The sequence below is a fragment of the Salmo salar genome, chromosome 10 (genome assembly GCF_965601325.2).
Source record: "Salmo salar chromosome 10, fSalSal1, whole genome shotgun sequence".
NCBI classification, from domain to species: Eukaryota; Metazoa; Chordata; class Actinopteri; order Salmoniformes; family Salmonidae; genus Salmo; species Salmo salar.
In genome coordinates, this window is record NC_138300.1 from 117,347,640 (window position 1) to 117,411,565 (window position 63,926).

The 63,926-nt window shown below is 45.0% G+C and overlaps 3 protein-coding genes and 1 non-coding gene across 9 annotated transcripts; 3 read left to right on the plus strand and 1 right to left on the minus strand.

The window, feature by feature from the left end:
• Positions 1-863: 863 nt before the first annotated feature.
• Positions 864-4,809, plus strand: LOC106561648 (dnaJ homolog subfamily B member 9). 3 transcript variants are annotated; one of them, XM_014125807.3, is made up of 4 exons: positions 876-963; positions 1,582-1,635; positions 1,798-2,028; positions 2,738-4,809. In XM_014125807.3, the coding sequence occupies exons 3-4, from the start codon at positions 1,812-1,814 to the stop codon at positions 3,178-3,180; spliced, it is 660 nt and encodes a 219-aa protein (XP_013981282.1). In that variant the 5' UTR covers positions 876-963; positions 1,582-1,635; positions 1,798-1,811; the 3' UTR covers positions 3,181-4,809. The 3 variants fall into 3 exon arrangements, with proteins under 3 accessions (XP_013981281.1, XP_013981282.1, XP_082813540.1); XM_014125806.3 differs by lacking the exon at positions 1,582-1,635 and having other exon boundaries at positions 864-963; XM_082957414.1 differs by lacking the exon at positions 876-963 and having other exon boundaries at positions 974-1,635.
• Positions 4,810-5,720: 911 nt separating this feature from the next.
• LOC106561645 (dynamin-1-like protein) lies at positions 5,721-28,659 on the plus strand. Of its 4 annotated transcripts, XM_014125798.3 has the most exons (20): positions 5,721-6,135; positions 7,204-7,348; positions 8,350-8,385; positions 9,359-9,405; positions 10,917-10,988; positions 12,335-12,421; positions 12,694-12,856; positions 14,549-14,669; positions 14,927-15,058; positions 15,240-15,446; positions 16,142-16,262; positions 16,537-16,692; positions 22,328-22,417; positions 22,587-22,679; positions 22,780-22,833; positions 23,369-23,440; positions 24,050-24,211; positions 24,419-24,528; positions 25,320-25,479; positions 26,772-28,659. In XM_014125798.3, the coding sequence occupies exons 1-20, from the start codon at positions 6,034-6,036 to the stop codon at positions 26,826-26,828; spliced, it is 2,187 nt and encodes a 728-aa protein (XP_013981273.2). In that variant the 5' UTR covers positions 5,721-6,033; the 3' UTR covers positions 26,829-28,659. The 4 variants fall into 4 exon arrangements, with proteins under 4 accessions (XP_013981273.2, XP_013981274.2, XP_013981275.2 ...); XM_014125799.3 differs by lacking the exon at positions 8,350-8,385 and having other exon boundaries at positions 5,722-6,135; XM_014125800.3 differs by lacking the exon at positions 23,369-23,440 and having other exon boundaries at positions 5,723-6,135.
• Positions 26,496-26,570, plus strand: trnaa-ugc (transfer RNA alanine (anticodon UGC)). The gene has a single exon. It is a non-coding gene; the product is annotated as a tRNA-Ala (tRNA).
• On the minus strand, positions 27,775-32,022 carry LOC106561647 (troponin T, cardiac muscle isoforms). The gene is made up of 9 exons (XM_014125804.3): positions 31,918-32,022; positions 31,135-31,192; positions 30,618-30,734; positions 30,433-30,510; positions 30,102-30,215; positions 29,818-29,930; positions 29,512-29,602; positions 28,702-28,739; positions 27,775-27,958 (listed from the first exon to the last, which is right to left on the minus strand). The coding sequence occupies exons 2-9, from the start codon at positions 31,162-31,164 to the stop codon at positions 27,919-27,921; spliced, it is 621 nt and encodes a 206-aa protein (XP_013981279.2). The 5' UTR covers positions 31,165-31,192; positions 31,918-32,022; the 3' UTR covers positions 27,775-27,918.
• Between the last annotated feature and the right edge of the window lie 31,904 nt (positions 32,023-63,926).

The following is a 63,926-nucleotide window of genomic DNA, read 5'->3' on the forward strand; positions in this document are numbered from 1 at the left end:
TTTACAAAAGAATAATTTGTGTATAGTGAGTCCACCAGGCCAGAGGCAGTAGGGATGACCACGTGTTCTCTTGATAAGTGAATTTAACACATTCAAAATGATAGGAGTACTGTTGGTTGTCAGGGTAACAAGTACAATATTTTCTTTAGGAATGTAGTGAAGTAAAAGTCAAAGTTGTCAAAAATATAAATAGTAAAGTACCCCAAAAAACTACTTAAGTAGTACTTTAAAGTACAAATTCTTATTTACCATGACGACCAACACTGGCCAAACCCGGACAACGCTGGGCCAATTGTGCGCCGCCCTATGGGACTCCCAATCACGGCTGGTTGTGATACAGCCTGGATTCGAACCAGGGTGTCTGTAGTGACACCTTATGCTCTGAGATGCAGGGCCTTAGACCGCTCTGTCACTCAGGAGCCACTTGATGCCTCTAGGGCAATTCAGAAGGCTGATTGAGGACCTTATTACTGATGAATGTGTTTGTTTTTTATGACCGACCATGTTTCTCTTTCTACTTGCATTTTGTATTTATATTGATGAGTGTATTTTCTGTATGACTCCCATCTCATTGACTCCCTGATAAAATAAAGGTTAAATAAATCAGTGTTTTATATCTGTGGTCATGTCGTCTTCAACAGAGGAAAAGAGGGATGCCGTTTACAGCGTTCATTTACACCAGTACATTCGTAACAACCTAAGCGTTACGAAACTAAAATTGGATCAAGGGCCTCACGTTGGAAATGAGCAGTTTATCTCCATAGAAAAACAAACCCGCTTCCACAAGGTTTATTTTCCCGCGGAAAGTGAGGAAGTAAGGGCGGAGTCAGAAGTCACTTGGTCGGGAACTGTCCAATCGCATTGCGATTCGTGTTGTTTTCGTTCAGTGTGATGGAGCGTCAAAACAGAGCGACGCGATAACCGCTAGCTAACTGAAGTTATCCTTCCCAGTTCAGCGAGAAGGTAAGCAAAGCTGTATTGTCGCAGCTATGTGTCCTCGCATAACTTCATTATTAGTGTCATTGAATTATTGGTTTTAGATTTACTGGGCAATCAAGCTTGCTAGCGCTAAATGCTTAACAAGCCATCTAGCTAACGTTTGCTAACCACCAATATATAAACTAGCTAAATAGCAAACTAATTTAACATCATCAGCGTCATTGGGATTAATGAAAAAGATATATGGAAAATATTGGTAACATCGTGTCAGTTCAGGTAAACTGACTTTTTCTTAGGGAATTCATACTTCACTCATCCAAGCTCAATTTGTCTGGCTGGCTCCATCAATATTGCTTAACGTTAGTCAAGATGACCGTGACTCAGTGTGAGCTATGCAGATGATCAGTGTAAATTTGATAGCTGTATCACTGCTCTCAACTCAAGGCACTGTTTAACTAGCTGCTATACAAGTTTATGTGGGAACAGGGGATCTTTATGTTGGACATGATATTACTACTAGTAGACATTAAGACCTTTTCTGCTCACTCCTTTGCATAAACTACTGTATTATTGACTGTATGTTTGTTTTACTCCATGTGTAACTCTGTGTTATGTCGAACTGCTTTGTTTTATCTTGGCCAGGTCGCAATTGTAAATGAGAACTTGTTCGCAACTTGCCTACCTGGTTAAATAAAGGTGAAATAAAAATAAATTAATTAATCACAATTGGCACTTGTTTCAATGCGTTGAAGTTTGGAACATGTGTATGCTCTAGTGTAGCTTATCTCAACCATAGACGTATAGGCCAAGATATGGGATCTCAACTGTTCTTCTACTCTCCCCATATCTACTTTACAGAAGCCACCAGCACCATGGCAACTGCACAGTCAGCATTAACATTTGCGGTGTGTATCCTGATGATAACAGAGTTGATACTTGCCAAGAAGGACTACTATGACATACTGGGTGTGCGGAAAGATGCCAACGAGCGTCAGATAAAGAAGGCTTTTCACAAGCTGGCAATGAAGTATCATCCAGACAAGAACAAGAGCCCAAATGCTGAGGCAAAGTTCAGAGGAATTGCTGAGGGTAAGTGTGTAATAGGAAATTCCAGGTGAACAAAATAAGTAATTCAAAAGTAATTCCGGTGTATTATAAGTTGCAACAGTGAGTCTCCTCCAGAGCAGAAGCAGAGAAAATGTCTAACTGGCCTTTTCAGCGTCGGCCCTTTATATCCTATTCAGAGAGCACAACATGTTCTGTAAACACCAGCCCGAGAGGCTTGTAGGAAGTCAAAACAAACAGGCAGTGACTTGGTCAGCTGCTACAGAATCACATGGTGTTCACAGAATGTCATCAATACAGCCGTGAATAATCAGTGTCCTCGGTTCTTTTACCTCCAGTCTGGAGTCAATCACTATCAACAGACATGAGAGTAATCCATAACAACATTCAGCTTCTAGTCTAGTGACCATCAACCTGCACCTTGACTGTAACACTGGAAATTATGTGTACTAAAGAAACTCCAAATATGCTAAACATTGTGTTGATCACTCTAAACTAAATATGAACTTTGGTCATCTTAAATATTCCCATTATTCTTTACTCTTTCGTGTCTTTTATTTATGTAAAAATGTCCATCTTCTCACATTCCTTCTAGTGTGTTATTTCTTTATTATTATGCTGTAGCCAAATTACATCATTGTTGTTAAAAACGAGTGTTTTTATTTTACACTGTACTGCTAATAGAATCATTGCTATGATCTGAAACCTTTTCTTGCACTTATGTCATCTACAGCATATGAAACATTATCAGATGAGAAGAGGAGACAAAAGTATGACCAGTTTGATCACGGCACATTCTATAATGACATAACCAAAGACCGAAACGGCCCAAACGTCCACCAGCCCTTCAACTTCAACGACATGTTCAAGGACTTTGATATTTACAGCCAGAACCGGCACGCCCATCAAAGGCACTTCGAGGACCACTTCCGGACCCACCAGGAGGCCCACCACAGCAGACACAAGAGACACTTCCAGGGTGCCTTTGGAGCAGCAGGTGGTGGTGGCTTTGATGACGTGTTTGACGACATGGAGAAGATGTTTACTTTTGACAGGGACGCCACTAAGCGGACGGAGAGCACATTTCAGGGTACTACAACGAAGCAACACTGCAGAACAGTGACACAGCGCAGGGGGAACATGGTCACCACTTACACTGACTGCACTGGCTCCTGAGGACAGAGGTCTTGTCGGTATCCACGTCCCCTGGGTCGTGTTCATCAGGCACAAAATGGAACAAAGCAGCCTGAAATGGGGAGGTACTATCTGAACTTGTCCAATAAGAAAGGCTTGTTTTCCATTGCATAACATTTTGAAATGTTTCTCTATGTTGTGCTCTAATGAACATGACCCTGCCACAGCTTGCACATGGGTAGGCCCCTGTGGTGGGAGCAAGCTGTTTTTGTTGCTGCTGTGACCTAAGTGCTGGTCATTGCTATTTTGTTGAGTCACAGTAGCTAATGAAAACACTTTTTAGCACACTCAGTTTAATTTTTAACAATTAATTAAAGCACTGAAAAGCTTTTGAAGCATATCGCTCACAGTATAGTTAGGAATTTAAATGTTGTAGAGAAATATTTTTGGGGTAGTGTTAAGTCTAATCTGGATCCAGATTTTCATTAGCTACTTAGAATGATATATATCATTCTATATACCGTATATTTAGAAACCCCCTTAATATTTACATAGGCTTTTTGAGGAGAAGCTATTCATTATATAGTCCCTTGCAAACCTAAAGATGCAATTGAACATAGTATCAGTATTGTTGCCTTAAGCAACTTCAATTGTTCATGAGTTATTTTATTTCATGTTTTTTTTTTTTATGGAAGAATGTTTTTACTTGAGCGTTGTTATTGGAATTCGTCAGCCAAAACGTTTCAGTAACTACTACCACTGCCGAACCCAGACATTTTCTGTGTGCATGTAGTATTTTGTATAGCCTACGGCTCCATTGTGTGAATCCAGCAGCCTTTGGTTGGAACAAAACAGTGTGGATAATGAACTGTGACAGGTTTGCTTTAGCTTGATAAATGGACAATGTCTGCAAAAATGTTCCCTCAGAACATTTACTTAAACTGTATGGCAGCATTTTGATGCTGCCTGAAGTTCCTTTTTTTTGTGGTAAGGGATGCTCGCCACTTTAAGTTGAAATTAGGAAATAAATATTCAGATCGACAAGAACTTGTACTGGCAAAGATCATAACATGTAAACTTTTTGCTGTTGATGTAGCTAGCTACATTGTTATGATTTTCACTCCAGAGGAAATTTTAACATCTCTTCTGCTGTCTGCATGGACCATTTGAATTTATAAGCTAACATTGGTGTAAATAAAATCCAGTGTTGTTCATCCAACACCTCATAACCACCCCATTACCTCATGTTTCACTAGTCTGTAGACTATAAATATCTGTTCTCCTGGGCTTGTATTCAGAAATGTTCTCTGAGTAGGAGTGCTTATCTAGGATCAGTTTTGCCTTTTTTTTAATTATTTTTTTTAGATCAACATGAGTAACATTTTACATGGTCAGGTGGAACTGATCCTGGATCGGCAGCAAACCTATTCCGAGACGCTTAATGAATATGTCCCCAAGTTTATGTCATGTGCAATATTTGAAAGCCAGCTCCTCTTGTATTCATATGTTTTGCCACTGTTACTAGCTGGCTTTGTCATTGTGATATGTTGATGTATGACCCATATAGCACTTTCGTTATTGTAATCCTATGGATAAAATGTGTGTTACCTTGACTGGAAATAGGGTATAGTCCTTTGAAAATGGAAAAATAAAAGGCTTCAGGAAATTAAAGATGAGAACAAACTGTGTATTTTCATTCTGTGAAATTGTACCAATCTTTGTCAGGTGTGTGGCAGGTTTGCACACTCTCAAGTCAAATTTTCTCTGCAACCTAACTTTTATTTGGGGTAGTGCGATGATATGGTGTGTGGTCCTACGAGGGAAACCATACAGTTTATTAGGCTACAGATGAAATAAGGTTGAACGGCGATGAGCTTGATGTTTTCCAATAAATATCGAACGTCATATTCTGGTGACATGATGATCGACGCTTGACTGACGTTTGACATCCATAATAATTTTATTGTAGAGTAGCCTTCCCCGCACGCTATCTGCGAGCAGTTTCCTCGAGCGCACGTGCCAATACCAGAGTAGGTATATTTTCTATTTAACGCAACCGTTTTCGTGACAACTAATCGGTAGAGTTACATTTTTATTCGGAACATGTAAACAGAAAAAGTACATTTTGTGTGCACTACGTCACCACGCACTGGTTTTTATGCGCAACAAGTCCGTTTGGAGGAAACGCCACTCAAAGATGTTTAACTTACCCAAGATAGATCACAGCGTTTTAAGCTGAATTAAATTAATCATAGTGGTCAGAGACAAGCGAGTATTTCCGTTAGGGAACGCCTACTCTGAAGTGCGCGTGTGCATTAACTCAATTCGCCCTTTGCACTCCTAAACAACGCAATTTTTGTAAACAGTCAACTCTGTTCGTAACATATTATAGTTTTAGAAACCGAAAACTGTTTTGAGATCAAATGTTCCATTGAGGAAATTGTCGGCCCAAATCTATATTCTCCCACATCCGGCCACTGCTCTTCCTCTCACCACCATATTTGGTAGTGAATGGAAACGCCAACCGGATGCTTCACATTTATTCATCCGGTTAAATCTCAGTCTCATTGTTCTATCTGTGCGCCACTCAAATCTGTCGCCAATTGGATGGAAACCAAGCTACAGTAACATTGGTGCGTCATGATGTCAACGCTTGTAAATGTAGTTTATTTTTGTACTTTATTACATTTTTTTTTACTGTTCCTTTGACAGTTTCCCTATGTAAAAACTCCAAGTCCCATAATGCAACGCTGAATTATTATTTTTTTGCGCAGTTTTCAGGGCAGTTTACATTGTAACCGTGTGAGGGACATTGGATGACTTTGTGCCTGTGGTTAGCAGGGTTGCTTTTTTTAGTTAGTCCATTTATTTGGCAGGTATAGCTTTTTCAGAGCTATGGAGGCCCTTATCCCGGTCATCAACAAATTACAAGATGTGTTTAATACAGTTGGCGCGGACATTATCCAACTGCCGCAGATTGCTGTTGTTGGAACGCAGGTAAGAATCAGCCAGTTAGCGAACTTTAGCTATCTAGCATGCTACCGAGTTTCATTCACTCTTACGACGTTAGCTAGCTACTGTTGTCTATCACGCAGATCCAGTCATGGAACATAGAAATGTAGCTTCGTGTGCTCTGTTTTCAAGGCAAGGTTATCTGACGTTAGTTACTTAGCTGTAGCTAACCACTATCACGTTAATTAACGTGTTAGCTAGCTAGTTTAGCACTATTGTGAGCCGATAACTGGAGCGAATTTGACAGGCAGTGCAACATGGCCAAATACCCCTGTAATATACTGCTATGTTCAGCAGCAGGTGTCATAAGCCGTGACCAAAGTAAAGCAAACAACTAACTAGAGGTGATTTTGAAACGCTCCAGTGTTTTGGTTTGTTTACACTCACTTGTATCCAGTCTTCTCCTTGCCTTGGAAGACTTGAATATTTTTCAATGAATGTGAACATAATTGAACTCTTCCAAGGCATCCTCTTTGTTTGATTTCTAGAATTACCTTCCATCTGCTTAGATGAACAGAGATTATATACTTCAAATAGGCGGCACCTGTACCCTTCTCTCCAGGGGGTACACCCTTCTCTTGTAGGTGTTACATAACATGTTTGCAGTAGCCGCCATCCCCTCCCAGGCACACACAATTCCACTAATTTGCTAAGAGGATGGCACTGTCTCAGCCCTTTGGCAACCTCTGAACTGAAGGTGCCATGGCGACAAGAAGGCAGCCATAGGATGTTTCCCCAATTATCTGGCCTCCAGAGTGTTTCTGCATTGTCTTGTTACTGCTTTTCAAAGGACAGATTCACTCAGAGGGGTTTGTTAGAACTGACAGTGATTTCAGGGATTTTTCTGTTTTCCACATGACCGAGTGCAAACTAAAATAAATAGGTCAACTACAGCAAGGCGCAGCTGAGGTGAGATCAGGCAGGTTAAAATCAATGTTGTTGTGGCAAGATTTAACTCTGTCAATGCATCAGTTCTTTTGTTTTGTAAGTGATGCTGACTTGTGTTGTTTACTTTTTGTGTTGTTACTGATTGTGCTGTGTTTCTGTCTCCAGAGCAGTGGGAAGAGTTCAGTGCTAGAGGCTCTGGTGGGGAGAGACCTTCTGCCCCGTGGTACTGGCGTTGTCACCCGTCGGCCCCTCATCCTCCAGCTGGTCCATGTGGATCCAGAGGACCGCAGGAAGACCAGCGAGGAGAATGGTACTGTGAAACACGACACCATCACTGCTCTAGGGTTGTACAATTCTGGGATGCTTCTCATCAACGTTCCCAGGTTTTTCAGAAACCATGGTTAGAGTATTCCCTCTCTGCTGAGGCTATTACCTTCTGATTCTGGAAGGAAATCCTCAAACCAGGGTTTCTGAAAAATCTGTGAACTTTGGCAAAGTGACATTCTGCTGGTGGCTGCTCTGTGTCTCCTGGCAGTTAACTGAGGATGGTGTTGTGGTTTTCATCCTTCCTGTCCCTCATGTCTACAGTCCACAGATTACTATTTAAACCAATTTAGTTGAGTGTGTGTGTCCTAGGTTTGTGTGTCTGTGTGTCTTTGTGTCTGTCTGTCTGTGTGTCTGTCTTGTCTGTCTGTGTGTCTGTGGCATGCTGTGTTTTGATGCTCTCTGTGCCTGTGTGTTTCTGACTCTGATTGGCCAGCCTTTTTTAGCCTGGTAGAGTTTCTTAGGCCAGGACATGCTCGTATGAATGACTGCACCAGCAAGTCATGTCACAGTGCATTATTCAGTTGGACTGTGAGAAGTGCCATGTCACCTCAGCAGATATAGAAGTCTGCATTCACAGCAGTGGACAAGCTAGCAAGTTCTAGCCGTAAATTAGGCATATAAGCTTTAACAGTGTTTCCCTTATCAAAGTTCTACAGGCACCTGAATGTTCTTACACAGCCACCAAGTCACAACAGCGCTCAATGTCATGATACTCCATCCACAATGACATCCGAATGCAAAACCAGCTTATGAGATATGCCGCTATTAGGCTTTCCCCAATAGAATGACAAATGTAGTAAAGCCTGTGTGCTTTATGAGACATTCTGCCCTATAGGCGGAGTGCTTGAGTCTGCCCTGCAGCAGGGAATAGTCACATGGAGGATGATGTAAACCACTGCACTGCTGCAGATGGCCTTGATGCAGGAGCTGCATCTATAACTACTAACCCTTCTCTCCTGTCGTCTGATCTCTTCTGAACCACAGACCCCAATGCTTGGAGAAACATGCGCCTTTACCAAGGTCTCTGTTTCCTTGTTCCGTTATTTCCTGTTGTCTGTGTTCAATCAGCAGCTTCTTACTCTAGTCTACCCCTTTCTGTTAGCCCCCTCTCCCATCCTGCCTTTTAGCCTGTTGGTTTTGCGCTGACAAACCCTGTGGCTTAGCTTGATTCAGCGAATCAAGCCCAGGAAGGTCAAACTCTGATTCAGACAAAACACTGTATTTTCTGTATAAGGAAAGAACATCCTAAGAAAAACTATTTTGGAATGCATGGTCACAGTGTGATAACTTATTAGGTGGTAAGTATGGCCCTTAAGGGCAAATAAAATGTTATGTTTCAATTCACGCCCCTTTTTAAACATGCTGAAAAACAAACACCTCTTAAAATGTCCTCAAATAGCTGCTTATAGCTAACTAACAGCTGAATCTTGTTTATTTTATTTCATAGATAATTATAGGTAATTATTTCAGTTGAATTAATCCAACTAATGCATGTATTATTAGTTTAAATAATAACATTGTTTTATGAAAGGTGTTTGGTAGCTAGGTAGTAGTAATGCCTATTCCTGTGCTTCCCATAATGCACCAACCATGCTTTTCTCACAGCTGGCATATTTTTTTTGCTTTTGTCAAAAAACACATTTCTCACTGTATTGTTTGTTCAGATCTGTGTCTGTATCCCTCTGGGTTATTGGCCCGCATAACGTATTCCCATCCCAGCTGAACAAACAAATAAATAGGTTTACATCCTCCCTTGACACCAGTCAACATGGCAGTTTAATTACAACACAATGGGCTGCTTTCCAAGACACAGATGAAGCCTAGACCTTGAAAATCAGGTACAATGTAGCGTCCCCGTTGATGTAGTTTAGTCCTAAACTAAATCTGTGTCCGGGAAACTGGCCCTAAGAGTAGGCTGCTAGGCCCACTCCAAATGACATCTGGCAGATAGACTGGGAAAGGGGACTGAGACTGCCTTGTCATATTCCCACAGGTGTCGACGGAGAGGAATGGGGCAAATTTCTACACACCAAAAACAAGGTAGGCGATGTCTCAGTACGAACAATGCAGGTTGGTGACAAGGCAAAGCACTCCCTCAGCATTCTGTTATTCTCAGTGGAGTTCCCTTTCACTGCCACAAATAGACACACAGCTTAAACATTTCATAAACCTAAGCAGATATAAACACACACAGAAGGCTTTCGCAGAGCCACGGGTTCCCAAGACTGAGTTTGGGAACCCTTGGCTATTGTATTGATTTGTTCACATTGGAATAACTAGATGTTTTGTGTAGGAGAGGAACTATCTCTAAGTCACATGATCAGTCGCGCACCCCCCTCTCTTTCTCTCTCTGTCGCACCCCCCCTCTCTCTCTCTCTCTGTCGCACCCCCCCCTCTCTCTCTGTCGCACCCACCCTCTCTCTCTCTCTCTCTCTGTCGCACCCCCCTCTCTCTCTCTCTGTCGCACCCCCCTCTCTTTCTCTCTCTGTCGCACCCCCCCTCTCTTTCTCTCTCTGTCGCACCCCCCCTCTCTTTCTCTCTCTGTCGCACCCCCCCTCTCTTTCTCTCTCTGTCGCACCCCCCCTCTCTTTCTCTCTCTGTCGCACCCCCCCTCTCTTTCTCTCTCTGTCGCACCCCCTCTCTTTCTCTCTCTGTCGCACCCCCTCTCTCTCTCTCTGTCGCACCCCCCTCTCTCTCTCTCTCTCTGTCGCACCCCCCTCTCTCTCTGTCGCACCCCCCTCTCTCTCTGTCGCACCCCCCTCTCCCTCTCTCTCTGTCGCACCCCCCTCTCTCTCTCTCTCTGTCGCACCCCCCTCTCTCTCTCTCTGTCGCACCCCCCTCTCTCTCTCTCTCTCTGTCGCACCCCCCCCTCTCTCTCTCTCTGTCGCACCCCCCTCTCTCTCTCTCTCTCTCTCTCTCTCTGTCGCACCCCCCTCTCTCTCTCTCTCTCTCTCTCTGTCGCACCCCCCTCTCTCTCTCTCTCTGTCGCACCCCTCTCTCTCTCTCTCTGTCGCACCCCCCTCTCTCTCTCTCTCTCTCTCTGTCGCACCCCCCTCTCTCTCTCTGTCGCACCCCCCTCTCTCTCTCTCTCTCTGTCGCACCCCTCTCTCTCTCTCTCTGTCGCACCCCCCTCTCTCTCTCTCTCTGTCGCACCCCCCCTCTCTCGCTTTCTCTGTCGCACCCCCTCTCTCTCTGTGGGAATAGGGCTGAATATACACTAGAGGGAAGGGAATGGGGCTGAATAGGTCTATATAAAGTAGAGACCTGTGCAGCGAACTGCTCTCTGGTGCTCTAGATGTCTTCATGGTCACGAACAGAGAAGGCCTTGTGACGTGCTGTAAATGGATGCTGTGGGTGATACAGGATTTTTTTTACCTTCATGCTTACATTTGTAAAATCAAATTATATTTAGATTTTTGCAGTAGCCTTTTGATGTTGGGACCAGATCATAGTAAATCATATTTAAATTGATGTCATATGCACCTAATATAAACCCTAATGTAATAATGTGTTATTCCATTTTAAGGTTAAACTGTTTTTTTTTTTTTTAGATCTACACAGACTTCGATGAAATCCGTCTCGAGATCGAAGCTGAAACGGAAAGAGTTTCTGGCAATAACAAGGTATGTCAATAACAGGGTATGTCTAACAAGGTATGTCAATAACAAGGTATGTCAATAACAAGGTATGTCAATAACAGGGTATGTCAATAACAATAACAAGGTATGTCAATAACAAGGTATGTCAATAACAAGGTATGTCAATAACAGGGTATGTCAATAACAATAACAAGGTATGCCAATAACAGGGTATGTCAATAACAAGGTATGCCAATAACAATAACAAGGTATGCCAATAACAATAACAAGGTATGCCAGTAACAGGGTATGCCAATAACAGGGTATGCCAATAACAGGGTATGCCAATAACAAGGTATGCCAATAACAAGGTATGTCAATAACAAGGTATGTCAATAACAGGGTATGTCAATAACAAGGTATGTCAATAACAAGGTATACCAATAACAAGGTATGTCAATAACAATAACAAGGTATGTCAATAACAATAACAAGGTATGTCAATAACAAGGTATGTCAATAACAAGGTATGTCAATAACAATAACAGGGTATGTCAATAACAGGGTATGTCAATAACAATAACAGGGTATGTCAATAACAATAACAAGGTATGTCAATAACAGGGTATGTCAATAACAAGGTATGTCTATAACAAGGTATGTCAATAACAAGGTATGTCATTAACAGGGTATGTCAATAACAGGGTATGTCAATAACAGGGTATGTCAATAACAAGGTATGCCAATAACAAGGTATGCCAATAACAAGGTATGTCAATAACAGGGTATGTCAATAACAAGGTATGCCAATAACAAGGTATGCCAATAACAAGGTATGTCAATAACAAGGTATACCCCACAAGACATGCCACCAGAGGTCTCTTCACAGTCTCCAAGTCCAGAACAGACTATGGGAGGCGCACAGTACCACATAGAGCCATGACTACATGGAACTCGATTCCACATCAGGTAACTGATGCAGCAGTAGAATCAGATACTTTTTTAAGTACAGCCTATGGAACAACGGGGACTGTGAAGAGACACACACAAAGGTACAGGCACATGCATCAGCACACATTGTGATATTGTTGTATGGTGGTATTGAACATGTTGTGGATATGTGGTGGTGTAGAGATGTTATATGATGTACTGTTTTATCTTTAGTTCATTCAGTACGAACATAGTTCACTGTTTTAAATGTAATGTGGGTGCTTTGGTGTGTCTGGACCCCAGGAAGAGTAGCTGTTGCCTTGGCAACAGCTAATGGGGATCCGTAATAAATACGAATGTCAACAACAAAATAATTTAGTGTGAAGATAGTCCCAGACAAAGTCGAACACGTGTTATCTTTACCAACTGCTGAACTGACATTTCTGTTTGTCTTCTTCCAGGGAATCACGGATGAACCCATACACCTGAAAATCTTCTCCCCTCACGTAGTCAACCTCACACTGGTGGATCTGCCAGGTATCACAAAGGTACACACAAACAAATGTTTTATTTCAAATTGAAATGCTAATTGAGTTGCGCAAGTGGGATCGAGTTGGTTTGAACCCACCTCAAAACGTACTTAGTCTGCTGAGCTAAAGTCAAGGCATTATCTCTTGGAGATAATTCAAGTCTTCAGAGCTCAGGCAAGGGTATTCATGTTACCAGCATGGTTCACTGAACATTGAAGGAGACAGAACCCCAAGTATGGTTTGAAATATGAGATGGGCAGGCTACGTTGACAGTGTGTATGTCCACCCAGGTGCCGGTGGGAGACCAGCCCAAAGACATAGAGGTGCAGATCAAAGACTTGATAGTGAAGCACATCTCTAACCCCAACTCTATCATCTTGGCTGTGACTGCTGCCAACACAGACATGGCCACCTCAGAGGCCCTCAAAGTGGCGCGCGAGGTCGACCCTGACGGTAAACACCGTCAGGTTTCTCCCGCTCTCAATTTCTTCTCTTTTGTGTGTAGCTGACTGTCTGTCTCTCGCTCTTTGTCTCTCTTCCGTACGCTCTCTCTCCTGCTTTCGCTCTGTTAATCTCAATTGGCTGTCTCCTACAGTGGTTTCTCAAAATCCTTTAATCCTTATGTCAGACATGCCATGGCATACACCACCTAGTATAAACCCCTTGGTTACCTGTGTGTAGGATACACCGCCTAGTATAAACCCCTTGGTTACTTGGCTGTAGGATACACCGCCTAGTATAAACCCCTTGGTTACTTGGCTGTAGGATACACCGCCTAGTATAAACCCCTTGGTTACCTGGCTGTAGGATACACCGCCTAGTATAAACCCCTTGGTTACCTGGCTGTAGGATACACCGCCTAGTATAAACCCCTTGGTTACCTGGCTGTAGGATACACCGCCTAGTATAAACCCCTTGGTTACCTGGGTGTAGGATACACCGCCTAGTATAAACCCCTTGCTTACCTGGCTGTAGGATACACCGCCTAGTATAAACCCCTTGGTTACCTGGCTGTAGGATACACCGCCTAGTATAAACCCCTTGGTTACCAAGGTGTAGGATACACCGCCTAGTATAAACCCCTTGGTTACCAAGGTGTAGGATACACCGCCTAGTATAAACCCCTTGGTTACCAAGGTGTAGGATACACCGCCTAGTATAAACCCCTTGGTTACCTGGCTGTAGGATACACCGCCTAGTATAAACCCCTTGGTTACCTGGCTGTAGGATACACCGCCTAGTATAAACCCCTTGGTTACCTGGCTGTAGGATACACCGCCTAGTATAAACCCCTTGGTTACCTGGCTGTAGGATACACCGCCTAGTATAAACCCCTTGGTTACCTGGCTGTAGGATACACCGCCTAGTATAAACCCCTTGGTTACCTGGGTGTAGGATACACCGCCTAGTATAAACCCCTTGGTTACCTGGGTGTAGGATACACCGCCTAGTATAAACCCCTTGGTTACCTGGCTGTACGATACACCGCCTAGTATAAACCCCTTGGTTACCTGGCTGTAGGATACACCGCCTAGTATAAACCCCTTGGTTACCTGGCTGTAGGATACACCGCCTAGTATAAACCCCTTGGTTACCTGGCTGTAGGATACACCGCCTAGTATAAACCCCTTGGTTACCTGGCTGTAGGATACACCGCCTAGTATAAACCCCTTGGTTACCTGGGTGTAGGATACACCGCCTAGTATAAATCCCTTGGTTACCTGGCTGTAGGATACACCGCCTAGTATAAATCCCTTGGTTACCTGGCTGTAGGATACACCGCCTAGTATAAACCCCTTCGTTACCTGGCTGTAGGATACACCGCCTAGTATAAATCCCTTGGTTACCTGGCTGTAGGATACACCGCCTAGTATAAATCCCTTGGTTACCTGGCTGTAGGCTACACCGCCTAGTATAAACCCCTTGGTTACCTGGCTGTAGGCTACACCGCCTAGTATAAACCCCTTGGTTACCTGGCTGTAGGATACACCGCCTAGTATAAACCCCTTGGTTACCTGGCTGTAGGATACACCGCCTAGTATAAATCCCTTGGTAACCTGGAGTTTCTCCTGACAGGGAGGACCTGATCCTAGATCAGCACTCCTACTCTGATTATTTTATGAATATGGGTTCTGCTGTGTGTAGGCAGGAGGACGTTGGCTGTGGTGACCAAACTGGACCTGATGGATGCTGGGACAGATGCCATGGACGTACTGATGGGTCGGGTCATCCCTGTCAAACTGGGCCTCATAGGAGTGGTCAACAGGTCTGCACCTTTACACAATACACTTCAGTCTCTAACATGTTGAATAGAGCAAGACGTCAGCCTTCTTGAAAATCCTGTATATATTTTAAAGGGAGAGGATTGCCTCTCCTCGTGCATCAAAGGGTTTTAGAAGCCAACAGTCCCTCAAGATCAAAATGGAAAAAGGGCCAGCATTCCTTTTGACGTTTGGTTTACAATGTTCTCTAACAATGTCATTAAAAAAACTCACACAGTACCACCTTCCTTCCTTTTCCAAGGAGTCAGCTCGACATCAACAATAAGAAGTCAGTGGCCGACGCCATCCGTGATGAATATGCCTTCCTACAGAAGAAGTACCCCTCCCTCGCCAGCAGAAATGGAACCAAATACTTAGCCAGAACGTTGAACAGGTATGAAAATAGAAATGTATTCTGCAAACAAGTCTTAAACAGAAGACAAGTTGAGGTTTGAAAACATTTGACCAACTTCTGATTTTGAAGTGTAATGTCACTTTGGTTGTGGACGACTATCATGCTGCATGTTGCCCTTTTCTTATTTCTAACTTCACATTCTTCTCATCCTCGTTGCCAGGTTGTTGATGCATCACATTAGAGACTGTCTCCCAGAGCTGAAGACTCGTATCAATGTGCTGGCGGCCCAGTACCAGTCCCTGCTGAGTAGCTATGGTGAACCTGTAGAGGACCAGAGCTCTACTCTGCTGCAGCTCATCACCAAGTTCGCTGCAGAGTACTGCCACACTATCGAGGGCACCGCTAAGTACATAGAGACAACAGAACTGTGAGCAACTTATACTCCCCCCCCCCTTTTAGTATTTAGTTCATTTATTTGAAGAGAAAATTAGGAAGGATGGAAAGAACCTCTTGCACCTCTACTAATTGCCAGAAGGTGGCGCCAGTTCAAATTGAGCTTCACAAGTCAAACAATTGGAAGCTTTTGCAGTCCAATGTTTATTTATTTAACTAGGCAAGTCGGTTAAGAACAAATCATTTGTTACAATGACGTCCTACCCCGGCCAAACCTGGACGACGCTTCGCCAATTGTGCTCCGCCCTATGGGACTGCCAATCACTGCCGGATGTGATACAGCCTGGATTCGAACCAGGGACTGTAGTGACGCCTCTTGCACTGAGATGCAGTGCCTTAGACCGCTGCGCCACTCGGGAGCCCATACAACTGTGTAGGAGGTAGATTAGCTTGGCTAGATTAAGTAGCCTCCTACTTTGATCATTCAGTTACATAGCGAGAACTTGGGACTTCAACATTTTATCTACTAAAAGAGGATTCTGAGATAATTGGCTTTAAAGTTCCAAAACCTCATTGGTTTGAATGGTGTCCGCATTCAAACCATATATATATTTTGCATAACAATTGTGGCATTTAGAGTACTATATAGTAGAACAAGGCTGTCAACTCAATTTTGACAAATGCCGATAGAACCTTAGCTCTCGAAATGACATTGTTGTTCTCTTCCAGGTGTGGTGGAGCACGAATCTGTTATATTTTCCATGAGACGTTTGGTCGGACGCTGGAGTCCGTCGACCCGCTGGGAGGTCTGACCACCATAGACGTGCTAACAGCAATTAGGAATGCTACAGTGAGTTGTATGCTACTGGTTATGTACAGCCTCACATTTGTTGGGATCCATGTTCATTTCAAGTACAATGATGCAATGTTCAGTGTTTTGACGATCAGTTTGACACATCTGTTTAAGGGGTAAGCTTGTTATTTTAGCTTGAGTTCAAAGCAGAAAGACACATTTACCTTCTCTCTTAAGAAAATGAACACTTAACTATTCTTCTAAGCTGTGAGTTGTGTGTTAGCCAGAGACTGCTGGGTAATGTAGTCTCTCTCGCTCTCTCTCTCTGTAGGGCCCGCGGCCAGCCCTGTTTGTACCTGAGGTGTCATTTGAGCTGCTGGTGAAGAGACAGGTGAAGAGACTGGAGGAGCCCAGCCTGCGCTGTGTAGAGTTGGTTCACGAAGAGATGCAGAGAATCATCCAGCACTGCAGCAACTACAGCACACAGGTAGAGGGACACACACACACACACACACACACACACAAGTTCACTCTGTTTTGGCAAGGTGGTGGCCGACAGACACGGTCGCCTTGTTCCTAGCTCCTTGCCAACTTTGCAGTATATATTTTTTTTGTGTTATTTCTTACATTATTTGCTCAGAATGTTTCTTGTATTATTGTATACAGCCGGAAATAACTTTTGGATATTAGATCGGCGGTCACTTACCAGACATTCGACTTCCCTGACCTGGGTCCTTTGTTTTGAACTTCCCGAGGCAGTTCTGATCATCCCAGGGGCTGCACCAAACCACCCACGTCGGAGAAGAGATTTACATCTTACATTTTAGTCATTTAGCAGACGCTCTTATCCAGAGCGACTTACAGTAGTGAATGCATACATTTCATACATTTTATTTTTTTTCTTCCCCGTAGTGGTCCCCCGTGGTAATCGAACCCACAACCCTGGCGTTGTAAACACCATGCTCTACCAACTGAGCCACACGGGATAGCAGTGGGGCCCTATTCAGACTCAGGCGGCGTGCATACCGTCCACTGCTTCCCAGTATATTACTCGCCAACGTTCAGTCCCTGGACTAATCGTGTTAACCCACACGAGGCTGCAGGCCCAGACGGCATCCCAAGTCGTGTCCTCCGAGTGTTTACGGACATATCCAATCTCTCCCTATCCCGGTCTGTTGTCCCCACTTGCTTCAAGATGTCCACCATTGTTCCTGTACCCAAGAAAGCGAAGGTAACTGAACTAAATTACAATTGCCCCATAGCACTCACTTCTGTCATCATGAAGTGCTTTGAGAGGCTAGTTAAGGACCATATCGCCTCCACCTTACCAGACACCCTAGTCCCACAACAATATTCAGATCCATGGACGATGCAATCGCCATTACACTGCCCTATCCCACCTCAAGATAAATACCTATGTAATAATGCTGTTCATTGACCACAGCCAAGCTTCTACAGATGCACCGTTGAGAGAATCCTGTCGGGCTGTATCACCGCCTGGTACGGCCCGCACGCAACCGCAGGGCTCTCCAGAGGGTGGTGAGGTCTGCCCAATGCATCACCGGGGGCACACTGCCTGCCCTCCAGGACATCTACAGCACCCGATATCACAGGAAGGCCAAGAACATCACGGACCTCAGCCACCCGAGCCACGGCCTGTTCACCCCGCTATCATCTAGAAGGCGGAGACAGTACAGGTGCATCAAAGGTGGGACCCAGAGACTGAAAAACAGCTTCTATCTCCAGGCCATCAGACTGTTAAACAGCCATCACTATCAGGCCTCTGCCCAGTTATATTTTACCTTTTATTTAACGAACAAATTCTTATTTACAATGACGGCCTACCAAAAGGCTCCTGCGGGGACGGGGACTGCGATTAAAAAAAAAATGAAATATATAAAACACAATATAGAGAGACCTAAGACAAAAACATAGCAAGGCAGCAACACATGACAACACAGTATGTTAGCAGCACAAAACATGGTACAACCATTATTGGGCACAGACAACAGCACAAAGGCAAGAAGGTAGAGACAACAATACATCACGTAAAGCAGCCACAACTGTCAGTAAGAGTGTCCATGATTGAGTCTTTGAATGAAGAGATGGAGATAAAACTGTCCAGTTTGAGTGTTTTTTTGCAGCTCGTTCCAGTCGCTAGTTGCAGTGAACTGAAAAGAGGAGCGACCCAGTGATGTGTGTGCTTTGGGGACCTTTAACAGAATGTGACTGGCAGAACGGGTGTTGTATGTGGAGGATGAGGGCTGCAGTAGATAACTCAGATAGAGGGGCGTGAGCCCTAAGAAGGTTTTATAAATAAACATCAACCAGTGGGTCTTGCGATGGATATACAGAGATGACCAGTTTACAGAGGAGTATAGAGTGCAGTGATGTGGCCGAATGGTAAAGAACATCTAGCCGTTCGAGCACCCTTACCTGCCGATCTATAAATTACGTCTCCGTAATCTAGCATGGGTAAGATGGTCATCTGAATCAGGGTTAATTTAGCAGCTGGGGTGAAAGAGGAGCGATTACAATAGAGGAAACCAAGTCTAGATTTAAATTTAGCCTGCAGCTTTGATATGTGCTGAGAGGACAGTGTACCATCAAGCCATACTCCCAAGTACTTGTATGAGGTGACTACCTCAAGCTCTAAACCTTCAGAGGTAGTAATAACACCTGTGGGAAGAGGGGCATTCTTCTTCCCAAACCACATGACCTTTGTTTTGGAGGTGTTCAGAACAAGGTTAAGGGCAGAGAAAGCTTGTTGGACACTAAGAAAGCTTTGTTGTAGAGATTTATATCAAAATCCAGGGAAGGGCCAGCTGAGTATGACTATCATCTGCGTATAAATGGATGAGAGAGCTTCCTAATGCCTGAGCTATGTTGTTGATGTAAATTGAGAAGAGCGTGGGGTCTAGGATCGATCCTTGGTGTACTCCCTTGGTGATAGGCGGTGGCTGAGACAGCAGATGTTCTGACTTTATACACTGCACTCTTTGAGAGAGGTAGTTAGCAAACCAGGCCAAAAACCCTTCGGAGACACCAATACTCCTTAGCCAGCCCACAAGAATGGCTTGGTCTACCGTGTCAATAAAAATGGCAGCACCACATTGCTTAGAATCAAGGGCAATGGTGACATCATTTAGGTCCTTTTAAGGTTGCTGTGACAAATCCATAACCTGAGCTGAAATCAGATTGCATACCAGAGAGAATACTATAGACATCAAGATATCCAGTCAGTTGATTATTGATACGTTTTTCCAACACTATTGATAAACAGGGCAAAATAGAAATAGGCCTATAACAATTAGGATCAGCTTGATCTCCCCCTTCAAATAAAGGACGAACCATGGCTGCCTTCCAAGCAATGGGAACCTCCCCAGAGAGGAGAGACAGGTTAAAAAGGTCAGCGATGGGCTTGGCGATGATAGGGGCAGCAACCTTAAAGAAGAAAGGATCCAAACCATCTGACCCAGATGTTTTTTTGGGGGTGGTCAAGTTTAAGGAGCTCCTTTAGCACCTCGGACTCAGTGACTGCCTGCAGGGAGAAACTTTGTAGCGGGGCAGGGGAAAAAGATGGAGAAGCATCAGGGCTAGTCGCATTAGTGCCCTGAATCCTTGTCACTGTTCTAGCCGGTTACCACAGGATACTCTACCCTGCACCTTAGACTGCTGCCCCATGTACATAGTTATTGATCACTGGTCACTTTAATAATGTTTACACACACACTGTTTAAGCCACTTCATATGTATATGTATATACTGTATCCTAATCATTGCTCATCCTATATAACTACTTCTGTACACACCTTTTCTATTCATATACTGTCTACACTCACCAGACAATTTATTAGGTACACCCATCTTGTACCGTATCGGACCCTCCCCCTTTGCCTCCAGAACAGCCTGAATTATTTGGGGTATGGATTCTACAAGTCGGAAATGTTTACAGTGATGTTTCTCCATGCTGATGTGATGGCATCACGCAGTTGCTGCAGATTGGACGGTGTTACACCACCTCCACCAGCCTGTACTGTTGACACCAGGCAGGATGGGGCCATGGACTCCTGCTGCTTACGCCAAATCCTGACTCTGCCCATCAGCATGATAAAACAGGAACTGAGATTTGTTGGACCAGTAAACGTTTTTCCACTCCTCAGTTGTCCAGTGTTGATGAACGTCTGCCCACTGGAGTTGATTCTTCTTGTTTTTAGCTGATAGGAGTGGAACCCGGTGTGGTCGTCTGCTGAAATAGCCCATCTGTGACAAGGACCAACGAGTTGTGCTTTCCGTGATGCCGCTCTGCACACTGTTGTACTGCACCATTATTTGTCTGTATGTGGCCCGCTGTTAGCTTGCATGATTCTTGCCGTTCTCCTTCGGCCTCGCATCAACAAGCTGTTTTCGTGCACAGGACTGTCGATGACTGGAAGTGTTTTTTATGTTTTTTCCTCACCATTCTCGGTAAACCCTAGACACTTTCGTGTGTGAAAATCCCAGGAGGGCGACCGTTTCTGAGATACTTGATCCGGCATGCCTGGGCCCAATGAATATACCACTCAAAGTCCCTTAGAATGGCAAAAAGACCTAACGGTCAATCAAACAGTAACTGAACGCTTCCGTGTCTGGCTCCTTTATATAACAAGCCACAGCCACATGTCTCACTGTCTGTAGGAGTGATCCATTTTCGTGAACGGGGTGGTGTACCTAAATAAACTGGCCCGTGTGAATGTAAACTCAGCAAAAAAAGAAACGTCCTCACTGTCAACTGTGTTTATTTTCAGCAAACTTAGTGTAAATATTTGTATGAACATAAGATTCATCAACTGAGACATAAACTGAACAAGTTCCACAGACATGTGACTAACAGAAATGGAATAATGTGTCCCTGAACAAAGGGGGGGGGGGGGTCAAAATCAAAAGTAACAGTCAGTATCTGGTGTGGCCACCAGCTGCAGTGCATCTCCTCCTCATGGACTGCACCAGATTTGCCAGTTCTTGCTGTGAGATGTAACCCTACTCTTCCACCAAGGCACCTGCAAGTTCCCGGACATTTCTGGGGGGTGAATGGCCCTAGCCCTCACCCTCCGATCCAACAGGTCCCAGACGTGCTCAATGGGATTGAGATCCGGGCTCTTCGCTGGCCATGGCAGAACACTGACATTCCTGTCAACGCACCGCGTTGAGATTGCCTGCAATGACGACAAGTTCAGTACAATGACACACTGCCCCAGACCATTACGGACCCTCCACCTCCAAATCGATCCCGCACCACCAGAGTACAGGCCTCGGTGTAACGCTCATTCCTTCGACGATAAACACGAATCTGACCATCACCCCTGGTGAGACAAAACCGTGACTCGTCAGTGAAGAGCACTTTTTCCCAGTCCTGTCTGGTCCAGCGACGTTGTTGCCGGTGATTTCTGGTGAGGACCTGCCTTACAACAGGCCTACTAGCCCTCAGCCCAGTCTCTCTCAGCCTATTGCAGACAGTCTGAGCACTGATGGAGGGATTGCGCGTTCCTGGTGTAACTCGGGCAGTTGTTGTTGCCATCCTGTACCTGTCTCGCAGGTGTGATGTTCGGATGTACCGATCTTGTGCAGGTGTTGTTACACGTGGTCTGCCACTGCGTGGACGTTGTCCACTGTCCGTCCTGTCTCCCAGTAGCATGTGCATGTTCATTAATTGTTTATGGTTCATTGAACAAGCATGGGAAACAATGTTTAAACCCAATGAACAATGTTTAAACCCTTTACAATGAAGATCTGTGAAGTTAATTGGATTTTTACCAATGATCTTTTGCTGAGTTTATGTATGTGTAACTTCTGAGTGGTACTAAAGTGTGGACACACCTAATTCCAGGGTTTTTCTGTATTTGTACTATTTTCTATGTTGTAGAATAATAGTGAAGACATCAAAACTATGAAATAACACATGGAATCATGAAGTAAACAAATCAAAATATATTTAAGAATTCAAAGTATCCACCCTTTGCCTTGATGACAGCTTTGCACCCTTGGCATTCTCTCAACCAGTTTCATGAGGTAGTCACCTGGAATGCATTTCAATTAACAGGTGTGCCTTGTTAATTTGTTGAATTTGTGTTGTATCTCTCTAGGAGCTGTTGAGGTTTCCTAAGCTCCATGATGCCATAGTAGAAGTGGTCACATCCCTCCTCAGGAAAAGGTTACCAGTCACCAATGAGATGGTGAGTGTTTTCGCTTACATTTGCATGAATAAGCCATTATAAATGTTTGTAAATGCTCTCTGATTCACTACAATAACCCATAAACCCCATAGATTGAATTTATAGTATAATACTGTCTGTTTTGCTGTCTTTAAGTGTACCAAATCACGTTTCTTGTCTTTCTTTTCAGGTTCATAACTTGGTGGCCATCGAGTTGGCCTACATTAACACCAAACACCCTGACTTTGCTGATGCCTGTGGCCTCATGAACAACAACATAGAGGTATGAAACATTGTTCAGAGTTGGAAATTGCTTCTTTAAATTGTATTCTACTGTATATGAAGTGTTGTACTTAATGATATCATGTGGTTGTGTGTCATAGGAACAGAGACGTAACAGAATGAGAGAGCTGCCCTCGTCTGTTCCCCGGGATAAGGTAACAGACCGTCACGTGGTTAGGATTTGTTCGATTGCTACAAAAAGTACAGTTTTCTCATTGTTTCTTTATGGCTCCCAGTCTACCCTTTAGAGCAGTGCTAGAAGCCATATGTCTTTATGGCTCCCAGTCTACCTTTTAGAGCAGTGCTAGAAGCCATATGTCTTTATGGCTCCCAGTCTACCCTTTAGAGCAGCGCTAGAAGCCATATGTCTTTATGGCTCCCAGTCTACCCTTTAGAGCAGCGCTAGAAGCCATATGTCTTTATGGCTCCCAGTCTACCCTTTAGAGCAGCGCTAGAAGCCATATGTCTTTATGGCTCCCAGTCTACCTTTTAGAGCAGTGCTAGAAGCCATATGTCTTTATGGCTCCCAGTCTACCCTTTAGAGCAGCGCTAGAAGCCATATGTCTGTCTCTGTGTCTGTCCCTGTGTCTTGTCTGTCCACTACTTTTTATTTCCTCTAGTCTTCTGTCCACTCCTCCTTCGTCTTTCACTCTCTCTGCTCTCTGTCTCTTTCGCTCGCGCTCTCTCTAGTCCTTTAAGGGCCCAGGTGTTGAGTCTCTCTCCCCCACTGGTCTTCCTCCCCCAGAAGGAGAAAGATCCAAGGTGTGTCCCTGTGTGTCACTCTATGCCTGCCTGCGTCCTACCTCAACCAGGGTTGGGCTTCATTTCAATTCAGTTCATTTAGGAAGTTAACTTTTAGTCAAATTGGCAGTCGTCAATTGAGAACTAATTCAAATGGAATTGCCCTTGACCCCAAGCCACCCTCATTCTCCCTTGACCCCAAGCCACCCTCATTCTCCCCTGACCCCAAGCCTGTAGGCTGAAGGCCCTACTTTGTGTATGGTGCAATTGTGTTCCCCTTCTCTATTCCCCTTCCACCCCTCTGAGGGTGAACTACATTTCCCATCTGACACCTCCTCCCGGCATGTGTGCTTCTGTATGGAGGGAGATCTTGTACAATATGTGACCCTGCCGCTGTCAGAAAGTCAGTATATGTACAGACATGACTGTATAGTCTGTAGATGTTCCATCATACCAGCCAGGCTGATGTAATAGCCTGGAGAGAGGCATACGTTTTGGGAATACATGGTCACACGTGTATGATTGCGGCTCTACTGAAAAGTTATCTGTTTATAAAAGAGATTTTAATCTCAAGGAGACTGTATAAATGATCTGTAACTGTTCTGTCTGTGTGTATTTCCTGGTCTCCAGGCTGCAGGTGGGGGTTCCCAGGGAGACCAGGATGTAGGGACAGGGAACTGGAGGGGCATGTTGAAGAAGGGAGAGGAGGGGATCGGCGGAGACAAGTCCATGCTCCAGACCTCTAACCCTGGCAGCCCTCAGAGGGGCCACGCCGTCAACCTGCTGGATGTGGTGAGTAGTAGCATCCAGACAAATGTTTAGCCTGCTTTACCACATAATAATACAACAAAACCTAACTCTTAATTCTTAGGAGTAAAAGTTATTCTAAGAGAATTATCTCTAGGCTGTTTGAGAGAAGATTCTAATGCTAAGCAACCACATTACTTTTTGAGTTGTCAGTGATTGGTCTGTTTGTGTCCTTGTATCCCCCCCCCCCAGCCTGTTCCCGTTTCCAGGAAGCTGTCGGCCAGAGAGCAGAGGGACTGTGAGGTCATCGAGAGGCTTATCAAGTCCTATTTCCTCATCGTCAGGAAAAACATCCAGGACAGGTATGGTGCCCGCTGTGTTTCTACTTCCTGTTGTTAGACTCTCTCCTGTGATTTCTAGAAATAATATGTTGAAATGGTTTTCCTCTGTTTTATTTGTCGTTCTACTTGACTCTCTCAATCGGAATCTGTCCTCTTTTCCTTTTCACCTGCTAAGAAATTGAGAAAGTCATCATTTTTGCCCCTTACACTCCTTCTCTAATCCACCCTTTCTATACACTGAGTGTACAATACATTAGGACCACCTTCTTGATTTTGAGTTGCACCCCCTTTAGCCCTCAGAACAGCCTCAATTCGTCGGGTCATGGATTCTACAAGGTGATGAAAGCGTTCCACAGGGATGCTGGCCCATGTTGACTCCAATGCTTCCCACAGTTTTGTCAAGTTGGCTGGATGTCCTTTGGATGGTGGACCATTCTTGATACACACAGGAAACTGTTGAGCGTGAAAAACCCAGCAGCGTTGCAGTTCTTAACATTTACATTTTACATTCACACACTCAAACCAGTGCGCCTGGCACCTACTACCATACTGCATTCAATGGCACTTCAATATTTTGTTTTGCCCATTCACCCTCTGAATGACACACATACACAATTCATGTCTCAAGGCTTAAAAATCCTTCTTTAACCTGTCTCCTCCCCTTCATCTACACTGATTGAAGTGGATTTAACAGGTGACATCAATAAGTGATCATAGCTTTCACCCCGTCAGTCTGTCATGGAAAGAGCAGGTGTTCCTAATGTTTAGTACACTCGGTGTACTTCTCTCTCCCTCTTCACTTCCTCCTGCAGCGTGCCCAAGGCGGTGATGCACTTCCTGGTGAACCATGTAAAGGACAGCCTGCAGAGTGAGCTGGTGGGTCAGCTGTATAAGGCTGGTCTGCTGGATGACCTGCTCACTGAGTCGGAAGACATGGCCCAGAGACGCAACGAAGCTGCAGACATGCTCAAGGTACAGTTGTGTGTGTGTGTGTAGAACCTGCTCACTGAGTCTGAAGACATGCTCAAGGTACAGTTGTGTGTGTGTGTGTAGAACCTGCTCACTGAGTCTGAAGACATGCTCAAGGTACAGTTGTGTGTGTGGAACCTGCTCACTGAGTCTGAAGACATGCTCAAGGTACAGTTGTGTGTGTGTGTAGAACCTGCTCACTGAGTCTGAAGACATGCTCAAGGTACAGTTGTGTGTGTGTGTGTGGAACCTGCTCACTGAGTCTGAAGACATGCTCAAGGTACAGTTGTGTGTGTGTGGAACCTGCTCACTGAGTCTGAAGACATGCTCAAGGTACAGTTGTGTGTGTGTGTGTAGAACCTGCTCACTGAGTCTGAAGACATGCTCAAGGTACAGTTGTGTGTGTGTGGAACCTGCTCACTGAGTCTGAAGACATGCTCAAGGTACAGTTGTGTGTGTGTGGAACCTGCTCACTGAGTCTGAAGACATGCTCAAGGTACAGTTGTGTGTGTGTGTGTAGAACCTGCTCACTGAGTCTGAAGACATGCTCAAGGTACAGTTGTGTGTGTGTGGAACCTGCTCACTGAGTCTGAAGACATGCTCAAGGTACAGTTGTGTGTGTGTGTGGAACCTGCTCACTGAGTCTGAAGACATGCTCAAGGTACAGTTGTGTGTGTGTGTGGAACCTGCTCACTGAGTCTGAAGACATGCTCAAGGTACAGTTGTGTGTGTGTGGAACCTGCTCACTGAGTCTGAAGACATGCTCAAGGTACAGTTGTGTGTGTGTGTGTGTGTGTAGAACCTGCTCACTGAGTCTGAAGACATGCTCAAGGTACAGTTGTGTGTGTAGAACCTGCTCACTGAGTCTGAAGACATGCTCAAGGTACAGGCCTGGGATTAGTTGCAGAACTATGGGAGTTTGAAGTATGACAGATGTGTTTTTGGGGCAGTAACTCCCAGCACCACAAATGAGAAGCTTGGTTGTGTGTTTTAACCCTTTTCTAACATGATCTAACTGAGCCTCCCTGTGGCTCAGTTGGTAGAGCATGGTGTTTGCAACGCCAGGGTTGTGGGTTCGATTCCCACGGGGGGCCAGTACGGGGGGAAAAAATATGTATGAAATGAATTGAAATGTCTGCATTCACTACTGTAAGTCGCTCTGGATAAGAGCGTCTGCTAAATGACTAAAATGTAAATGAATGTAGCAGCTATTGTGACTAACTGTGACCTCCTGGCTTTGACGTTTCTGTATGAATTTGCTCATCTAAACTGTGTTTTCCGCTCTGTGTCTGCAGGCCTTGCAGAAAGCCAGTCAGGTGATAGCTGAGATCAGAGAAACACACCTGTGGTGAGGTCCTCTACCTCCGTACTCCCTCCCTCCTACATGGACCCTAAGCACTGAACCCTGTTCTGTCTCAAACTCACCTGGACTGCAGAGACGGCCAACTTGGAAATACACTGGTGTCAATTTGTGTTTGAGTATCAATTCTCCATCCTTCTGAAGTTGTCACTTCCACACTCCCCTGTCATGTTTTTAAAAGCAATGGATTGGTGTAAGCCTTGGCTGGAGGGAGTTTCAACCAAATCCATGACCGGGAGTGTAAAACGACACACTTCTGGTAATGAGTGGAGAATGGGGACACACATTTGGAAATAGTTGTAGATTGTATTATATGGACTTGATCTATACAGTATCAGTCTTCACCTGCATCACATCGCACACCACATGATCTTTCATATGTAAGTATTATATTGATGAACGTGTGAGGTCTACCTCCTGAATAATGTGGAGCTAAATTAAAGATGTTTACTCCAGTTTCTGGCTTGCTGGAATGTATGCTGAGACTTGTAAATGCTGTCTGTCTTCGTCATGTTTACTGATCTATTGTCTCGCATGCCTGTGCTACTGCTGAAAAGGTCCTTACATGGTATCTCTCATTTGTGTTGCTGATATTTACAAAGAGCAGAGAAATGCCACTCTGACGTAGAATAAGTGTTATTTGTTGGTTGAAAGCACCATAATGCAGCTGCAAAACGTACACTTCCATGTTCTCTGAATGTGGTTTGACGTCTTTTCACCAAACAATGCTACACCGTCTCATGTATCTGTCGCTAAATGTGTTTAAGATATCTAGGGTATTCATGAGGTCATTTGTCCTACTATATTGATCATGATAATTCGTTGTCATACCCACAATACCATGTGGTAAACTATTGGTAGTAAAGGCAGAATTGTGTGACATGTCTAACTTGAAGTGGCAGGTTTATTCTGTATGTTCTCAAAAAGTGGTACCAGGGTTGAATGAGTCATTTATTGACTTGTGATCCAGTCTGCTGTTATACCAGACGGAACAATAAACATCAACACGTATACAGACACATTATCATCATGGGCCGATCTCCAGTCACGGCTGCCTGCCCTCGACCATGGCGGCTGCTCCTTTACCTCACACGGCCCATCTTCTTGCCTCGACCTTTGGCGCTGAGGGGCAGGAAGGGGTTAAGAAATCTGAATCACTTGGCAGCCAGGTAGTAAGCCCAGTAGTGAACGTCTCTGTTGCAGCACTTCACTGCATTCTGAGTCTAACGCTTCACCCAGAAGTGTGCACTTGTTCTCACTCCCTCTCATGCAAGGGGGAGTCAGAGACTGGTGGGAAAAGTGGTCCATTTCTGGGTCAAGTGTGAATAAGTTGAATGGTTTGTCAGTCCATCAGGATTTTACTTCTTTTGGCTTGATGTTTATCATTAAATAGTTTTATTGTGCTGTAATTTCAGACCAGACCATGTTGGCAGTTTGCATCGTCACCACTTACAATGTCTTCAAGCTATCGTGCAGTGATCATGCTGTATGCAATGCGCACAGACGGACATAGGCAGTGTAAGCGATGGTCATGGCTGTTTCTTTGGTTTCAATCAATGTTTGTTCCACTGGTCATTAAATGACCCTCCCTGCTTGAGAGTTTGAAAGGAATGATGGGAAATGGAGTTGATAGAATGGCAACCAGTGACTCAGCCCAATTAAAATGAAAACCACAATGCTGGGTCTTGTTCATTAGGCACAACATGGAAGAAACTGTTCCAAACTGTACTCTGTACTTGTCCAATAAGAGATGCTTGTCTGTTTATTAGTCTACGTGTTTTTTCTTTTCATTTTGTACCCTAATAAACACGACTCAGAATTTCTTTGTTCCTCAGTCCAAATTTCTGAACCTCCGTGTTCCTTACCTCTGGTGGTCCTGGACCCGGGTGAGAAGCTGGTTAATCTGTAAGGGCACAAGACTTGCTGTAAGCTTTGATAAACAACACTTTTTAGTTACTGTGGTGGAAACCTGTACAGGTGGAGTCTATCGGAGAGAAACCCAGGAACCTGATGATACTATAGAACACAGAATTCACTTTTAGTTTAACTTGTTGTTCACCTGTAAACTAGTACTGTTGTTCAACTTTCATGTACCCACCAGGGTTGGGGTCAATTCAGGAAGTCATTTTAAATTCCAAGTGTCTTCAATGATTTTCAATGAGGGAAATGTCTATTTGTAATTTCGTTTACTTTCTGAATTGAAATGGAATTGACCCCAACCCTGGTACCCACTGCCTGGGACCTCTCATTGCCATCCGAAAGCAGACAAGACTATATCACAGTATTCCTCAGATCCCAGGGATGTTGAGAGGAGAAATGAACCCAGAAACATGCCGATGACCCTGTAGACTTCAGAATTCAGCTGTAAGTCACCTCTGATGTAGCCACTGCCTGGGGCCTCCCACATTGCCAACCGAAAGAAGAGGAGACTGCATCTCAAGGTGAGAGAATACACTGAGACGGGATTAGGCGACCTGAGACGATAGTCAATATTAAAGGTAAGACCACCCAGATCCCATCCAACTTATGAAAATCTTGCTGCTGTTGAGAAATACTGGAAACTATTGTATTTCATTGAGGGTGACTATTGTATACTTGTTTCTGTGTTAGGTCAAGGTGACTTCATCATACTTCTGTTTCTTGAGTTTGTGATGTGTGTTGTCTAGGTGACTTACATCATACTTCTGTTTCTTGAGTTTCTCACTGAGGTCAAACTTCTCTGCCTCCAACTCCATCATCCGCTGCCACATCTCACTGGCCTTCTCCCTGTTGGGCAACAGTGGATCAGAACACTGACTTTCTTTCCCCATAGAACCCTTGTTGTCTCACTGAAGAATGTTCATCATTCGAACCGTTCACATAGTCATGTCTTCAGTCATAAGCTAAAAAACATCAGACATTAACCATCATAAATAATTATGATAACACTGTCAGCTTTTCTGAGGATGGGCAAATTCTGAATATTAACGATGACGTCATACTTGAGTTTGTCCTCATTCAGATGGTCGATGCTGAGAGGTTTCCTTCGGTCAGCAAGAATCTTCTTCTTCTTCTCTCTCTCTGTCTGTTTCTTGGCTCCTTTGCGGTTTTCACTCTGAGCATTGAAACATCACAAATACCATTGTTCTCATAGATATTTTGGAGGATATATTTTGGAGGAAATGTTCATTGCCTCACATTACTTGATGCTTCCGTTACACTATTATCAATATCTATATGATAAAGAATACGCTGGGGGGTTTTGAAGATACAATATTCCACTGACCTTCTGCTGGATACCTCCATACTGGTGGGTCATGTTGGTGAGAGCCTTCTTCTTCTTGGCGTCATCATCCTGCTTCCTACGCTGATCCTCTGCCTCCTTCCTGTCCTTCTCCTCCTGCACACGGAGCATTAGGGAAGAAATATCTATCAAGATCTATCATAGAAATTACATCCACAATCTGTTGCCCCGTTAGCCATTAGAAGTTATATTGTATTAGTCATATGTGGTCCTGTGTGGGTCAGTTGGTAAGAGTATGCAACACCCAGGTTGTGGGTTCAATTCCAGCATAGAACACACATTAGCTAAGTGTCATAATGGAGAGAAGACTCACCGCAACCCTGGCCTGCCTCTCCTTCTCCCTCTCTGCACGAACCCTCTGCTGCTCTGCCCTCTCTGCGCGACGTTTCTCCTGCACACACGCGCACACTCAGTGACCAAGTTGTTAGGCGTCGCATTGCAATGTTTCTAGGAACAGTGAAAGAACATTCACTCCAGATTCTAAAATGGCCGACTCACAATCCTGTTGACGAGACTGATGAGCTCCTCTTCTTCCTTCTTCCTCTGGATGAAGTGAGACTCGATCAAAGACTGGAGCTCGGACAGGTCCTTCTCCTGACGCTTCCTGTGGATGTCCTGACCACCACACAGACGAATCAGATTAACTAATAAGAATAGTTTGTTTTGTTAAGACAACATACATGTAATACACCCTGAAAATAGTCATTTCCATAGTTAGACGTCATCTTTTATTGACTTTCTGTACCTCTCATTTGCTTCATCTTAACAGGATACAGTTGGAGGCAAGTCTGTCACAAATGGTTAGTTAGTTTTCTTATCATGATGTGTGTATCAGTGGAGGCTGCTGAGGGGAGGACGGCTCATAATAATGGCTGGAACGGAGCGAATGGAATGGCATCAAACACGCGTTTGATGTATTTGATACCATTCCACTCCAGCCATTACCACGAGCCCGTCCTCCCCATTTAAGGTGCCACCAACCACCTGTGGTGTGTGTTTATGTGATTCAACTTACATCAAAGTCCACTTTCTCGCCATCAGGCATCTTTGGTGCAGAGATGTTTGGCACAAACCTATGTAAATTAAAATAGTGTGTCTAATGTGTATATATCATTTCAATTTGAGCATTTCAGTAAATGTCATGTGATCTTTCAAGATAACTTATAATATAACGTATCATCATCTGTCAGTGGGAGAAAAAAAAATGGGCTACCCAGAAACACTTGGAGGAGCGTCCTCCAGGCAGAAATGACTAAGAGTGCCCTCAACTGGTGTGACCTAGAAAAACTTGCCCCGTACCGAGCGAGATGGAGGATATTCATCAACGGCCTATGATCCTTATAAGAGCCAAGGTCTTAAAGCTGGAATCCGTAGCGGTGAAACGGCCACGTCTGTTTTGCAATATTACAACAACAAAGAAGCTACTTCAAACAACCAACACTGTTTCCCCCCCCCGGCTATGACATCACTGCACGCGTAATAGAACAGCAGAATATGTACTATGATTTTTTATTTTTTTTAACAAATGGGCCTGGTGGCGGCCAGTGGCGCTGTTTCCACTTCTCAGCTTCAAGACCTAAAACAAGTAAAAGCTTTATTCAACCCGCATCGTGGAAGTTCAGCTTTACAGCGTGATTTGAAATTTAAAGGCAGAGAGACTGTATTCACGGCAAAAGCTGCATATGTCGGCTCAATCGGAAATGACCTTGACATTTCTATTGTGGAATCTGTAACGCTTCAGCTTCACAGACTGAAAAGAGCCCTGAATCAGTCTGTCAAATTCAATCTAAAAACTTACTTTGGTTTGGGCTTGGATCCATCTGTAATAAAGGACAGTGACTCTTAGCTTGAACATATCATACAATAGGTTGTAAGTATTATTAGAAGTATGTCATGTTAATCAGGATAGTACTTTAAAGCTGTACTGGATGGGGTCATAAAAGTATTATTGTGTAATACAATATACAGTGCATTGGCATATACACAAGCAGTAAATCTTTCAAATAGACAAAAATGACAAAACATTTTTCATATCGCCGCTATGAGTAAAATCTCCATTTTATCGACATACATTCAGATAAGCAATCTTACCTTCTTCTTCCCTTCACAAAAGAAGTGGCATGAAAACAAAATAAATATTTCATTAGTTTGATATAGTGGAAGGTTTTGAAACATGAAATATATGCAATAATAATAATACATATGATACTCACTGCACTTCCTCCACTTCTTCTGTGTCTGACATGTTCTCTTATTTGAACCCTAAATACAAGATACACCTTTACTGGAGTACATGATATAGCTATAACAGTAAGCCATACGGGATAAAAACACATTGTAGACTTGGCTACTATCATCACCTCCCAGCACTACATCTCTCTCACACATCACTACATCTCTCTCACACATCACTACATCTCTCTCACACAGCACTACATCTCTCTCACACAGCACTACATCTCTCTCACACAGCACTACATCTCTCTCACACAGCACTACATCTCTCTCACACAGCACTACATCTCTCTCACACACACAGTACTACATTTTTATCACACAGTGCTAAATCTCTCTCACACAGTACTAAATCTTTATCACACAGCACTAAATCTCTCTCACTGTACTAAATCTCTCTCACACAGCACTAAATCTTTATCACACAGCACTCAATCTCCCTCTCACAGCACTCTTGACATCAGCACTCTTCTCTTGACTGAGGTATTGAGGTATTGGCTCTGGCTTGTTGACCGGCTCAGAGGACATTGTCGGTCTGATCAGTTACTTAGCTCGTCTTAGAAGAACACTATCTATATATGCCTGAACTGTTTATTTAATGAGGGCTTGATCCAAACAAAATTTCACTCATCCATACTCCCTCCTATAGATACAAAGGGTCTACAGCAGGTCATGATCTCTTCTGACCAGTGGAAAAGGAGACAAACTGTTGTAACTGAGTCTAAACTGGGAATGGTGGCCAAGGCCACTGTCTGCTTTGGGCACGAACAGGACTGTCAGTCATGTGCTTTAGGACAGGTGGCAGTGCCAGACCCTTCACCACTCATGAAATTGATCCTCATGTCTGGTGATATCTAACGGCTTGCCAGAACCCTGTCAGTGGCTTTAGGAATGTCTGTAATTCTTTAAATTGTGTTACATTAAAGCAATAAGCCTAACCCTCTTGGCATATTCTTGCTCAATGTGTTGTGATTAGCCAATGATGCTATCTGAATGTATTCCAGTTTTCTGTTGCTTTTGGTTTGATGTTTTTAGATTTCTGTTGTCCAAGGTAGTGAGTTAATTGGTATTTGTTGGGTCTTATTACGGTGTATCTGTTGGGTCTTATTACGGTGTATCTGTTGGGTCTTATTACGGTGTGTCTGTTGGGTCTTATTACGTTGTATCTGGTGGGTCTTATTACGGTGTATCTGTTGGGTCTTATTACGGTGTGTCTGTTGGGTCTTATTACGTTGTATCTGGTGGGTCTTATTACGGTGGGTCTTATTATGTTGTGTTTGTTGGGTCTTATTATGTTGTATCTGTTGGGTCTTATTACGGTGGGTCTTATTACGTTGTATCTGTTGGGTCTTATTACGTTGTGTTTGTTGGGTCTTATTACGTTGTATCTGTTGGGTCTTATTACAGTGTATTTGTTGGATTCTGTTGTATATAAAAAAAGTCTAAATATTGGTCATAATAAAAATGTAGGTCATTATTTATTTTAAGAGTACCTACATGAGGGCTTCATAACACACACATAACACACACACACCACATTCATAACACATACATAAGCATTAGAATTGTTGAAAGTGTTATGAAGTTCTTATGTACGTACACTTCAAATAAAGAATGAACTAAATGGGTGAAGCCACCCCCCCCCCTTCCCCTAGGCTCAGTTGTAGAGAGAATAAATTGTCTGCAACTTTTATGACTATTCAGAGGATTTTATCATTTTACTATTCCCTTAACATTGCTTCATTTTCTTTTCTAAACGGTATTCACAATTCAGTTCATTAAGTCAATAGTTAATAACCATCCCATTTAGCCTATAATATATTGCAGCAGAAAACCAATCATCTTCAAGCAAAGAACCATCAAAAGTTGATTTCAAGACAATGTAACGGTATGTCTGTGATGAATACCAAAGCAGTTATGTCTAGAGGTATGTTAGTATGAAGTAATATCCCTTACCTGAGCCCAAGGCAGCGATAGAGGGAGAACAGGGATACCAATACAGAGGCTGCAATTCTTTGGGGTTCAGAATCCAAACAGGTTTAGGTTTGGCCATCAAGTCTACATAGTGTGTTCCCTTCCTACTCATGTGACTGCACTGCCCTATGGTTGTTCAGCTATTGTTAGAACCTTAGACAATTGAACCCCAACATATCAGAAGGCAATACTCATGCACACACGCAAGCACTTTACACACAAGGTTATGTTGAAATTCTTACCCTACACTCCCCTCCATTCTTACCCTATACTCCCCTCCATGAAAATTGGCACAGGTCTGTCAACTTTTCATCCATCCAAATATATTTTTTTAAATCTCATGAAAGACAAAACATCAAAACAAATCACAAGACATTCTCAACATTGTTATATTTTTTTGTTGCTGTAGCAGGGACAATGAACAAGCTTCAAACGAGACAGTCCTTTTAAATTATAGGAGTAACTTACAGTACTCTTCATTTACTCAAGGACCATTCAGAGGCAGATACTACCTCATAGTCCGAATGCCACAGTGAAACATCAGTGAGTATAGCACTGTATGTTAATTAGAAGCCAAGTACAGGATTATTTTGTGGTAATAATCAGTGAAGTATGCTGTATTTTAGACAGATGGGTCTTTTATTTTTCCCCTCCTCCTTTTTCCCCTGCTCAAATATCATCTAATGTTAGTTTTCAATGGTGTTTCAAAATGATGCAAATATAATTTGAAAACATTAACCTTTGAAATACAATGAATGATTAGCAATTATTACAACAACATAAATAGAACATTCTCAAAAAGGCTTACATTTTTTGCTTTAGTCACACTTTTCCTGGATCGTCCTTAATCCATTAGCCTTGTCATACACTAAGCCCTTTACATCGTCATGGATAAAAACTGAAGTCAAGCCCAACTTGAGAGGACATGAGAATGGAGCTGAAGGAGATGGCTGCCGTTTTACGATCCCGTGACTAATTGTGCTACTGTGTATATTTTTTTGCATTATTTGTAACTTATTTTGTACATAATGTTTCTGCCACCATGTCTTATGACTGAAAAGAGTTTATAGATATCAGGACAGAGATTCCTCACCCCATACTGGAGGATAACAAGGCCTTCATCCCCGTAATTTGCTGGAGAAAGAGACGGAGGTATCGGGGACAAAGGACCGGGTGCCTCGTTAGGATCCGACGCCGAGAGGGTAATCTACCTTTACCATCGGTCCTGTTAGCCAACGTATAATCAATCAATAATAAAATAGACGGACTATGATCACGTATATCCTAACAACGGGACATTAAAAACTGTAATATCTTATGTTTCACGAGTCGTGGCTGAACAACGACATTAATAACATACAGCTGGCGGGTTTTAAGCTTTTTCGACAGGATAGAACAACAGCCTTAGTAAGACAAGGAGTGGCGGTCTATGTATATTTTTAAACAACAGCTGGTGCACAAAATCTAAGGAAGTCTCAAGGTTTTGCTCGCCTGAGGTAGAGTATCTCATGATAAGCTGTAGACCACACTATTTACCAAGAGTCTGTATTTTTCGTAGCTGCCTATTTACCACCACAAACCGATGCCGGCACTAAGACCGCACTCAATGAGCTGTATACGGCCATAATCAAACAGGAAAATGCTCACCCAGAGGCGGCACTCCTAGTGGCCGGGGACGTTAATGCAGGGAAACTCAAATCCGATTTACCTAATTTATACCAGCATGTTAAATGTGCATGTGGGGAAAAAACTCTAGACCACCTTTACTCCACACACAGAGATGCATACAAAGCTCTCCCTCGCCCTCCATTTGACAAATCTGACCATCATTCCTGCTTACATGCAAAAACTAAAGCAGGAAGCACCAGTGACTCGGTCTATAAAAAAAAGTGGTCAGATGAAGCAGATGCTGAACTACAGGACTGTTTCGCTAGCACAGACTGGAATATGTTCTGGGATTCTTCTGATGGCATTAAGGAGTACACCACATCAGTCACTGGCTTTATTAATAAGTGCATCGATGACGTTGTCCCCACCGTGACCGTATGCACAAACCCCAACCAGAAGCCATGGATTACAGGCAACATCCGCACTGAGCTAAAGGGTAGAGCTGCCGCTTTCAAGGAGCGGGACACTAACCTGGAAGCTTATAAGAAATCCTGTTATGCCCTCAGACGAACCATCAAACAGTCAAAGGGTCAAGATTGAATCGTACTACATTGGCTCCGACACTCGTCAGATGTGGCAGGGCTTGCAAAATATTACAGACTACAAAGGGTAGGCTCGTGTCACTGAGCTGCCCAGTGACACGAGCCTACAAGACTAATTAAATTACTTCTATGCTCGCTTCGAGGCAAGTAACACTGAAGCATGCATGAGAGCATCAGATGTTCCGGACGACTGTGTGATCACGCTCTCTGTAGCCGATGTAAGACCTTTAAACAGTTAAACATTTACAAGGCTGCAGGGCCAGACGGATTACCAGGACGTGTACTCTGAGCATGCGCTGACCAACTGGCAAGTGTCTTCACTGACATTTTCAACCTGTCCCTGACTGAGTCTGTAATACCAACATGTTTCAAGCAGACCACCATAGTCCCTGTGCCCAAGAACACTAAGGTCATCTGCTTAAATGACTACCGACCCGTAGCACTCATGTCTGTAGCCATGAAGTGCTTTGAAAGGCTGTTCATGGCTCACATCAACACCATTATCCCAGAAACCCTAGACCCACTCCAATTTGCATACCGTCCCAACAGATCCACAGATAATGCAATCTCTATTGCGCTCCACACTGCCCTTTCCCACCTGTACAAAAGGAACACCTATGTGAGAATGCTATTCTTTGACTACAGCTCAGCGTTCAACACCATAGTGCCCTCAAAGCTCATCAATAAGCTAAGGACCCTGGGACTAAACACCTCCCTCTGCATCTGGATTCTGGACTTCCTGCCGGGCCTCCCCAAGGTGGTAAGGGTAGATAACAACACATCCGCCACGCTGATCCTCAACACGGGGGCCCCTCGGGTGCGTGCTCAGTCCCCTCCTGTACTCCCTGTTCACTCATGACTGCATGGCCAGGCACGACCCCAACACCATCATCAAGTTTGCTTATGACACAACAGTGGTAGGCCTGATCACCAACAACGATGAGACAGCCTATAGGGAGGAGGTCAGAGACCTGGCTGTGTGGTGCTAGGACAACAACCTCTCCCTCAACGTGATCAAGACAAAGGAGATGATTGTGGACTACAGGAAAAGGAGGAACGAGCACACCCCATTCTCATCGACGGGGCTGAAGTGGAGCGTGTCGAGATATTCAAGTTCCTTGGTGTTCACATCACCAACAAACTATCATGGTCCATACACACTAAGACAATCGTGAAGAGGGCACGACAAAGCCTATTGCATGGGTCGTCAGATCCTCAAAAGGTTCTACAGCTGCACCATCGAGAGCATCCTGACTGGTTGCATCACTGCCTGGTATGGCAACAACACGGCCTCCGAGGTACTGCTTAGGGTAGTGCATCACCGGGGCCAAGCTTCCTGCCATCCGGACCTCTATACCAGGCGTTGTCAGAGGAAAGTCCTAAGACTAAAGCTTCCAGCCACCATAGTCATAGCCTGTTCTCTCTGCTACTGCATTGCAAGCGGTACCGGAGCTCCAAGTCTAGGTGCAAAAGGCTTCTTAACAGCTTCTACCCCCAAGCCATTAGACTCCTGAACAGCTAATCAAAGGGAGAGGTTGTTACTCTGGCACCACAAGGCCAGGTCTCTGACCACCTCCCTATAGGCTGTCTCGTCATTGTGATTTACCCTCTGATAAACTTGCTGCAGTCCTACGCATCATTTCTGCAAGTATTGGCAACCAGTACTTATTGTGATATTAAGTTGTAGTTCATGGTTTATGTCACCTGTAGAGCAGAGCTATTCGATATAAACTCAGCAAACAAGAAACGTCATCTCACTGTCAACTGCGTTTATTTTCAGCAAACTTAACGTGTAAATATTTGTATGAACATAAGACTCAACAACTGAGACAAACTGAAAAAGTTCCACAGACATGTGACTAACAGAAATTGAATAATGTGTCCCTGAACAAAGCTGGCCACCAGCTGCATTAAGTACTGCAGTGCTTCTCCTCCTCATGGACTGCACCAGATCTGGACGGCACCAGATTTGCCAGTTTTTGCTGTGAGATGTTACCCCACTCTTCCACCAAGGCACCTGCAAGTTCCAGGACATTTCTGGGGGGAATGGCCCTAGCCCTCACCCTCCGACCCAACAGGTCCCAGACGTGCTCAATGGGATTGAGATCCGGGCTCTTCGCTGGCCATGGCAGAACACTGACATTCCTGTCTTGCAGGAAATCACACACAGAACGAGCAGTATGGCTGGTGGCATTGTCATGCTAGAGGGTCATGTCAGGATGAGCCTGCAGGAAGGATACCACATGAGGGAGGAGGATGTCTTCCATTTAATGCACAGCGTTGAGATTGCCTGTAATGACAACAAGCTCAGTCCGATGATGCTGTGACACACCGCCCCAGACCATGACGGACCCTCCATCTCCAAATCGATCCCGCTCCAGAGTACAGGCCTCGGTGTAACGCTCATTCCTCCGATGATCAACGCGAATCCGACCATCACCCCTGGTGAGACAAAACCGCGACTCGTCAGTGAAGAGCACTTTTTGCCAGGCCTGTCTGGTCCAGCGACGGTGGGTTTGTGCCCATAGGTGACGTTGTTGCTGGTGATGTCTGGTGAGGACCTGCCTTACAACAGGCCTACAAGCCCTCAGTCCAGCCTCTCTCAGGCTTTTGCGAACAGTCTGAGCACTGATGGAGGGATTGTGCATTCCTGGTGTAACTCGGGAAGTTGTTGTTGCCATCCTGTACCTTTCCCGCAGCGGTGATGTTCGGATCCTGTGCAGGTGTTGTTACACATGGTCTGCCACTGCATGGACGATCAGCTGTCTGTCCTGTCTCCCTGTAGCGCTGTCTTAGGCATCTCACAGTACGGACTTTGCAATTTATTGCGCTGGCCACATCTGCAGTCCTCATGCCTCCTTGCAGCATGCCTAAGGCACATTCACACAGGAGCAGGGACCCTGTGAATCTTTCTTTTGGTGTTTTGAAGAGTCAGTAGAAAGGCCTCTTTAGTGTCCTAAGTTTTCATAACTGTGACCATTAATTCCCTACCGTTTGTAAGCTGTTAGTGTCTTAACGACCGTTCCACAGGTGCATGTTCATTTATTGTTTGTGATTCATTGAACAAGCTTGGGAAACAGTGTTTAAACCCTTTACAATGAATATCTGTGAAGTTATTTGGATTTTAACAAATTATCTTTGAAAGACAGGGTCCTGAAAATGGGACGTTTCTTTCTTTGCTGAGTTTATATACCGTCCATATTAGGATAGCCTTCTTATGACTAGGTGGCGGTACGAATATGGACGCCGTAGTCAGATAATAAGTCAAGTATGTAAAGGATCATCAGCCCAGATCCAGCTTAGCGGGAGCAAGACAACAACAAAGTATCAGTCAAATAAAAGTATATTAGGGAGGATAAAAGAGCTGGGATGCAATAATATACATTTTGTCATTTCCACAAATTGAGTACAAAATGTGAAGACATCTAAAATAAATTTGTGATGGTGTTCACTGCTAATTCACTAGTGATACTAAAAACTAAAATGCCCCTGTATGTCTGAATGATGTGAATATGACATATACACTGAGTTTACAAAACATTAGGAACGTCTGCTCTTTCCATGAAATACACTGACCAGGTGAAAGCTATGATTCCTTATTGATGTCACTTGTTTAATCCACTTCAATCAGTGTAGATGAAGGGGAGGAGACAGGTTAAAGAAGGATTTTTAAGCCTTGAGACAATTGGGACATGGATTGTGTATGTGTGCCATTTAGAGGGTGAATGGGAAGACAAAAGATCTAAGTGCCATTGAACGGGGTATGGTAGTAAGTGCCAGGCGGACCGGTTTGTGTCAAGAACTGCAATGCGTGTTCCTAATGTTTTGTACACTCAGTGTATGTCAGACGAGGCTGATGGAAGGAGCTGTAGGACAGGCTCGTTGTAATGGCTGGAATGGAATAAATGGAAAGGTATCAAACACATGGAAACCACATTTGAGTCCGTTCCATAAATTCCATTCCAGCCATTACAATGAGCCCGTCCTCCTATAGCTCCTCCCACCAGCCTCGTCTGGTGTAGGTAGTATATGATCAGACTGCCAGATAATGTCAACCTTATGCAACTGGAAGCTTTCACTTCGCTATGGCTATTTGGACAGATATTTGGACAAATATCTTTCATTACAAACATACATTTATTTGCTACAAATGTGGTTGATCAAATTTCATTTTCACAGCATTGATTCTATTAGGATGTACAAGGGATTGTGCAAAGGCTGTTTCATCAAGAATCTAAAATCCCACATAATATAAAGGGGTTTAAATATAGTACTAATATGTATTTTGAGATGGTATTCAAATTATGGTGCATGTCTCCCATTGACGTCAATGAATGATTTACACAAAAGTAAGAGTTAAACGTGAGGATCTCAACTCTGAATACCAACCAAAATCAATAACCTGTACTCCCTCCCCCTTAAACCTAACGTGAACCCTGTGTGGTTGTTATGGAGATATTTTGTGTTATGAATACATAGTAGAGTCTTGCATTTCATCAGTTGGAGCTTCTTCCTGAGGGGTTTTCCTCTGTATTGTTAACATCCAACACCTGCTGAGAGGCAAGAAGGAAAAGATCATTTAGTCCTGAAGAAATGTCTCCAACAAAAAGCGGCCAAAAGCCTAAGTCTTATAAAATGGAAAAACTGTGCAGAAAGTGGCAAAATGTTGCAAGAAAACCGAAAAGCAACCAGAACAGCCAAACTCTTAAATAAAATAAATCACTTTCAAATAAAGCAGTAAGGTAATTCTAGTACTGAGTCATAGTTAATCAAATGTAACCACTCCTTCAGACTATGGCATAGCGTATTAAACTTTATTAGGTGTTAATAGAGACACTGATTGATAAACGAGTCATCTAATGTAAGAGCTGTTAATCAAATTGTGTGTGTGTGTGTACGTACAAGCATGCGTTTGTGTATGTGTGCGTTGCTTTGAGTGTGAATGCGTGTGTAACTGTGTCAGACCCAGTACACACTCTGAAGTCTCTGCAGTGACACTAGAGGGATTGATAGCTGTACCATTGTCATTTGCCCTTCAATTCATTACCATGGGGATATTTCAGCTGAAGAATTGCAAAGGTTTCAAGGGTGGGGGCGCTATTTAGGGTGACACTCAAAAGGACTGCGACAGCTTTTCCATTCCCCCAAGTCTGACTCAGTGGTAGCATCCTGAGAGGATATCCCTAGTTGGGCTTGGACTGGGCTGAGGGTGCTACTGATAATACAGTCTCTACTGTATTGGGGAACTAGAAAAAGTACCACTGTCGGGTGAAAGATACTTGGGCAGAAAGGCGTACTGTAATAAACATATCAACTTGATGCCCATACAGTAGGTGACACGTCTTTCTGCTCTCTGTCACTACAACTGCATCAGTAAATACTATGTTACTAGTCTCACTCAACAGCCATTGACCTACTGAGAGAACAAGCCTTTAAAACATTAACGTTGAGTGTATAAGCCCGGTGACTTTGCTGCTTAACCGGCTGGTAATCCTCCACAGCACACAGGCGTAATGCAACAGTAATGGGACAATACAAGCAGCTGCTCTGTGGCATGCATGGCATCAAGCCGACGCTCGGCACGGTATTCTGCGGCTCCTGGTGGCGTGGGATGAACTACGTAGGAATGGGTCTGCGTCCCAAATGGCACACTATGTAGCGCACTACTTTTGACCAGGACCCATAGATCCTATTCCCTATGTAGTGCACTACTTTTGACCAGGGCCCATAGACCCTATTCCCTATGTAGTGCACTACTTTTGACCGTGGCCCATAGACCCTATTCCCTATGTAGTGCACTACTTTTGACCAGGACCCATAGACCCTATTCCCTATGTAGTGCACTACTTTTGACCAGGACACATAGACCCTATTCCCTATGTAGTGCACAACTTTTGACCAGGGCCCATAGACCCTATTCCCTATGTAGTGCACTACTTTTGACCAGGGTCTATAGTAGTGCAGTATTCAGTGAATAGGAAGCCATTTGGGAAGCAGGACAGTGACACTGTAGCCATCTAAGGAGCGTGAAAGGTTCTTTCTACAGGGAAACAAGGTCAGGGGGAACAGCCTCTTTAAATATAGAACAGCAATGCAGTGAGGCAGGGACCTTTGAAGGAGCCATGCCCAAGATGACTAGCAGATTTGATTTACGGTGGCCAGCAGAACACAAAGAGGACGATGGTTGTAGGAGTTGGGAGTTGAAGACACCTGGTTTCCATGGGAGGGGGTCGTAAATCAATTCGACCTGTGTGTGTGTCCATCCTTCAGAAGAGACACTTTTCTTAGTCTCACCTCCTTTTCATGTGTGACGATGTCACTCACAACAGGTTCGGAAAAGCCCTGTTTCAAAACACACACAGACACAGAGACCATGGTGAGAGAATTTGCTTACCATTTCTGACAGATTTGCTCTTGCCTCTCACTGTCTCCTGTGAAAACAAATGAGACTGTATTTAAGGGTGTATCCTGTCTTGTTACTAGGCCATGTGACCTTTACCAGCGTGACTGTATTTCAGGCTGTATCCTGTCTTGTTATTAAACCATGTGACCTTTACCAGCGTGACTGTATTTCAGGCTGTATCCTGTCTTGTTATTAAACCATGTGACCTTTACCAGCGTGACTGTATTTCAGGCTGTATCCTGTCTTGTTATTAAACCATGTGACCTTTACCAGCGTGACTGTATTTCAGGCTGTATCATGTCTTGTTATTAAACCATGTGACCTTTACCAGCGTGACTGTATTTCAGGCTGTATCCTGTCTTGTTATTAAACCATGTGACCTTTACCAGCGTGACTGTATTTCAGGCTGTATCCTGTCTTGTTATTAAACCATGTGACCTTTACCAGTGTGACTGTATTTCAGGCTGTATCCTGTCTTGTTATTAAACCATGTGACCTTTACCAGCGTGACTGTATTTCAGGCTGTATCATGTCTTACCAGGGGCCAATCCTTATTACTTATTAACATTTCTTTGTGGAGCTCAGATTCACAAACTGAACAAAAAATGTAAAAGCAACATGCAACAATTTCAAAGATTTTACTGAGTTACATATAAGGAAATCCGTCAGTTTAAATCAATTCATTAGGCCCTAATCTATGGATTTCACATGACTGGGATTACAGATATGCATCTGTTGGTCACAGACCCCCACCCCCAAAAAAAGCTAACAACGTGGATCAGAAAACCAGTCAGTATCTGGTGTGACCACTATTTGCCTCATGCAGCGAGACACATCTCCTTCGCATAGAATTGATCAGGCTGTTGATTGTGGCCTGTGGAATGTTGTCCCACTCCTCTTCAATGGCTGTGTGAAGTTGCTGGATATTGGCGGGAACTGGAACACGCTGTCGTACACGTCAATCCAGAGCATCCCTAACATGCTCAGTGGGTGACATGTCTGGGGAGTATGCAGGCCATGGAAGAACTGAGACATTTTAAGCGTCCAGGAATTGTGTAAATAATGTATTGTGTCATTTTGGAGTCACTTTTATTAGTTACAGAGGGTCAAAAGATGTAAGTGTAACTAATAAAAGTGACTCCAAAATTACACAATACATTATTTACACAATTCCTGGACGCTTAAAATGTCTCACAAACTTTCTCACTCATCATTATTCACGATTCATGCAGGACTATCTGTAATCATGGTAGCATCCACATTAATGTAGAAGTGTTTAGAAACATATTCTATTCTTAACAAATATATTACTTGTTAAACAAAATCTCTTTCTCTGAGCAATTATATTACAATAAAATAATATTATTTCCCAATTTCTTTGAGCAGACAATATAGCTCAGTATTTGAATTATTTATTTTATTCAGTCGTTATTGCTCATCTTTATCAAGGGTGTCAATAATTTCGGACCCCTCTGTATGTCCTGACTGGCACAGATGTATTTTGCCTTCGCACCAAACTGCTGATCAATGCAATCCATATGTCCCTTCACATAACATGTACAGCATTTCTCTAAATAAGGATTTAAATATCAATGGTGAAAAGCCACATCAGAAGACTACAGTTCCCAAAATGCCATTCTTCTAGTCAAAGCCACTATGGAAATTAAGGATGGCCACATACTGTACAAACAGATATACTGCATGTGAGAAGGCGATATGGTGTTTGATTTGATAGGGCATAGTGGGAATCTAACCCACATGAGTCAGACCTGTTTCTGTTCTGATTGTTTTCTTCCTATAGAGGTGCAGCTGACCCATTCTGTGTCATGGTGTTGGTGTTTGACGGTGAATAATTACAGCAAGTTACAATAACTCAGTAGCCTGCTGTTTTGACATCTCCCATGGTCATTGTTTGGTATGACAGAAAAACAGATCTGTGATCAGACTAGACTGAGTGCCTGGTGGTATAATCTGTAAAACTTTACTTATGCTCAATACCAATGACCTCTTCTGCCCATCGAGATTTAAATGTGCAGTCAATTAAGAGGACTGCTTCAAATGGGGAGGGATCACAGAATCCTGTTATTGTACTGGACACCCGAAGAAGCATTCGATATCTTTGTCACTCTGTAGATAGTTACTACAGTATTGTGGTCCAATCTCCTAATTTACCCCTAAACCCAACACACAATTATTGGACAGGCGTTGGCAATAATTATGGAAAAATTCCACCTAGCTTATAAGAGGGCAAGATGAAGCTATCACAACCTTGTTTACACCCATCAAATCCTCTCAGGTCTCCATAAGTGTCTGGGGCTAGGGGTTGATTTGGGACAGGGCCATCGTCTGGTCTACTAGCTCACCTTAGAAGGGGAGGAGCCCTTTGTTTCCCCATAGGCTGCACTTTTTGCCGACATCCACGGGTTTCAGGTCCAGAAACAGAGCGCAGAGCGCGCCGTGGGGAAGGAGACATAGTGAGGCTGTAGTGCATTTAATCTGAACTAAAGCTTGGATGGAACTACGCTGGATGCTAACAAGTGCGACAATGTTTGGTGAATGATCATGAGTAAATTATTAATAATCTATTGGCTAACAGTAGGTTAATGTTTCTATTAATGGTGCATTCAAGAATGTACTTTTTAAAGATATTAAATGCATCTCGCTAATGTAAAGTACGCTTTGGACCATACAGTACCTGTCCCACAGTTAAAATGAAGCAGGAGACAGAACAGAAAAGTCCAGCAGAAAGGAAAGTTGAAGTGGAAGACCAAGAGGATGAAAACTGCAGAACTAGCAAAGTAGAAGAGAAGAAAATAAGTTGCTAAGCAACAGTAACTGATAGATATATAGAAATGTCCTCAAAAGAAATAGCCTACCTCAAAGGCTAAATACAAATCTAACCTAAAGATGTTATATTACATACAGAAGAGTGCTATAGAACTTCTCTCCATGAGAGGGAAGCCTTGTAGTGTTCACATAAAAGCAACTTGGCCCCTACAAGTTCTTGTGGCTGGTAGGAATGGGACTAAAGATATCCCCTCATAAATAATGAGGTTAGAACAATGTGCCTTGTCAATCAACAGTAGGTCTGTATGTGGGAACATAGGTTCACAAACTGTCCTGAGTGTCTCTAAAAGAACAGGAAAGATTAGCCTGCTAGCTCGCTATAAAGAATAGGACAAATTCACTGTCATCACACTATTTCAAATGACCTTCCTATCACTGGACATGGCTAGGATATGTGTACAGAAATGATCTAGTAATTTTGGTCTAAATTCGAAATTAAAACAAATCAACTGTTTTGAGAAAGAAAAAGTTGTCTGTTATGAAAATGGTCGTCAACTGAAAACATTTGAGGGACTTGACCTTTTGTTCTCGTCTTAAACAGAACTCCAGATGGAGCCGCTCTCTGATTGGTCAAATATGGACAGCCTCACAATGTCACCAAGATCTACAACGTCCCCTTGAGACGCTGTTTACACACTTATATATGCCATGATGTACTCTACCAGCTGTAAGATAACCTTGAACCCATAAGAGCCAAAGGAGGTGAAATATTGACTCTGAGAGTGGCTGGTGTGGTGAGGGCAGAACCAGGAAGTTATGTTGGCTCGATGCCACCTGCCACAGAGCTATCAATCTTCTACTGCTCGCTTGGTCTTTTTCTGAACAGTAGGCGACACGTTTGACATGATGCGTATACAAATCCTATTTCAACAAGTGTAGTAGACAGGTCTATGTACCTGTAGCTACCACTACCAGCTCTCACAGCCTCATGTCAGAATTAGATGTTCATCCATGTTTCTCAAATGTATAAGTGTTTAAGGTTAAGTTTAGGTATTAACTCTGAATTTTTAAGGTTAAGTTTAGGCATTAAATGCACATTTTGAAGTTTAAACATTAACTCCGAATGGTTAAGGTTTGGGATAGGCTTAAAACAAAAAATATCAAAAACAGATTTCTATCACTGGATTCGAACATGCAACCTGGAATCAGTAGCTGCTTAAGCCGATCCGCCATCCCCTTCCACAACCCTCTAGCAAAACCCTCTAGCAAAACCCTCTAGCAAAACCCTCTAGCAAAACCGAACCCTTCCACAACCCTCTAGCAAAACCGAACCCGACTTGAAGGTAACAGCACCCATTGTTGCCCCTAGTGTCCAGTTTCCACATCATCTCCTGACGTCCTCAGACATGGATGGACGTTGAATATTGACATGTATCACGGGTGGCCTGCCTGGCTATCACCAGTGTAGGCCACAAGTTGAAGGGTAAATGGATAGTCGTTCACACTAGACAACAGAAAGCCTGACATTCAAGTCAAAGAGCTCAATCGTGCGTGTGTGTGTGTAGCCTTACTTCAGCCTTGTCAGCTGCCTTGCCCGTGTCTGCTGGGCTCTTTCCCCAGCATTTAGTCCGTCCGGCCACGCCTACTTTAATATCAGCAGCATCCTGGGTAGAACATGACAAGTACGTTCATTCACTTAGTAAGAGAGCCTCTCTCTCTCTCTTTCTCTCCTCTCCTCCCTTGCCTTATTCATAGCTTTGGGGCATTCTGTGGCCCCCACAACGTTGCCTTTCTCCCACATGGTCTTGATGTTGCGGATGCTGGGGGTCTCAGGCAGGTCTGAGAATGGAGACTTGGAGGATCTGACATCCTGGTTGGTCTGTGGATAGGAAAGTAGACATTTTATCAGGATTTTATTCAACTAAAATTAACCAGACGTGACAGCTAACAATACATTCTTATTTAGGAGGATACCACATTTGAATAAAAACGAGGGAATGGGAGCCAAGAAGGTATTGAATATCTTGCCTGATAGCATCTTTATTCCATGTCCACAATGTGTCCACAACCATATAGGATTGGATCAACTTAAAAACTGGGTGGTTCAAGGCCTGAATGCTGATTGGCTGAAAGCCATGGTATATCAGACCACGGGTATGACAAAACATTTATTTTTACTGCTCTAATTATGAATGTAACCATTTTCTAATAAGGAACCTTGTGTCAATATAACAGGTTTTTAATTTAATTTTTTTATTTAACCTTCATTTAACTAGGCAAGTCAGTTAAGAACAAACATGGACGACGCTGGGCCAATTGCACGCCGCCCTTTGGGACTCCTAATCACAGCCGGTTGTGATACAGCCTGGATTTGAACCAGGGTGTCTGTAGTGACACCTCTAGCACTGATATGCAGTGCCTTAGACCGCTGTGCCACTCTGGAGCGCCACTGTTAGCATACAGTACAGGTACAATCACCTAACATGTTTAACTTTTCCCAGCCTCTCTACTTTATTTGATTTTGACCTGTGAAGCGCTGTGTGCCCACTGCTTACATAATCATTGTGAGGATGCCGTACACAGGAGGCTGCTGAGGGGAGGACATCTCATAATAATGGCTGGAACGGCCCCAGTGGAATGTTTGATGTACTGTACTTGATACCGTTCCACCCATTCTGCTCCAGCCATTACCACGAGCTTGTCCTCTCCATTTAATGTGCCACCAACCTCCTGTGATGCCATATTTGACATCCAGTAACATGAAGTATAGGCCTAATGACAGTGTGATAGAATACAGTATGCTCTATTTATACAGTATGTGTAGCATTGAGTCTTATTAATGTCCTGTAGGTCTCACCTGAACTGCAGCAGTGTAATGTTCCAGTGTGTTACCTATCTTGGAGACAATAGGCGTGTGTGATGTCTTACAGCTGTAGGAGGAAGAACACAGGAAGCAACCTCGGGTGCTCATCGGAGACCGAGTCTCCAATATGAACCCGAGTGGGCAGATCTCGTCTTTGAGGACAGCGACCGCGCAGTCTTTTCTGGCGTGACCGGCAGAATTCAGAGAGATGGTATGAAGATGTCCGGCAATATTTGGTTTATTCGTAATCAAAGTTGAGTCACAGCCTTGCTCGGTAACAAACAACACACATACTTTCTCTCCTTTCTCCCTTGGAGCCAACAAGTCTCTCTGTTTGTACCTACAACGGGTTTGTGTTTTTTTTTAAGCACACAAAATGCTATGCTGTTGGTGCTGCAGCTTTTTCCCAGCACGATCAGAGACCGTTGACGTTGCAGGATAGCGATCACCGTCTCGAAGGTTTTCAGCGCATCTTTGCCCTTGATGGAGCCGAGGCCCGGCTCGAGCATCCTCATCTTTCTCTTACGAATCACCTCGTCAAAGTTGCCCTTGAAGATGTCCCCCGAAGCGTGTAAATCTCATTCAGGCCGTCTCTAATCACGACCAGGATGAGGTTGAGCTTGCTTGGGGAGACAAGGATCTTCTCCACCACAGCCGCTTTCAGGGATCCTATCTCTCTGAGCACCCACACGCTCACAGGGACGGCTTGCAATAAAAACCTGGATACCATCCGGTCGCAGATCTCCAGCCGGCTGCCTTCAAGCTGAGAGCAAGGAACGACGCCTAGCTCTGTGGCGTAGGGTCTCCTGAAGTCGTTGAGGTAATTTTTTAACTTCTCAAAATTCGCAGCGTCGAGATTCTCCATGGACCTGTTCAGTTCAGAGCCGGAGGTCCTAGTTTTCAACTGGTGCAAAGGAACACTGGTGAAACAGACTCAATCTGACAGAGCAGCAGCCTCGGCCCGCGCGGATCGAGCGGGTAGTCTGCGCGGTTCTTCAGCGGAGGCCGTGTGTTTCGTTGGGCATTGCGTGCGTCAAGACGTTGAGGTGTCCTAGATCTTCCAGGACTGTCCTCATCTCCTCGATGCTGGAGCTGCAGCTCATCATGTCGGCGAACGTCTCGGGGTCAGTGGCTTGCAACTCCAGAGACTGGGCCTAAATCTACATGTCCACTACCGCCTGTTTCAGCTGCCGATACTGGGCCACCGATATGGTATCGAAGTAGGGGACCATAGCGACGTAGTAGTAATTGTGTTCAGTCTCCATTGCCGGCGCATTGCTCGTCGTCGATCTTCCCCGCTTTATTTCGGTCCTCTTAGTTTGTTCGATGGCTGCTGTCTTTTTTTGTAAGACATATTAGTTCAGTGGAAGCCGTGGTTATTTAATAATGCAGAACGACCTAGGTTTGATTTTTTGCCCAACGGACATGGTTTTGCTGCTTTGGGACCAAGTTTTTGCCCGACAGAACCTAGTTTTTGACCACTGCCTAGTTTGCAGAACAAGTTTTTTGGTCAGTTTTTATAAATCCGCCTCTCGGGTTATTTATGTCAACCCGAGGGTCTTGAGCTCCGCAGTACTAGACTGAGAAGTATCCTCAGCAGGCCCCGGATAAGATTTGTTTTACAAAACGAAAAAGGACTAAGGGTCCCACAGGCCGAAGCGAAGTGGAGCGAGATTAATTTCCAGCCTGATCGCTCCGGCAGTCCCACAATCTACCCGGACATCGTCTTTAGAAATGGAAAGTACGTCCCCATCGGCATCGATCCATACTGGGATGCCAGCATGGGGCTCCGCATCAAGTGGATGGAGGCTATGAACGGAGGCAGGAACATTCCGCCTTCCGACGATTCCCCCTTTGCTATGAGAGTGAGATGAAGGCTCGGATGGCCCTCCATCGAGTCGACAGCTGAGACCCGCTCCGAACTGGACTCAAGACACCCCGCGATTTGCCTGCTGCATAGGCTCAGACAGGGTGGCCGGTAGGCTGCCCTCCGATCGGTTCGCCTGGCTGGGAAATAGATGCACAAGTGCTCGTCCTGCGACCTGATTGTCTCCAACTTTGTTGAGGGAGACACGTTCCTGAATCAGCACGCATTCTTCACCGGAGGTAACTGCCCATACCTGCAGGCCAATTATACCTCGGACCGTCTGGTTATCGAGATCAGGCAGGAGCGGGCCCGGCAATGACACATTGCTCATCCGACGGCGATAAAAGCCCCGGACCCGCACCCTTGGAGCAGGCCCGTCCAGTCTCTCCCGATGTCGAAGCAGAACTACGTCAACTTGGGAGGAGGCGAGTGATGCTACATGTGCGGGAGAAAGCCCTTTGAGCACAGATCCGAATGCCACAACAATATAATTTGGCTTAACCAGATTCTCAAAGATAGTCTACAGCTCTAAACTGATACCTAGAATGGAAAGTCTCTGACAGGAGGTGTTTGTTAGTTGGTTGGTTGGGGATTGCTGACTGCTGCACCCTTGGGGAACAGACTGCTGGGCGATTTGGTTGGGCTGGGGATTGTAATGTGGTTGTAATGTGGATGGGAATGTAGGATGTGTAAGGATGTTTATTATTGCATGGGACAGGAAAGAAAAGTCTATTTGTAACGAGAATTATGTTTATCTTGACAGTTTACTGAGTTTTTGACTTAGGGACAAGTGAATAGGGACGAGGGAGACATACAAAACCGAGGCTGAGGGGCTCACTAGAATCTCTCAAACTCCAGGTCCCGGCCACATTGAGCAAAAATGAATACATAAAATGGTGTTTCAGACTCCGAGCCATCGCAGACCTCAAAATAAATGGAGGCCCAGCTTCCGACTCGACTCTGTCAGCAGCGCTCGTGTGACCATGAACAGCGTGATGTTGGTGGTGCCGGCTGGGACAGGCGGTGTGGTCTAAAAACACGCACGGGAGACAAACAGTCAAACAGTACAACGAGCATGTGACGGATATTAGAACCCCTCCGATGGGTGTACATCTCGTCCGTCTGAGTCTGGTGACAGACAACAAGTTTTTAACTGTCTCGGAGGTCCTTCTGAATCCAAGCCGATCCAAACTCATTCGTAAGATTTGTCCGTCGGAGTCTGCCCTAACCATGTGCAGTATGTCGGAGTCTGGTACGAGCGAGTCTGTTTCAGATTGACTCAGATTGATATACCATGGGGTTGTCTGAACAGTGCACGGTCCATCGGAATATTGTGAGCTCAGTCTGAGGTCTGCACAAACAAGATTGAACCGGTGAGGAGGCCTTTCGAGCTCAAGGCACGAAAGGCCTCCGGGAGCTCAACAACACGCCACCTGTAGTACGAGAGAAAGTACAACGATCTTAACAGATGTTGAATTGAAACCCAAACAATTCCATGTATTGTTAATTCCCTTTTCACCTATAGTTTATTGACCACTATTACTATGCGTTGTGTATTTATCTTTGACTATTCTTACAGCCCCCCCCCCCCCACACACACACACACACACACAGACACACACACACCATTTAAAAAAATTTAATACCGGGTTCACAAGGCAAACCAAACTCTTTCGTCTCTTCGGTGGGGGTGAAAACTTGCCCATCCGTTGGGATTTTGTGAGGCCAATGCTGGAGAGGACAAGGAGTCGTGGAGTCTGTTATGACGGAGTCTGGTATGAACGAGGTGGGGGCCGGCTCAGAGTTCGAAAGGCTTTATCGACAGTTCCAACTTGGTCGTCTCTGAGGGGAGAGATGGTAAAACTTCGGAGTCTGGTGAGGACAGTTTGTACCAAACGAGTCCCGGAGTCTGAGAACGAAGGAGATTAAACCGACAAAGAGGCCGAAGGTATCTCATGTACGAGTTCGTCGGAGTTTGTACGAACCGTGTAATCTGTCGGAGTTTGGTACAACCAAGTTGGGACTGACAAGGACTCATTTTCTGGTTCCAATCTCAGATTCCTCCGTTTCAGAGGGAGAGTCTAAACTATGTGTGCCGACCGAGTAAACCGTGTATGTGGACCGAGTTCTGGGCCCGAGTCTGACAATGCAGCCCCCAACTTGACCCTATAAACACACTTTAGGAACGAATACTCCAGAGACATTGAAGTTCAACATTCTCCAGAGACACACCGACTGCGATTATCAGCCAGGCCGACCCAGACATGAGTAGCCAAGAGAGGGCCGACTTTGTGGACACGTTTCTCCGAGCACTAAGTTTTAGAGTAACCTACAGTGAGCTGCCCATGGCCGACGATTTATTGGCCAAGGGACTGCTAACTAGCGAGAGTTACCATGAAGTCGCAAAGAGAGAGCGGATGGATACGGCTGGAATGTCTCATCTGTTGGAAGAAACGACACTCCACCAGCATGTCTAGACCCTACTCTTGACTCACGAACCTCACCTGATGACGAACCTCACCCAACTCGGTGATTCTTACGAAGATACAGTGAGCTGAATCGAATTCCATGGTTATTAAACTCAATTTCCAGACCGGTTTGCATTTGAATTTTGCTAATTCTGTGTTCTTTTTTTACAGAACCTATCAAGAAAGAGCTCATTGAGTCCCAAGTTGAGCATGTGGAGATGTTGGCCAATTTGGGGGTCGACAATATTTTCAAGTCGCTGTACTCTTCGGGTGTGTACCACAAGGAAGAACTAGATATTCTGACACTTTGCTTTCAGACCGAAAGCGACAAGGCACGCTCTCTTTTGATCTCCATCCACCTAAAAGGAGAAGAGACTTGCGATATCCTGCTGAAAAATGTGCAGTATGCACGATCAAGCTCACAACGAAGTCCTCTCGTGGATCGTCAAGCTGATCAAGACCAAATTAAGGCTTGCTCCCCCAGTTGTTAGCTGGGCACAAGATTGTCTAGGAATGTCTCAACAACCCCATTCTTTTTTTTCAGGACAATCTATTTGATAAAATGCTTTCAAAGAAGAGCATCCAGAAGTTTATGTGATGTATGGATATTTTTTTTAGAGGGAGATCTATTTTCTAAATAATCATACATTCATTTTCCAGGAATGTTGGACCCTGCTTGGCCATAATTCATATATTCTATTCAGTGTTATGTTCCCAAAATAAAGCAATGTATATCTCAAAACACGTGGTTCTTATTTAATTTGTTGGGTAGTAAGTCCGAGGTTTATTTTTTGTTACGGGTAATCCAAGTAACCATACATTTATTTACCAGTTATATTTACCAAAGGCACCCCGTCGAAAAAGGACACCTGACGCTTTCTTTCCATCAGGACCTGAACCCCGCCGCTCGGCAGAGCTTTGTTAGAAACTTATGTGTTCGAAACTTATACGTTGATCTACCTAAGGTGGTAACATTTATCCTACTGATCTGAGAAGGTGTACCTTTCTTAAGGACAGTACAAAATAGTTTTGGGATGTTATACTTTGTCGATAATAATAACATTTGAAATTCGTAAGAGAACAACATTGACATGGTGTCCCCCAGAGGTGTTGTTTTTATTATCAGAGAGATGTCAACCACACAGAACATACCAATATCTGAGATTATACAAAATATACAATAAATAATGACACTTAGAAACACGAATTCAGGTTCATTACATCAGATCCATCAGCTCGTCTCCCTCGTTGGCAGTACGTTTGAATTTCAACCTGCCGGAGAATCCCTCAACGCCCGGCTCTCCGTCGCTGCCAAGTCTGGTGTGGTTCGTCACAGTAACATCTTCGCCGGTGACAATCTCCAAGACGTCATAAGGGGACCGCTCCAAGGCGGTGTCCGTGACACTCCACTCCAAAGAAGAGCCATCCGTGGTCTTTGTAGACACACAGTAAAATCATCGCGGTGACGTTTGACGTCTAGTGTCTCGCCGTCCTCATACGATCGCAGCGTCACGTTGGCGGAGGTCTGGTGTGGTTCGGGATAATCAAAAGCCACCTCAGGCCCCTTGACGACCACTTCCTTCTCCAGCGAGATCGATCGACATCGGCGCCGAGGTGACCAACAGAGATTACGATCCGTTTATGGATAGGCAGCTGTCCAGGTTGTGTTTCTCCATTGCGTTTTTCCACACCCCCACCTCAGTGTCCCAACGCCCATAATCGGCGGCGGCAGCGAATCACGAGGACGTCACCTAGTTTTCCTCTCCGAAGCCTACCCCTTGCGGTGGTACTGGTCAGCGGAAAGACAGTGGGTGCTTTTGTGCTACCAACAATGTCAAACACACCGTTGACGAGAATCGCTCCCGGGAAGTCCTTCTGAGCGATCAGTATCTTTTTGCCATCGGGGTCGACCGGCGCATTTATATACAAAATCATATCACCAGACTCGAGCCATTCCTGCTGAGAGCGGGATGCTCTTGTCGTCAGCACATATGCCCTCACTGCAGAATCTCCTACCCCAACTATAACTGTAGTCTCGGTACATACGCTGCTCCCTGCACGGATAGTACGCAATACCATGGTGACTTAAACTTCCTAGTCTCTTCACTTTGACTCTTGTCACTCTGAACTTCTCGCATTTCATCTGATTTGATAGCGTAGCGAAATACCTAGAGACACAACCTTATTCGCAGCAAGGATGGTTTCGAGCAGGGCTTCTCCGATGTTCCTTGATGCCGGTTTCATCAAACATCTTGCCAGTAGATCCTGTTGCAAAGCGTCTCTGCTAGCACATGGCTCCGAAGGAGCTCGGTCCCCCTGCCTGTATTGCCGTAGCAATCGACATATGCCAGTCTGCTCCCTTGCCGTCTGTCTCGCAATCGTAGTATGCGTGCGTTATGCACATTTTCTGTGACATTTCGAAGCACAGAAAAGTCTCTTTGAGGGGGATGTCTACAGATAGGTCAATTTCAGACAAGTCGTGTACGTTTTGATGATTCGGTATAGTTGTTATCGTAGTCTGCGGCTCGATGCAGGTCCAACTTGTTCTTTACGGTCACCATCGGCGGAAAGGCCACCACTGCCTTCGCGATGAGCATCTCCAAGGCGCTGTACATCAAATTCAGAACATTTTCCAATAGCAAGTTGTAGTTCCCCAATGAGCCATAATAGTCGACGACGCTCTGCACGCTGAAAAACGCCGCCGCATGTAGCCTAGCCCAACCCAGCGTCGTCATATCCAACATAGTCCCAGCGTCCTCCAGTACAAGTCTAGCTTCTTCCAGCTGTACTGTTACAGTTATTGTGATGTCTACCAGCATCAGTGGAACAAACGCATGACCCAGAGGCTTAAAGATCATACCGAGGAGCTGCTTTGTCGAGCGCACCAGCCCGTAGTAGTTCAGGGGGCGAGCTTCGCCCGAGATCACCGCCTCCAGACTCTGGGCATAGAAGAAAGCTTTCCTGCGATCTTAGTCAGTGGATTTTTAGCGAGCTTCCGAAAAACCGAGCCCGCTGCTTGAGTCTTGGCCAACCTATCGTTGACGGTCTCCGCTAAGTCTATGGAGGCAAAAAACTGTCCAGCTCGTTCCCAAAAGCCAACACGTTTATGTTATCGAACGTGCCGTAAGCAGATGCCGTGATGAACCAAGCTCCCATTGCTCCCGTGACCTTGCCTCCGGACACCCTCCTGGTGACGAGTCTCGAAGGCTGCTCGATCCACGAGGAAGCAGACTTCAGATTCAGCTTAGCCTCCTTTGCCAGGGTGGAGAAAGCACCGGTGGCGAGTGTCGCCCGAGATCACCGCCTCCAGACTCTGGGCAAAGAAGAAAGCTTTCCTGCGATCTTGGTCAGTGGATTTTTGGCGAGCTTCCAAAAAACCGAAGCCGCTGCTAGAGTCTTGGCGTGCTGAGCCAACCTATGGGCTATCATATTGTTGACGGTCTCCGCTAAGTCTATGGAGGCAAAACACCTGGCCTGCTCATTCCTGAGCCCGAGAGCGGGTTCGTCCAACGTGACTGTGTACACAGCTCCCGAAACCACCATTTTGGTCAAGTCTCACCTCGTCATTGTCGCGTTGGTCCTCAAGGAAACCGAGGACGGAGATTTTATCCTGAACAAGGCGGTGTCGATACGACAAGCTTTGTATTTCTCGGTGCATACAGCCGACGGACGTGTCGTCACTTGGTCAGCGTATCATGCTCACCAGCGCCTGGCGGCCTGGCGGCCTGCCTCCAGCACCTGGTAACCAGTATCAATTTCAGGTCACCCTTCAGCCTGGCGGTGGCACAGGCGACAAGGTTCTTGGCCCCCTTAGAGCTCACCACCAAAAAGTACACTCCCCTCCTCCTCACCACCGATGTGCCCCACTTGCCGTCGAATTTGATGTCTCCCGTATCGACTTCCACTGAGTAACGGCCATTGTCATCAAATCTGCAGAGACTCCTCTGCGATGCTTGTTGGTGCCCTCACACAGGCCTATCGCTTTCAGCAGCTCGGATGGACTGTCTTCCGACTCTGCGTTCTTTTGCTGTTGCGTGTCCGAGCGAGCCGTCCGAGGAGGTCTCATCGAAATTGGCCGGCAAGTCCTGTCTCTGGTGGCCGTCGTCGAAATCGACCGGCGAGTCCTGTCTCTGGTAGCCGTCGTCGAAATCAGCCGGCGAGTCCTGTCTCTGGTGGCCGTCATCGAAATCGTCCGGCAAGCTCGATCCCCAGTCGCTATCACTGTTGCCGACATCGACGATGACGGGGCTCTTGTTAAAAATCCTAGCCATCAGCCGTTCTTTTTCCAACACCTTTTGTTGGTCGATTCTAGTGAACACAGGAATGTCCTCAGTTTTCAGGGGCTGTTCCCCAAACCATGAGTTGGCATCCTGACGAGACACCGCTCTGACCCATTCGGGGAAGTTGTTCAAGTTGATGAAGTTGTTCAAGCCCTCCGCTTTTCCATAAAGCAACATCGACCGGATGTATATGCCCGTCTTGTGAGAAATTGATCCATGGATCGGCACATTGTTCTCCACTCGGAATGTGTTAAACTGTTGCTCTAGCACTCTGTCGATCGGGTTTAGGCTGACTGCACTGATGACATTATTTCTCAGAGACTTGAAGCTGATGGCCTCGTACTTATACGATCGGCTTCCCCACAGCAAGTCCTTTGCCGGCGTGGCGAACTCATCAGGGATGGGTAATTCTCCCAGCTCCTTGAAAATCAAGTCCGACTCTCTCTCGTCCGACGTTCTCTCTTCTTTCTGGGACTCGGGGTCAGTTGATAAACCTAGCTCCTTAAAAACCAAGTCGGACACCCTCTGACCGCCCTCTTCTAGCGTAGCGCTCTGAGTATCCTCTCCCAGCTTCACAAAGCATGCAGAGTTCAGCTTGGCAGAGACGGTCTTGTAGTGGATCATGACGCAGTCTTTACGAGACCGCCCTAGAGGGATCGTCGTTGTTGTAGTAATCTCTTCTTTTGTCCCCGTTGTCTCGCGGAGTATCTCCCCCCACCTTGAACAGAACACAAACTGCTGGTTAATTCCCCACCTGGGTCTCACACTGGTACCAAACCGGGTGAAAAGGACAGGCTAGTTATCGACGGAGAGCTGCTCATCCCGATCTGTACCATCTGGTCATTCATCAATGTCCGGCACAGACATTGAGGCTCACCGTGTTCTCTCCTCGGCTTCCAGATGCGCATGCTGCATCGATTCGGAGGCCTGCTCAGTGTCGTCAACGTCGACGACTGGCGTAGGCTCACCGTACTATCGGGGGTCCTGATGATCGCGATCGTCCTGGGAGCCATGGTTCGTTGGACGATGAAGAGGCTGCCGTGTCACATAGATAGACGCAATGTGGGTTCTGGGATCTGCCCTATGATATACCCTTGGGCTGTGTACAGGAGCACCACTGAGCCATTTCCCGAGGACGACGTGAAGGTTGTTGTCTCAGAGCACTTCCCTTCGGTCTTGGGAGTGAGGAATACTTCTCTATTGTCATTCGAGCCCGCAGTCTGAGGCTCAGGTGATTATTCGGGGACCGGTTTAGTCTTATGATGCAAAGCTGCAAAAACTCTCGGCTGGGGCCTTGCTGCTGATGGTTATTTTCTGGCTAGACTTGGCTCTTTAAATGTATGGCGCCCACAGCTCATAAAAAAAACTACAACTGCTGAAACATGCCCCCGTCTGTGTCATTTGTATCTGTCATTCTCTCTTTCTCAAAAAAAAAACCCGGTCCCAAGACAAATTGGAACAGCCAAATTTGGAACAGCCCCTGCATAACCCACCGTGGTCTCTAGAGAAATAATAACTCTCCCTTTGCTGACCTATTTGCAATGAGGTTACCTGTAGTTACATAAAGAATATACTATTAATAAAGTTCTCGAGTGCTTGCAACATTTTCCCTAATTCAAATAGCTTATTGACTGTTCTACCGGTGGAACATTTCCATAATACATTCATACTTTTCGAAATCAGTATTCGTAAACCTGTGCGCAGTCACCCACCTGAATCCATTATCTGTCAAACTCACTCAAAGCGCAGCCTATTCGCTTACGCTTGCCTCACCATTCTGCTGCTATCAGCGTAATATAAACCCTATGGTGGGCATCATTTCCCTCATTCTGGTCATGCAGGTGTTTTTGTGTGTGGGGTCTGATTTTGTATACTTCCTCCTCCACAGGTGTTACCTCGGTTGCGGTGCAATTCCCTTCTACATTGAAGCCTGTAAGGATACTTTGTACAGCTACCCAGTTTGTTCTCATCTGTTGTAGGTACTGAAACGTTAAACAGTAAAAGATAATAAAAAAAAGACAAACAGTATCAAGTGAAGTTATGTGTTTTTATTTCCCATTTAGAACAAACAGAACAAACATCATAGGACATACATCGCAGGACTGCTCGTTTGTGTGTGCTCAGTTTGTAAGCATCGACCCAAATTATATGTAGAACCCTCACTTCTAGCCACCCAACCGCCTTTCAGAGACACCTCAAAGCCAAAAGTTGGCTTATGGTAAGGCCCTCGGAAGGGCAATTGTTTGTACACAGGTACTCCTAGATTCCTCCCCTCCGTGTATTCTTGCAGCCAACTGGTCATTGGTTTATGAGCCATTTTTTTTATATACACCACTCTATCCAATATCCACACGGCGATGTAAGTCGACTTCGAGATTCTGGCGTGCACTGATCTAGACTTCTGCGTAAGTGAGAATTAAATACACGCGAGGCGGTGACTAGACAGGGACAATATGGGGCGGTACTTCTACGCAAACATCTGGTCCTCATATGTGTGCAACCGAAACTAAGTCCCCATAGAGATCCTCAAGGATTATGCCTTTTAAAAGTTATTGTATGTGATAATTTAATAATGTACCTCGCTTAGCCCTGGGGGGGTCTAACCTGATAACTTATCACTTTCAAACTCTCCACTTAAACTCACCATGGGTCATAACATAAAACTTAAACTCCATGGGGGGGAGGCATAACTCAGTCTCCGTACACGGGTTGACCATAACTCAGTCTCCGTACACGGGTTGACCATAACTCAGTCTCCGTACACGGGTTGACCATAACTCAGTCTCCGTACACGGGTTGACCATAACTCAGTCTCCGTACACGGGTTGACCATAACTCAGTCTCCGTACACGGGTTGACCATAACTCGGTCTCCGTACACGGGTTGACCATAACTCGGTCTCCGTACATGGAGGTAGAATTTATACACATCATTTTAGAGATAATTGGTTTCCGGTTTTTAACAAATGGGATTGTGTGCAATTGAGGTATAAACATAAAAACATATTCTGGCCTATGAGTAATGCAGGATGGGTATGTTGTAGGAGGAAAAAGGCATTTACAAAAAGAAGCAAGGAGTATGAGGTTATACAAGGGTGTGTGGAAAAAAGAGGAGACAGGGCTAGATGGAGTTCTCGTCAATCAGGAGGATGGCAGATTTTCTCCTCTCCATTTGCAGGTGCTGCATGTGTCTGGACAGTCTCGGGAACCCTGTCACTCTGTCATGCGGACATACATTTTGTCGCGAGTGCCTACTTAAAGCTGATCGAGAGAAAAAAGCAAGTGATTCCAATGCCCAGTGTGCCGGGCATCCGTACCCTCTCACGTTAAACCGGCGCCAAACATGACCCTCGTCCAAGTACTGGAGTATCTGGGATCGCTGGGTCCCTCCACCGAAGAACTGGAAGAGAATGCCTTTATGCCCACGCCCGACCAAGCCACAGCTCACAGTCACATAGTGGTCACCGGCCCTCCGCCAGTGAAGTGCAGTCCCCAAGGACCGTCGGTTCTGGCGCTACCCCCAGCTGCTCAGCGACATAGTGGTCACGGACCGGCGCTCCCCCCGAAACGATCTGCGCTCCCCACGAGACGCTACCCCCAGCAGCTAAGCGTGGAGAACATGGAGTCTACTCACTACTGGGAAATAAGGAATCAGGCGGTACAGAAGACAGGAACTCGAGCCTATTCGGGCAGAATAACGCATGGAGTCGGAGGACGGCAGCAGCTTTTTCTATAGGTTCGTCCACGAAAATTAGTGTTCCGCCGTGTTCTCGGGGTTCAACGCCTCAAGACTCGGGGTCTACGTGGACCACGCCAAGGGGCTGCTGTTTTTCCACGCGGGAGATGAGTGATGTGTCCGCCTGGTGCACTGGGTTGAGACCAAGTTCAGCAGGCCCCTACACGCCGGGGTCTGCATGTTGCCCGGGATTATAGTCGCCTTCAATCGGCTGAAGAAGAACTCCGGACTATATGCATGAGCTCGTGTATTATAATGAAAATAATCACATATCAAGTGTATGTTTTTTTGGGTGGTGGGTTTTTGTTAGTTATTGGAAGTCTATTGTTATCCTTCTAGTGCTGGGCTCTGTGTGTGCTGGGCTCTCCGTTTTAATGTGTGTATTTGTAAAGGAAGCCAAATTAAAACAAAACACTGAATGTACCATGTCTCATAGGGTTTTTAGACCCGAGTCTCTTGGATATGTATTGTGGCGTACAGCAGGTCAGCCACCAGGAGGAGATTCGTTGAGGCCTGGTGGCAGACGGAGTCTACATCACGAAGCGATGGCTCCCTCTGCTGGACGTGCCAGGTCTCGACAGGCCTATCCGGCCAGGACTAATTGGGGCTAATTGTGGTTGTGAGTAATCAAGGGCTGATTGCTCATCAGCTGTACAAGTCCCATAAAGCTGCCAGAAGGGCAGCATACAAGGGAAAGGACTGGGGGAAGAAAGGTGACTAAAAGGAGGGAGTTCAGTTTTTGTGCCCGACAAGACCCAGAGCCCAGAAGATGGTATCCCGGAGAGAGTCTCATGGGGGAGACCTGTCCTTTTCTTTTGATTTATTTTTTTAAATAAACACCCTTGAAACCGAGCTAATCCTACTCTGTCCATGTCTGATCTGTGTAAACGTCTTGACCAAATCCCCTGGTCTGCCACAGTATCGAGACTGAGTTTCTAGGCTATACATCGGGATCGATTCTCTTGGCTATGAGTCTCTTGGCTATGTATCAAAACCGAGTCTCTTGGATATATACTGCTAAAAAAAATAAAGGGAACACTTAAACAACACATCCTAGATCTGAATGAAAGAAATAATCTTATTAAATACTTTTTTCTTTACATAGTTGAATGTGCTGACAACAAAATCACACAAAAATAATCAATGGAAATCCAATTTATCAACCCATGGAGGTCTGGATTTGGAGTCACACTCAAAATTAAAGTGGAAAACCACACTACAGGCTGATCCAACTTTGATGTAATGTCCTTAAAACAAGTCAAAATGAGGCTCAGTAGTGTGTGTGGCCTCCACGTGCCTGTATGACCTCCCTACAACGCCTGGGCATGCTCCTGATGAGGTGGCGGATGGTCTCCTGAGGGATCTCCTCCCAGACCTGGACTAAAGCATCCGCCAACTCCTGCACAGTCTGTGGTGCAACGTGACGTTGGTGGATGGAGCGAGACATGATGTCCCAGATGTGCTCAATTGGATTCAGGTCTGGGGAACGGGCGGGCCAGTCCATAGCATCAATGCCTTCCTCTTGCAGGAACTGCTGACACACTCCAGCCACATGAGGTCTAGCATTGTCTTGCATTAGGAGGAACCCAGGGCCAACCGCACCAGCATATGGTCTCACAAGGGGTCTGAGGATCTCATCTCGGTACCTAATGGCAGTCAGGCTACCTCTGGCGAGCACATGGAGGGCTGTGCGGCCCCCCAAAGAAATGCCACCCCACACCATGACTGACCCACCGCCAAACTGGTCATGATGGAGGATGTTGCAGGCAGCAGAACGTTCTTCACGGCATCTCCAGACTGTCACATCTGTCACGTGCTCAGTGTGAACCTGGTTTCATCTGTGAAGAGCACAGGGTGCCAGTGGCGAATTTGCCAATCTTGGTGTTCTCTGGCAAATGCCAAACGTCCTGCACGGTGTTGGGCTGTAAGCACAACCCCCACCTGTGGACGTCGGGCCCTCATATCACCCTCATGGAGTCTGTTTCTGACCGTTTGAGCAGACACATGCACATTTGTGGCCTGCTGGAGGTCATTTTGCAGGGGTCTGGCAGTGCTCCTCCTGCTCCTCCTTGCACAAAGGCGGAGGTAGCGGTCCTGCTGCTGGGTTGTTGCCCTCCTACGGCCTCCTCCACATCTCCTGATGTACTGGCCTGTCTCCTGGTAGCGCCTCCATGCTCTGGACACTACGCTGACGGACACAGCAAACCTTCTTGCCACAGCTCGCATTGATGTGCCATCCTGGATGAGCTGCACTACCTGAGCCACTTGTGTGGGTTGTAGACTCCGTCTCATGCTACCACTAGAGTGAAAGCACAGCCAGCATTCAAAAGTGACCAAAACATCAGCCAGGAAGCATAGGAACTGAGAAGTGGTCTGTGGTCCCCACCTGCAGAACCACTCCTTTATTGGGGGTGTCTTGCTAATTGCCTATAATTTCCACCTGTTGTCTATTCCATTTGCACAACAGTATGTGAAATGTATTGTCAATCAGTGTTGCTTCCTAAGTGGACAGTTTGATTTCACAGAAGTGTGATTGACTTGGAGTTACACTGTGTTGTTTAAGTGTTCCCTTTATTTTTTTGAGCAGTGTATATCGAGACCGAGTTTCAAGGATATACAGCGAGACCGAGTTTCTAGGATATGTATCGGGACCGAGTCTCTTGGATATATATCGAGACCGAGTTTCTAGGATATGTATCGAGACCGAGTTTCTAGGATATGTATCGAGACCGAGTCTCTTGGATATGTATCGAGACCGAGTCTCTTGGATATGTATCGAGACCGAGTCTCTTGGATATCTTGCATATGTATCGAGACCTAGTTTCTAGGATATACAGCGGAACCGAGTTTCTAGGCTATACATAGGGACCTGTGTATCGAGACAGAGTGTGTATTGATACCCCAGTTTTATATACTATGTACGAAGACCGAGATTAGACAGCCATATGTTCTAAAACCCGGTCCTGATGCACTTGCTTGATAAGA

Excerpts from the sequence above, each read along its gene's own strand:
- LOC106561648 (XM_014125806.3), top strand. The coding sequence starts at position 1,812 with ATGGCAACTGCACAGTCAGCATTAACATTTGCGGTGTGTATCCTGATG. Across the intron at positions 2,029-2,737 it reads GTTCAGAGGAATTGCTGAGG|CATATGAAACATTATCAGAT; the intron begins GTAAGTGTGTAA and ends TGTCATCTACAG.
- LOC106561645 (XM_014125798.3), top strand. The coding sequence starts at position 6,034 with ATGGAGGCCCTTATCCCGGTCATCAACAAATTACAAGATGTGTTTAAT. Across the intron at positions 22,418-22,586 it reads TACCAGTCACCAATGAGATG|GTTCATAACTTGGTGGCCAT; the intron begins GTGAGTGTTTTC and ends CTTTCTTTTCAG. Across the intron at positions 24,529-25,319 it reads AGGAAAAACATCCAGGACAG|CGTGCCCAAGGCGGTGATGC; the intron begins GTATGGTGCCCG and ends TTCCTCCTGCAG.
- LOC106561647 (XM_014125804.3), bottom strand. The coding sequence starts at position 31,164 with ATGCCTGATGGCGAGAAAGTGGACTTTGAT. Across the intron at positions 29,931-30,101 it reads ATGGAGGTATCCAGCAGAAG|AGTGAAAACCGCAAAGGAGC; the intron begins GTCAGTGGAATA and ends TTCAATGCTCAG. Across the intron at positions 29,603-29,817 it reads CTGAATGAGGACAAACTCAA|GGAGAAGGCCAGTGAGATGT; the intron begins GTATGACGTCAT and ends GTTGCCCAACAG.